The sequence below is a fragment of the Cornus florida genome, unplaced genomic scaffold (assembly GCF_030987335.1).
Source record: "Cornus florida cultivar Cherokee Brave unplaced genomic scaffold, ASM3098733v1 CherokeeBrave_3.0.0_Hap2_Chr06, whole genome shotgun sequence".
NCBI lineage: Eukaryota > Viridiplantae > Streptophyta > Magnoliopsida > Cornales > Cornaceae > Cornus > Cornus florida.
The window spans coordinates 8,912,541-8,984,629 of record NW_026775576.1 but is presented as its reverse complement, the minus strand read 5'-3'; the positions used below and the strand labels follow the sequence as shown (position 1 = coordinate 8,984,629).

General features: G+C 37.2%; 1 protein-coding gene across 5 annotated transcripts; it reads right to left on the bottom strand.

The window, feature by feature from the left end:
* Positions 1–16,571: 16,571 nt before the first annotated feature.
* LOC132311088 (cinnamoyl-CoA reductase 1-like) lies at positions 16,572–47,320 on the bottom strand. Of its 5 annotated transcripts, none has more exons than XM_059808814.1 (3): positions 47,108–47,306; positions 43,442–43,542; positions 16,572–16,928 (listed from the first exon to the last, which is right to left on the bottom strand). In XM_059808814.1, the coding sequence occupies exons 1-3, from the start codon at positions 47,220–47,222 to the stop codon at positions 16,920–16,922; spliced, it is 225 nt and encodes a 74-aa protein (XP_059664797.1). In that variant the 5' UTR covers positions 47,223–47,306; the 3' UTR covers positions 16,572–16,919. The 5 variants fall into 5 exon arrangements, 4 of the variants coding, with proteins under 4 accessions (XP_059664797.1, XP_059664795.1, XP_059664796.1 ...); XM_059808812.1 differs by having other exon boundaries at positions 43,442–43,611; positions 47,108–47,300; XR_009482832.1 differs by lacking the exon at positions 16,572–16,928 and having other exon boundaries at positions 43,091–43,601; positions 47,108–47,320.
* Between the last annotated feature and the right edge of the window lie 24,769 nt (positions 47,321–72,089).

Here is a 72,089-nt window from a genome sequence, read left to right as displayed (position 1 = left end):
TTTGAAATCAATGCGGCATGGGTAATTCGCAAAGGGTAAAATGGTCTTTTCAGAAAAAATTGGATGCAACCGTGCATACTGTTATATAGACCAGCAAAAACTAATAAACTTAGACTCAAAAATCACTTGATTTGGAGTCCGGATGATGAAGATATGAAGCCTCAAAGTTTCAAAAAATTAGACTTTCTGGGTTTCAAGTATGAGCAGGGCCTGCACACATTTTCTGAATTCAAATGGGATTTTGAAACATTAAATGACATTTTTTGGAAAAAAAGTTGTGAACAAACCACCCCCCCCCCCCCCCCCACCAAAATCATGTTTTCCACATGACCATGTCAAGAGAAGATTTTATTTTACAAGTGAAATACCCGAAATGCCCCTTAGAACAGCACTTTTTCCGGAAAAACCTGGAACGACCAGATTTTCCAGATCTGCGAGTTGTTTTCGGCATCAAGATGATTTTTTTTGTAAAAACACGAAGAAGAAACCATCCCTAAAATCACGTTTTCTACCATAAGCGCCAACGAAAATGAAAAATAAACACTATGAAGTACCCAGAATGCCCCTAGATCAGGAAACGGCAAGAAGTTGAAAAAAAGCTGCTATAGCATAGTAGAAAAACCAAACTTTGCATGGGATTTTTGGTACCAAGACGACATTTTCTGGAAAAACACGAAGAAGAAACCCCCCCCCCCCCTAAAATCACGTTTTCTAAGTGACCATGTCAAGAACGGAATTTATTTTCCGAAGGAAAACCCCAAAGTGCCCTAAAATCAGATTATGCAACAAAACTTCAAAATGAGTTCATAGGAAGCTCAAAACACAAACAATAAGGTTTTTCCCGGAAATGATCATGCACGCAAACGTAACTGACCAATTTGGACGTGCTACAATAGTTCACGACTTAAAAATACCATCGATACAAAATCCGACCCCCCAATAGGCAAAAAGGCGAAAATGAACAAGAAAAGGGAAATTTGGAAATCAAAATTAACAAATGATTTCAAATTACCGTTTGGCCCTTGGCCACACTTCAAACATTATTTATAAGACCCTATGAAAGAATAAAAATAGAATTCCCACACCCGATGCAACCATGGTGAAGCAAAAACTCAACATTTTTCAATATTTTCATAATATTTCATGAAGTCAAAATTTACATAGGATACAAAATACATGTCATTGGCCTCTGGCCTCCTCTCATACATGTCAAATACATTATAAAGGGCGTACTCATGTACACATTACATATATAGAATCAAATATAAACATTTTGACATATAAGGCTACAAATAGGATTTCATGCTAACATTTTCATGAAATAGATACTTCAAGTCTACGAAACTTCCATGGCATAGTGTGCATCCCAAATCAAGGTCCCTGTACCTAAAAAATGTCCCCACTATGTGAGTGAGTAACATAAAGCTACTCGTAGGAGATGAGCATGCATCGACCTAGCATTTTACAATTATATCACCTTAAGGTGAAACATGTCAAAGGGGCTCATGCCACCTAACGTCTATATCAAAATGAGACTCAGGGAGCATCCTAAGCTACTCATGCAATTTAAAGTGAACAACGGCACACAAGTATACATGCTCAAGTATACTAAACAATGTTAAACACGTTATACAACATACAAGCATACATTTCCAAGTATACTAAACCACATTAAGACAAGTCATGCAATGTCTAATCATATTTACACAAGTATGCATTTTATATGAAAATCTCGTAAATCAAGTATACGAACACAAGTATACTAAGCTAAAAGAGATACGCCTAAAATAAGTATACATGGCACAAGCATACTAAATGAAATCTAAACTCACAGACCAAGCATACAAGTTCAAGTACACTATATGAGATCTAAATGCACAAAACAAGTATACAGTTTCAAGTATACTAAGTAAGATTCAAATATCTAAAGCAAGCATTAATTCTCAAGCTACAAGTAATCCATGATTAACAACTTGAAATTGAATGCGAAATCAAAGTAGATAGACTAGGACATGTGGTCAGTAGACCAAGCAAGTGTTTTCGGATAATTACGACCCACAAGGCACTACCTAGTGTGCACATGCATAAGTTATTCCAGGCAATTACGACCCACGAGGTACTACCTAGTGCGCACTTATGACTTAGAAAACTCTTATCTCCGTACTAGAGCCAAACCCTAGCTATCACGTGAAATATGTCCTTACAAGCTTTCCAAAATCAATAAGTTCAAAACTTATACAAAAATCAATAAGTTAGACCAAACTTATACCAAATCCACTAATGCATAAAACCATTTTTCTTGCACATATTAGGTTGAATCCACACAAACCATGTCCTAGAATTCAAGTCTAGATAGCATATGACATGTCAAGCCTCCACTATGCAATTTATACACCAAAACAAGAATATTTTACAACAATTGAACCACATTATCACACTAAGCCACAAGTACTAAATAAGCCCCAATTTAGTAACTAGCTTCCAAGGTAAACAATTGTAATATTCTAACAAGCTATACACCCACACGAGATATATCTAAACAAGCTATGCAAGTCAATGATATTCTATATCATGCTAAGTCCAATTACCATTTCAAGATGCCTCAAGTACTAATTCTACATCAAATTTGTAATATGCTCATATGGTGATTAAACGGACTACGTTTCAAGGGATTAATAACCTATTACTTCCGATATCAATTTAAGTGACCAACACATTTAAAATAAAATTAATTAAGCTCATTAATTAATTTTTCTCTAGATTTTCAAACACATCCAATTGTCCTCAATTAAATATATGTTAAAGAACTCACCAAGGCCTACTTTAATATCACATTACAAGTTGATTCCATGCTTGATACAACTAGGTGAATTAAACTTTCACAAAAAATAAATATTAAATAAAATTTACAATTCTTATTCAAATAACCCCAATTTAATATATATCAACCAGCATACCAAGGCCTAAATTTCTAGCATGCCACAATTTAATTCTAAGTTGCCTAGCATCATGAGAATTAAATCTTAAACAAAGAAAATAATTAAATTAAATTCTATAACTTGAACAAGGCATACTCACAAGTTGTATATACTCATATAATAATCAATGCAACATTAATATAACCCTAAAACATCCCTTACCTCAATTTGAGATGAAAATCCCAAATCCCCACCGAATTGAAACGGCTCTGAATCCGACGAAACTCCTAGGTTTTGTCGGGGACAACACGATCTATATGAATCCCCAAGAAGCCCCATGAAAATCCAAACTTGACCTCAATCCCGAACTCAAAATTTGGTCAAAAATGGTTTCTAATAAGGGATAATGGTGCGCGTAGTCAACACGAACACAAAATGTAAAGGCACTTCAACTTTTTAACAAATGAATGAAGTTCAAAAGAGGAGAGAGGTGGTGGCAGCCTCCCTTAGGCTGCCATGGGAGCTCTGGTCATGCAAGGTGAGTGGGGAAGATGAAAAATGAAATATTTCACCCCCCTTTTAAAGAAATCTCAAAAAGTGCCCCGAACAGGCCCCGCCTGGTCCGGAGAAGTGAAATTTGAGGAAACGCGCTCAAATAGCAAAACTCGGTGAATGAAAAAGATTCAAAATGAGAAAATATGAACAACGGAAGAAACAGCATTTGAAACCGAGTTCCGATCAGAAAGTTATGCCCCGAATTAGTTCGGCGGCAACCGGGGTTAGAAACTCTGAAACTGGAGAAAAATGATCCGAACGGAATTCTATGAGTACACGACTAGACGAAAGGTGAAAATGAATCCCGTACGAGGATCCAGGCTCAAAATGAGGCATTTTTGCAATAACTTTCATTAATTGCATAATAGTCCCTCCAAAAAGTGAAAACTGCACTAATGACCCAGAATGAAAATATCTTCTAAAAATATTTTCTTAAAAACCCTTGAAATAAAATATCTTCAAAAGATATTTACGAAAAACACCCCAAGAAAATAAAATAATTCCAAAGAACTTTGCATCCATGCCCCTATGGACACCTGGAGCAACCAGAGTACTTTCTTGCAATAGTAAAGATACGTATTTCGTGGAAACCACTTAGAATGAAGACACGTGAAGTCAAAAACCAACTCCGAACACAAGGAGTGAGGTTATGCCAACAAAGTGACAAACTGGGAAAAGATAAAATAGGGAAGAGGACAAAACAGGGAAAAGGACAAAAAGTGAATAGTGTCGAAAAACGAAAAATGTGGAAATGACTCAGTCCTCAAAGGAAGTTGTCAATCCAAAGGAAAGAGTCTCAGAAACCATTTCCGAGCACTCGAGATGACACTAAGCGACGAGAAACTGAACTCAGACAAGAAATTTCAACGAAAAAAATTCATCCATCAAATTCTGAGGAAAAAGAAAAGGAAGGAAATGACCGGGTCATTACAGGCTCCATTTCCGAATGCCTTAAAAGGATCCAATTCGCTTGAAAAAAAACAAGGCAAAGTTAATGATATAATTGAAGTGTTTAGGCAAGTGAAGATCAATCTTCCTCTCTTGGATGTAATTAGACAAATTCCAACGTATGGCAAATTCTTAAAAGATCTTTGCACCTTAAAGAGGAAGAACAAGAGCCAAGAACCAAAAAGAGTTGTTTCAACTGAGCAAGTAAGCTCCATTTTGCAACATAACACGCTTCTAAAATTCAAAGACCCTGGTTCACCTACTACTTCTTGCATCATTGGTGACCATGTCATTAACTGTGCTCTTCTTGATTTAAGAGCAAGTGTGAACCTTCTTCCATATTCAGTGTATGTTCAATTGGGCTTATGAGACTTAAAATCGACGTCGATAGTTTTGTAACTAGCCGACCGATCCATTAAAAAGCCCGGGGTATCATTGAGGATGTGTTGATCAAATTTGATAAATTCTTCTTCCCATTCGATTTCGTAGTCATAGACACGAAACCGGTCGCAAATCCCAAGAGCCAAATTCCTATTATCCTTGGTCGTCCCTTCTTGGCAACCGCTAATGCCAACATAAATTGTAGGATGGGGATAATGAAAATTTCATTTAGGCTTATGAAGGTGAAGTTGAACATATTCAATCCAACCCCTAATTCCATGGACGAGCATGAAGAAGTTTGTGTTATTGAAAAATGTCTTGAAAGTGAATTTAAAAATTTTGAATCTTTGTTTGAGGTTGAAAATTCCAATGATTTGTCTTCTAAAAAGATTGCAAAGAAAAATGTTTTTAAACCAAGTGTTGTAAGGGCATGGAAGCCCAAGAATTGCTTTGATCAATGACCGTCAATTCCTTTTGAATCAAATCCAACAAGTTCCTAACGAAGTGATTTGTTGGGTGGGGTTCAAAGTTCTTTCCGCCCCATTAAGGAGGGGATGCATAACAAGATTTTTTATCTAGGCTAAAAAAGTCCAACGTCTTGCTAGAGACGTTAAACACTAGTGACTCATAGGGTTCATAACCCTATTCCTCCCTCATTTCTATTTTACTTTCATTTCCTTGCGTCGTCCAGATATATTCTGGGATCATATACATTGTTTGAGATTTTGATAGGGAATGCATGTGTTTCCATCTTCAAATTAGGCATTTAGTGTCTATTCGATCAATCTCATGAGATCTTCAATCGATCGAGCATCATCTCTGCATACTCACATCTCTCAGTTCTATCGTGCGAAAATTCTCTGCAAAAATCATCTCTTTGTGTATCGTGCGAACTTTCTCTCAGATCGATCCAAGAATTCCTCGATCGATCTAGTTTTCCCTTGGATTAATCTCAGTTCTATACTTAGAAAAAAATTTAAAACTCTAAAAAATCACCTGTGTGTATCGTTCAAAGATTTCTGCAGGTATTCACCTATTGGGTCGATCGATCTGTGTGCTTCCATTTGACTTTGAATTTCTAAATTTCAAAATTCAAAATTTGAATTTTGTTTTAAAAATATATATATATTTTCCAGAAACCCAAAAATATTTTAAATTTCCAAAAATTCAAAAATTTCAAAAATATTTTGTCTTCTTGTGGGTTCGATCGATCTGAGCACCTTCATGATTGATTTAGGTTCGATCAATCCATTAACCCATAAGATCGATCGAACAGGTTGGGAATAGTTTTTTAAAATATGAACCAAGGGTCATTTGGATTGATTTCAACATCGATCCAAGGCTCCTTCTCTCTCCCGGCGTCACCACTTCATCTTCTCCACCTCCGGCGAACCTCCAGCGACCTTCCAAAGCTCCAAAGCTTCCTTCTCGATCCCGTTCTCATCTTCTCTCTCTCAGTCCACTTCTGTCATTCTATTCTTAGTAATTTTTTCGTTTTATTTTCCAATTTTGATGTTGTTTCAAGTGTTTTGATCTTGCCATGCTTAGATTCGAGCTTCTATATTTGATTTATTTCCATATTTTTAGCTTGCAAGCATGTGTATATATATGTATATATGTGTGTATATATTTTGTTTCCGAATTTGATTTATGGGGTCACGTGACGATTTAAGTGACCAAAATTGCATTGTTGAGGTGTATAGGGGGTCACGAGCCTTGAAGTGACCATTTAAACTTGACCCGTGTCGTCCACGTTATGAACGGGAGACTTTTCATTTCTCAAGCAGACTCGATCGATCACACCAGAGCTCTGATCGATCAGAGCTAGATCGATCCAATACATGTCATGATCGATCCAACTTGGATCGATCACGTTTTTCTATGATCGATCGAACTTCACTGTTTTTGCATATTGATGCCCCTGCACCCTCATTTGTATTCATGTTATTATATTTATGCCTAATGCCTGTGTTTTCCACATTAGATGCATTCCATACTTATCATGTCTAGTATGTTTCACATATTTGACCATTCATTGTCTAAACTTTGCTGCATTACCACTTGCATAGATAGGTCCATGTGCTTACACTCTGAGTTGTCCATCTTCATTTGACAAACATGTTTCTATTTGTTGTGCTTTTAATTTTGTATTTCATATACTTTTTCCTGTTACTGACTACATTTACAAGTGTTTCTTTCTTTTATAGACTATGACTCGGTTCAACACCATGGCCCACCGGACATATGACCACAGGGTCTGGCAGCGAGTAGAGGAGCCTGCGGAGCTAACTCCCTATCAGTTCGAGCATTCCTCCTCTTCTGCATCTGCTTCTTCATCTTCATCATCTTAGGAGGCCAATCACACACCACCTCCTTCACCCATTCTAGCACCACCACCAGCACAGCCCGGCATGGTCCGTGACAGGGTTGAGGACAGATATTTGTGCCTTTCAGTGGTGTACGAGTCAGTTTTTGACGAAACCTTCTTTGCCCGATCGGCCACGACCAAGTGGGCCTATAACGAGATCTTCCGGTGCAACATCTCTCCTATTTTGGCCTCGGTGGCCAATCCGGTTTACCCGTGGCTCTTCCGATTGTTCTACCAGAACTTCCATCCGGCTCTAAGTAACCTGGCTGAGTTGCGGACTTCTATAGATGGACATGTCATCCACATCACAGCTGAGACTCTAGCTACAGCTTCACAGTGCCCACATGTCTGCCCTCCAATGGTAGACTATCCGATTCTTCAGCGGCCGTCAGATGCAGACATGGCCACAGCTCTTACTGGCCCTGTCAATGTCGGCGACACTTTTGCCATCAGGACCAACTTACCCGACTGCCTATGGTTCTTTGATTTGGTTTAATACCGAAATATTTTTATGGCGGGGCATAAGATTCAGAGGCAGGCAGATTTCTTGGCAGCCCTATATGCTTTCTACACCGGCCAATAGTTCTCAGTTCTAGCACTATATTATAGTGTAATAATGAAGCTTTACACAGACTATATCAGCAAGAGCCGGCCTAAGCGGGCTAAGTTCCTTCTTTTCACACATTTGAACACTCAGATTCTCAGGGACCAGTATAATCCTTTTCATCTATAGGAGCATCCTGAGACTGGGGCTTGCCACTATGGCAAGAAGGACTGGAAAAAGAGCTATAATACTCTTATTAAGAGTCTAGAGGAGGAGGCAGTCTTGGCAGCCCGAACGCAAAGGAGGAGGAGGCAACAGCAGCAGCAACAGCCAAGGATCCGGCAGACGCACCGGCGACTGAGGGTGCATTCATGGATATTGACTTGGAGCAAGAGCCTCCAAAGGAGTCACCACGTCACTCTGCAGAGGGGTCACCACTTCATTTTTAGGAGCCGAGTCAGGGTGAGCATCAGTTTCCCGATCTCGCCATTCCTAATGCTCCAGTTCAGACACCCAGCTTGGGGGAGTGTATCTAGACACTAGAGGATGTGATCGTTTCCCTCTGAGCAGATGTGGCCTCTCTCAGCACCGATGTGACTACTCTCCGCACGAATGTGCTGACTGCGCTGCAGAGTATGTCCAGAGATATCTGGGGTTCACGCCCCGCTAGACCGACTTCCTCTGCCTGGTCTTTTTCTCTCTTATTATTATATATATATGTGCTCTTTGACTGATACTTTGATACTGTTATCTTATTTTTGCGGCCAGTCTGTTGGCCCGGTTACTGTAATGTACATTATACTGTTTTATTTTATTTCTATGCATGATATTTTGGATGTCAGATTATTTTATTGATATATCTATTGTCCATTGACTCCATTATCAAGTGCATCCCAGTGATTTCAGTGAAAGAGTGCTGGCAAAAAATTTTTCAGGACCACCCTTATTCCTCTCTCTTTATTTCATTTACTATCCCACCTGCACTTGCATATCCACTGTGCACCATTATTATCCCTTTTGTTATCTGATGATGTTTTATCCCAGTGCCATCTTTTCAGGACCATAGTTAATCCCAAGTTTGGGGGGGTTATACCACCTACTTTGGATACTTGTGTTCCGGCCATTCTTCGCCATAGCTGCACTGGTATACTCTTTCCTCTTTTTGTTGTTCTCTTTGCGCATTGAGGACACTGTGCCATTTAAGTTTGGGGGTAACGTGTGTTCTTTGCATTCAATTCAAGATTTTAAGCATGACTTGTGTATTTGAGGGATTTTTCTATGATTAATCCATGACTAGCTATGATTTTGATCTTTTGAGGTCTATATTGCTTAAAATTTAAAAATTTCTTGACTTGAGAGTCTAATACTCCTTGTATGCCTTGTGGATGCTAGTTAAGAGTAAATTTTTTGAAAGATTAATATCATGCTTGCATTGGTAGTTCACATCATCTTGATTTTGTGATTATTTTGAGATTTACTCTAGGATTCTACACTAGCATAGGCGTACACTAGCATTCATTTGTGGGGTACATGCTTTGTTGATTATTGATTTGGTTATATCCCAATTGAGCTAGTAGTGCATTGAAAGCTTTCATTCTTGATAAAGGTGGATAACAAACCCTTTTCACTAAGTAGCCGGGATTCTAACCTCATCAAGCACTGAATTTCTCGCGCCGAAAGGTGGAGAGCCCAAACTCTAGGTTAATAAATTGATATAAAAAATAAATAAAAAAAGTTGTTGCAAAAGCAAATAAAAAAATGAGAACTTCTCCCAAAAGATGAGAAGTGGGGAATGATTAGATGCAGGTTGTTTTGATTTGTAGCCTAGTTGATTTGAGCTTGTAAGTCCTTAGGGGTGTTTAAACACCTAATGCCCTAAAGCCGTCCGGTTTGGGAGTCATTAACCTAACGCTCGACCTCATTGATCGTTAAAAGGCTTAATAGATCAACACATTGCACTATGCTTCCATCTTTGATCCTTAGGATTAGGAAAAAAAAAAAATCGAGTGAAAAGAATAAGTGCACCTAGATCAATAAAGCTTTAATAAAAGATCCACTTTTTGTCTTGATGATCGGTACTAGATTTGTGTGATAGTTTGAGAGTAAGGATGTGATTATTTCTTTAGTTGGCTTACATAGCAACATATTTGATGCCGGTTCACTTAAAAAGGATTCTAGAGTTGTTTTGATTTGCATGATCATTTTCTTGATGTGTGGAGGACCATACTTGCTTGCTTGATGTTGAGATTTTGGGAGATTGCTTGGAAATGGTTGAAAAATTGCATTCGATAGTTTTCTCCCAATGCTTGTTAGGAATATTGGTGCCTTTTTAGTGAGAATGAGCTTAATGTTTATGGGTATCATTTCTGGAAACCTTCACGAGACTTCACTCGTCCACTAGGGTTAACCTAGAAGTTTAAAAGGCTTGTTGCATATGCTAAATGCAATCGTGTTCCCTAAGAAAGTGGTGTTATCCATTTATTGCTTTCTAGTTCATAATTGTATAGTTGTTCATTTCTTTATTTTCTTTGTAATTCATTGCTAGGGACTAGCTATATTTAAGTTTGGGGGTGTGATAAGCGCTGAAAAGTGCACATTTAAACCCCTTAAGCTTGAACGTTCTAGGACCTTATTCTATCTTATTTTCCTGTTTTAGTCTAATTTCATGTTATTTCCCTTTTCAGGCACTTATACCCAAAATAAGTCAATTTAGCTGAATTAGAGCATAAAAAATGCAATCTCAAGCTTAATCGAAGAAAGTAGCAAAGTGGAAGCAAAGTGGTGAAAAACAGCATTCTTCGATCAATCGAACCAAGATCCGATCGATCACACAGTGATCGTTCCAACCATACTAAGATGGATCGAGCCTTTTGTCCTTATCCTCAAGAAATTTCCCTCTTCGATTGATCCAACATTCCTTCGATCGATCGAACATTTTTCATCTTATCCTCACCTACCACTTTTGTCCTTTTTCCCAAAATATCTCAACTTTGTCTTTATTCCAAAAAGGCGCCGCCATAGTTTAATCGATCGAACTACCCTTGTGATCGACCAAACCTCCTTAAGTGCGAGAAAAACAGAGTTCCAGCCAATTAAAAGGTGTGCTCGTGGTGCAATCATTGGGAGGTCCTAGTGCACGAGGTCTGACCATTGGGTGTGACATTTGAGCTACCTATATAAGGATTTTGGCCATTTTTACAAATATATACTTTAGAGGGGAACCATATACAAGAGAGAGGTTAGAGGAGTCTAAAGATTAGAGGGAGAAATACACACCATTTAGGAGAGTTCTTCCACTCATCTAGGGTTTTCTACCAAGAAGAAGAAGATCATTTCTACCATGGAGATAACCCTTGAAGGTTGGATAACTACATCAATGAGTGGCTAAACCATTCTGTTGGGGCTAGAGATAGCCCTAAGCATGCCTCCTAGACTTTGATGTTTTGAAATTAAAGGGGATTTGTGTTGTAATTATTATCTTGACATCTTATATATATGAATCTTTGTTCTACAATGATTTGTGTAGCCTAATACTTCCAATTGATCGTTTAATTCTATCCGTATGTCTATGTATGCTAGGATGAATGTTCATGTGTTTATTTCTAGATTTTGTAACATTGATGCATGTCTATGGGTGTTGATATTATGAATCCAGTGATGATCAAGACATGGTGCTTAAATAGATTACTCTTGTGGTTTATTTGATATTCATACTTATTTCTTGATGGATTGTGTTACACCCTTAGTTTAGTTATTTAATTTCATGTCACTAGTTTAGTTGTAGTGTAGTTACCTCATTTTCTTAGATAGGTGGACAATCCATACTTGTTATTTGATGTTCCATACTTATGAATGCAAGTAGTATATTTCTCTAGTTTGATGATTTGCATTGATTGTGAACTTAAAGGAAGGATTAATGGCTTGATTTGATATGTTGTGCTAATCACTAGTTTAGTTAGACAATGTATGCTTAATTAGTCATTCATGCTTGTTAATTTAATTAATGGCACACACTTTTATTGCAACATTTAGTCCCCCTAATCCATCAAACATTGAATGTCTAGGAAGGTAATGCTTAGTGGTGCACTCTAAGTCCCAAGACCCCTCTCTTATACTCTCTACACCTCACCTTACTTTAATTGATTTGCATTACATTTATTTAATTTACATTGTAGTTTAATTCAACCACCAAACCATCTTTGATCATTCGACCTACTAATCCAACAATGATTTCCGAGTTAATTACACTCCATTTCCCTTGGGACGATCCCTACTCACTTTAGCTATATTTTTAGTTAGAAGTGGTAATGGAAATCTCTAAATTTAAACTTGGCCACACTACTCATCATTAATTTTGTGCTTTGGTATTGACTCACACCATTTTATGTCATTATGTGATGTTGTAAGTGTAATAGTGAAGTACAATGTCCAATCGGACGGTCTGATTGTCTGTTTTTAGTTTTCTATCGTAAGTGGGCCCTACCGGGGAAATGGTCTCAGGAGATGGAAACATCGTTCCTTCTCAAGGTTTGGAAGGTTGGTAGGTCGAAAGGGGAGGGAAAAAATGGGGTGTCTACATTCAACCATGTATACTTAAGCATGGGTGTAATGACCTTATCATTATTTTTGTGCAAGTAACGATGATGAATGGTTTGGAGCAATTTTATGAAAGCAAACGTATTAATATTGTTAGTTTTATGTAAATAAACGTATACTGGTATTTCGATATTTTATCTTGTGAGTTGGGATAGGTTTAACATGGTCCAAATGACCAACATTTAATGAAAAATGGAAAAATGTTTTAAAGGAAGCAAAGTACCAATTTCTGGGTTTTTACGATTGATCGTTGCCACGATACGATCGATCGTACTGCATGCCATCTGATTTCGAGGGCCGTAGCACAGAAAGTTTAGGACTTGGGCGATCGATCGTAGGTCACTATGCTCAATCATCTCTTTCCATGTCTCGTGCGTGCAAGCACTGCTCCTTGCGCTTGCGGGTGCGAGCAAGGCACTGTACGATCAATCGTATAGTACCCTTCGATCGATCGTAAGGATGGTCCTTTGTATATTTTGGGACTTGCACCCTTGACCCTAGATGTCATTTCAACCATATTATATTCTTCATTAATGGTCATTAGGATTCTAATAAGACTATTAATCAGTAGTAGGATGTTAAATGACCCTTTTGCCTTTAGTTTGTCCTCGGGTTCGGGTAAAGACCTGGTTGTGTTGCACCACCGGTTAGCGATTCGGATCCACCAGATTTGGGCTGTTAGACTTTCTAGATAAATATACACACACTCATTATTGTTCAAATCTCATTTTCCATGCCATTGTAACGCCCAAATCCTGTAGGATCCCTAAAATTGCATCCTCCCGCAGTACTCTTTTGATTTTACAAAATCTCAATCTCTAAAGCACTCCCATTTTAAACTCTCGTTTTCATCCTCAAATGGTTGATTTTAAAACATTTTACTCCTCGAATGGTACTTTAAACTCTTAAAACCCTTATAAGAGGCATTTTTCTCGAAAACTCATATCTTAAACTCTTCCTCAAAAACATTTTTGATAGAATCTCACTTTAAACCCTCGTATGGTACATTTTTACCTAATAACTCTCTTAAGAGTATTTTCCATCCCTAAAACTCATTTTTAACACTCTAATTGCTTTTATTCCTCTCGTTTAGGAGTCGAATGCCTTTTAACACTCGCATTCATTCTTAGAGGCACATTTAACCTTTAAGACCACTTTATTGCCCTTATCTTATTTCTTGGATCCGAATGACCCTTAGAATTGCTTTAGCACTCTCCTTCGTTCTTAGAGGCACACGTCACCTTTACAATTGCTTTATTACCTTTATCTCATTCCAAAGGATCTCAAATGCCCTTAGAATTATTTTAGCACTCTCATTTCATTCTTAGAGGCATGCATACCCTCACAGAACGCTTTATTGCCTTTATCTCATTCCATGGGATCCGGATGACCCTTAGAATTGTTTTAGCACTCACCCTTCATCCTCAGAGGCACACACAACCTTTAAGATTACCTTATTGCCTTTATCTCATTCCTTGGGATTCGAATGACCCTTAAGATTGTTGTAGCACCCTTTCTTCGTTCTTAAAGGCACACATTGCCTCCAAGATCGCTTTATTTCATTTATCTCATTCTTTAGGGCTCAAATAGCCTTTAGAACCATTTTACTTGTCTTCCTTGTTCTTAGAGGCACAATTCTCTTCCGAGTTTATCTTGGTTAAACCCTTAGGAATTGAATGGCCTTTAGAATCGTTTTGTTTGCTCCCCTCTCTCTTAAAGGCACAAATTTCCTTCAACAATGAAGGGAACTACATTTGACCTAATTCCTCTTTAGTTAGGATACGCAAACAGCTTAGATCATAGCTATGTTAGATCACTCCCCCATCCACAAAACCCTCTTAGAAGCACTCCCCCATCCACGGGACTCCCATGTGCTTCACATATTTAGCTATACTTTGTGATAATCATATTTCACAATTTGATTGAACTATGTTTGACTTAATTTTCCACCGCTTCACATAGCTGGGATACATAGCCAACTTAGGCAACCCTGAGTTCAGTTAAGCCCTCATAAGATTCCTCCATTCTTTCTTTAGATCCGTATAATCACTAGGATCTTATGAACCCATTCCTTAGACTCGAATGTCCTTCTTAGGCTCTTATGCCCTCTTTTAGACTTAAATGTCACTCTTAGGCTCTTATGCTCTCCTTTTAGACTCGATTGTTTCCCTTAGGCTCAAATGCCCTCCTTTAAACACTAATTTTTTAGACTCGCATACCACATTTCCCTCCTCCTTTAGACGTATATGTTCTTAAAGGATTTCCTCGTACTAGATCGAACTACATTTGATTTGATTCTTGTCATGATTTCCATGTATATGATACGTAGGCAACTCGTATAGGTTTCGGATTCGATCTCCCCACACTTACATTCTTCCATACATTCTTTAACTGCCAATCAAGTTATAGATCCTTTCTTTCTAGAATTGGTCTAGTCCTTAGGCAACACTTTATTCACAAGTAACATAAAAGGTAAAGAAACCATATTTGGTACAAGAGTCTTGGGGGTGCCTAAGACATTTCCCAAGCATAAGTTCACCCCAAATCCGTTGATTTGGTTCCGTCGACTAATAGAAAGTCATATCAGGGCCCACATTACCTTATAATTTTACTCGTTCAAGCTCCCTTAGGTGATTTAGAACACCAAAGTTCGATGTTAGGTGGCGAAAACAATGGCCCTATCATTGTGCATTAACATATTCCACCTAAGGATGGCAATATGTACCACCTCGCGGGAGGTCCGCCCTGTCCCACCCCTAATGGCATGGGTATGGGAATCGTTAATGTGCTGTATGAGCGGATATGGATTTAGATTTTAAACCAGTCACGGGTTACGGGGCGGGTACGGGTTTTGAAAAGCATCCGCCCCGATCTTTATACTTTATTTAAAAAATAAAAATTAAATATATATGTGTATATATCTATTATAGATGCATGCACATGATTGTGTTCATATATATATATATATATATATATATATCTCATTATTTATTATATATATATTATTATTTACATTGTATAGAATTTATAGATTTTATCAATTTATTTATATAGATAACATAACAAAACAAAACAAAACATAAATGAGGCGGGGCGAGCACGGGTACACTCATCTCTTTACAGGGCGAGTATGAATTTGTCTATTATTAAATGGGGTGGGTACGAATTTAGGCAAACCGACTCCGTTGTCGTCCCTAATTCCACCCCCCTCGCATTAAAGTCCACAATTTCTCTCCACGTACTCAGTGACGGAGCCAGGATTTCAAGTGAGAGGGGGCACACTGCCAAACAAAAAAAAAAAAAAAAAAAACAATACGGAGTACACACACACACACACATATATATAACAACTATAAAATTCAAAAAGACAAAGAAGAAGAAAATTATTAAAATATAAAAGGAAAGAAAAATGAAAGAACTTTAATGAGAAATAGTTAAAAAGTTTCAATTGAGGAAGAAAATGTGACTTTTTCTACTAAGGAAATTTAAGGAATGTGAAGAGTAAAAGAAAAAATAAGAATATAATTTTAAGAACTACAAATTTGAAGGGGGGCACTATATAAATTTTTTCATACATATTAAAAATTTTTTAAAAATTACCACATATATTATAGGTTGCTGACCAACTCAATGGGGGCACGTGCCCCCCCTAGGCCTTCATTGGCTCCGTCCCTGAACGTACTCCAACAACCAACCTCCACATAGGGTACACACGCATAGCTTTTCAGGAGCCTTCCGATCAGGGACGAAATTTTGGGTAGTGACAATGTGAAAATTATATATAAGGGTAATTTGGTCAATGTATTAGTTTAATGTGTTAGGTTTGACTTATTTGCACATTTCTTCAAATTGAGGTTGCTTGGTAAGAATATCTCAGGGGTGTTAAAGTGCACTTTGCCCTGAAAATAATATAAGTAGGAGTGAATAAAACAAGAAAAAGTTATTTAGTTTAAGATTCAACCTCCTCTTCTGTCTTGTTTTTTTTTTTTTTTGGCAATCATTTTCTAAAAAAAAATTAATTTCTAATTATTTAATAAGATTAAAAAGCATAAGTAATGTTTTCTTTCCTTTTTCCATACTAAATCCATGAACCAAATAAAGCCTTATGAGGACTATTTCCACTAAACTTTCTAAAAGAAATGGAAAAAACTTGAAAAATCCTCGAGTCCCTAAGAAAGAGAAACCATGCCATAACTGCTATAACCATATGCCAAAGAAGCAGCTAGCTAAAACAACAATATAGCAATGAAAATACCTACAAAACAAGTAACATACACTTCTGCATGCTTTCTATTGCATTGCTTTCCATAAAAACATTAAACAATTTGAATAATAAACATTGAAGACCAGTCCATTCAACCCCATTACAGAAATTTAAGACATTCAAAGATATTAGTTGTAACAGAAAAAACCATGACAATGAAGAAGCTTCAGTTATGCCAGGACAAAACCCACCTGCAAACACTATAACAAAATGCCAAGTTTCTAATCGAGAAGTCCACCCTGTTTGTAGCTTTCGATAGAATCAATTAGAGTTTCTTCCAATGGTCTATAATTCCAACCCAGCCTGTGCAATTTCTCAGAACTCAGCTTTTCTTCCTCCTTTCCCTCAGTAAAACTGCCAATAAATAGAGAAATGAACCAGATTCAGATAAACCAGTATGATTCAAATAATTAACAGGACAATATATATATATACACACACACACACACATACATGTTCTGAAGACGATTACTTACCTTTTAGGATAGCTGTAGTTAGGATAGATTCTCTTTAGAATATCCACCAAATCGTGTGGCTTAATCATGTGAGCTGTACATATGTATCTTCCTTCAGCTTCAGCCTTCTCATATACCAATAGCAGAGCTTCAACTACATCATGCACATCTACTATCTTTTTAAGCTTGTTCTCCAATTCCTTGTATCCTTCTATATGGTAACATATGATCAGTTACTAGTCATATGATCAGTGGCCCCTGAATCAATAACCCAAGTGTTAGAAGCAGTAGAAATAAAGGCCAGACCAGAAATACCTCCTTGAGAAGACACTCGAGATACATGAGAAGCAGAAGATGGAGAAGTGTCGGTGATAGCAACCTGAGCCAATTTCTTGTTCTTCTTCTCAGCTTACTTAAGCTTGAACCACTCCGGATAACCATGCTTCTTCCAGCAAACATCAACCGTATGCCTCGTACTATTGCAATGAGTGCAGAGACAAATAGAGTCAGTAAAAGGAGGAGCTTATCGGGAACTCTTTTGGACAGCAAGAGTCGAGGCCTCTGAGTGATCCTTTATTGCCATGGTGACCGTCTCTGTGCTTCACGATGAACTAGAGAATATGCTTTTTCCAGACTTGGTAAAGAAGAGGTAACTAAAACATGACTACTAACATGATCCAAACTTGCAAGAAAAATATAGACCGGATCCTCAGCAATAGGCTTCCTCTATTTCTTAATATCAGTTACACACGCCATATCATTTGGTCTTCGATAATTAAGTTACTTGAAGATTGAGTTCAGCTCATTGTAGTACTCTACAAGAGGCCGACCATCCTGACGCAATTGAAAGGACTTCTTCATCAGTTCATAAACCTGAGAAGAATCAGAGACATCAAGATAGCTTCTTTTGACCGCATCCCAAACCTCCTTTGCCGTTCCGCACTACACAAAGTGGGACATCAAATTAACCGTCATGGAATTTGATATAACAAATGCAACGAACCCAAGTTGAATTAAGAATTACGACAAAAAAGTAAACACGCCATACATAGAACACAAAGATTTATACGTGGTTCGGCAACAGCCTACGTCCACGGTTGAGATCCGGCGAAAGTTTTCACTATGTGTCAAATCGGAGATTACAAGTTTTCAGCCCCTCTCTGTTTCTGTATGAATTTCAGAGACTCTCTCTTACTCCACTCCAAACCCTAAGCGCCCTTATATATTGGGCTACAAGAGACTAATTAGGGTCCACGACCCATAAGCAAAAAACGAATCAAATAGTTTCCACACAAATCTCATTCAACAGGTCGTCAGGTTATAAGCGGGTCGCAACGCGACCCAACACCAAATTCGGACCACAATATCACATAATTGATAAGCCAAGACTTTACTAGGGCATCTTCAGCCTCCCATTCATCATAATAGCTTTGATCATCCTCTGCAGGAGTAACCTTTCTCCTTGTGATATACCCCTTTTTCTGTCTACCAGTAATATGCATCTCCAAAATCTGAGACCAAACACGATAATTAGCACCATCCAATTTAAAAGGAATGGGAGAAGAAGTTTCGTAAATAGTCATTGTGGATGACTTCTTGCTGTCAGATGAAATCTCGGTTAGAGAGGAAGAATCAGTGGTTGTTTTGGCTGCCATGGATCGTGGCTAAGAGGTATTGAAGATAAGAAACAGCAGCACAAGATAGATAGTGGTTGTTGCAGGTCTTTAGAATTAAGGTTACAAAAGGAAAAAGAAAGCAGCGGAAATTCCTTTCTTTTTACTCTAATACCAGATTGACATATGGCTGAAAAGATTCTTTTCTTTCATATATCTCAAGGATATTTATACAGAATACACAGACCTATTTAAGGTAAGTCAACTATACAATTAAATTGATAGCTAATACATTAACTTCTAGATAAATAAGGGAAAAACCTAGATATGTAGATATTTATATAGCTGTACATGCTAACTCTATCCATGAAAGATATTCTATGATAAAGCTCTATGGTAGCTTCTACCAACAATGGATGAAGAAACATATGATCTAATGGTAGAATATGAACAAAGATATATAAATATATGTTGTTCTTACAACCTTGTGTGATTCATATGTGTTAAAATGAATTCCACACTTTTCTCAATTTCTCCTTCATCTCAATCTTATGTCTCTCACTATTGTACACACAAAGAAGACCATCACCTGTTGTATTTATAGTCCCATTTAGATACATAGCCGTTGGGCACAAATGGTACTCTTTGGGACTGTTGAACTAGCCATTAGAATCTGAATTCTAATTTAATCGGTCAACTTGCCCTTAAAGCAATCAACTGGTTTAGCTAGATAAACACGCTGATTTAGATTGATAAGTCGACTGAAGCAATTATCGTTTGAATGTTTAAACTCATTGGACATACTTAGTCAACTAATCCAAGGGAAGTAGTCGGTTGATTTCAAGAGTCAACCTTTGGCTAATCTCTGCTTCATATATATCTAAGTCGATTGACACCATTGTCAAAATCATGGACCGTTTAAGCTTTAGCAAGAGGTGTCATTGGAATGCTTGAGTCAACTTAAGCTCACATGAGCAGCCGACTGAATTAACCTGATGCAAATGACATACTCCATCTTTTGAGTTTAATCAAGGCACAATTCCATTCCAACTTTCTTTAGGATTTTAAGGATTTATATGATAAGTTCAAGTCCTAATCTTTTTGAGTTTGGAAACCATTATCATGATATGAATTAATTTGATCCAAGGTTCTTGACTGTACTACTTTGAATATTAAGTATTAAAGATATTCCAATTTGGAAATCATCTCAATATCACTTGAGACTTTTCAAGATTGAAACAATTAAGTTTAAAGCTTTTTATTTCCTAATTGGTACTCACAGACATATGCCTCCATGCCTAAAGACCAATTCAAATGATATGAATTAGGTACATGGTCCTAGTTTATATTTCTCAACACTTGAGTTCTTCCGAAGCTTATAAAAGCTTGAACTAACTCGGCCTTAGCAAAGGCCTCGTAATGGTATGAATAAGGTTCATGGTCAATTGCTTATTGTCTAGGGACATGCAAATGATATGAATGATATGCAAGGTCCTAAGGTCCACTAGGTCAAAAGTTGAGCTTTCAAGTGAGTTACTTCAAGAATAACTTTACAATGAATTCTAGACACTCAACCAAGCCTATCTACCCACATCTTGATCTTAAATGATGTTCATGGGTTGACTTGCTCATCTTGACTTTGATGCCTCTTGTTCTTTTGGAGAATTTTTTATCTTGACTTCATGCCATTCAGCTTTAGAAGTTTTTCTCCTATGGGTTTATATTTTTGAGCTTTAAGCATGTCTTCTTTAAGTGTTGGATTCTTCTTGGTTTTTGCCATTGATCCATGAGCTCAACTTGAGTTTTTATATATCTTATGGCTTGCTTAGCACAAAGTCAAGTAGATAACGAATCTAACATCTTCAATGATTTGTTATCATCAAAACGCCTCAATTACCTGTTTTCAGGGGCTTATTTGTTATTACTTCTATAATGTTGGAGCTTATGTGTAATTTCTAAAACTTGTTATTATAAATAGAATGTGGTGGAAGGATGAAAGTATTCTTTCATTCTTTCTCTCTTTCCCCATCTCTCTCTCTTTTTCTCTCATCTGCTTTCTTCTCTTTTTCTTCTTCCTTTTTATCACTTACTCTTAATTTGATTATATCTTAAAGTCAAAATGGTATCAGACCATGGTTTATAAAGCTCTAGGTGTGTAGTTGAAATCCTAAGGCAAGTGTGTGTAAACCCTAGTGGGTGTGAAGGGTTTTGAATAGATTCCAAGATGGGATTTGTTTGCAAGGAAGTAGTGTTAATCATATCCACATGTACGCGATTCTAGTATGGTCTACTTTGTTGCTTTATGGGGTTTGTGTAATGACTGTGTGGTCGTTTTTTTATGCATCTCAGGAGACTTCAAAAGAAGTTGGGTCTTCTCCTACTTTGACTCCAGTATTGGGAGGTAGTAGTGATCACCATCTAGGCATTTGTATTACGACTATTAGGCTGGATGAGACAAACTATATAGAGTGGGCTCAATCTGCTCATATGCAATCACTGGTCGTAGGATGATCGACCAAATCGAAGGGACTGTCATGTATCCCTCCAAGAGCGATCCTTAATTCAAAAAGTGGAGTGCAAACAATGCACTAGTTATGATGTGGTTGTTGCAGTCAATGCAGCCACAGATCAGCAAAGGGTTTCTGTTTGTGAAAACAACTAAAGAGCTATGGACGGCTGTGGAAGAGACGTATTCCTCGGTTGGTAATTTTGCAAAACTGTATAAACTCCAACAATAGATTTCAAGATTCAGTCGAAGACCAAACTCTGGCTATGTATTACCACACTAGAAGAGTTAGATCACTACCACGACTACATACCTGTATGTGCAGCTGATGTTCATGCTATGGTAGAAAGGAACTGAATCTACGAGTTCTTGGTTGGTCTGCATCCGAGATACGAGCATGCCAAGTACAAGTGTTAGGCAAGTATCCAGCCCCTACTTCTGTTAGAGATGTGTTTTCGTATATCCAGGCTGAGGAGAGTAGAATGAAAGCTATGTCTGCACCTGTATACATTAAGCCTATGCCAGAAATACCATTGTCTGAGAGGTCTGCTCTTGCCACACAACAATGGAACAAGCCCAATCCTCCAAAAGAAGGGAAGCATGATGACAAGAGTAAGTCGAGGTGTGATCACTGTGGCGTACGGGGCCACACTAGGGAAACATGCTGGAATCTACACGGTTGCCCTACTTCAGCTCCTACTCATGCAAATGCTAGGCCAAGGCCTGGTCCATGTAGGAGGTTATCTACGGCACATACTGCAGAGTGTGAGACTGCTTCTACTAGTCATGCTTCCTCAGGGCCACCGAGTTCTTTGTTCGGGGCTGAACTTGATGCTCTCCGACATCTACTAGCACAACATTCCTCCATTTCCACATCTAACTTCGCTCAGACACGTACCTCTCATTCGGCACATCAGGTTTCCACATTATCTGGTGGGCCACCCTAGATCATTGATTCAGGAGCCACTAATCACATGACTGGTATGGCATGTGATTTTTCTTCGTACAGTTTATGTTCTGGTAAGGATAAGGTTAGAGTGGCTGATGGCACCTTCACCTCCATTGTGGGGAAGGGCACTGTTTCTGCCTCTTCTAATCTTATCTTAACTTTTGTTCTTCATGCCCCAAAGTTTACCAATAACCTCCTTTCTGTCAATTACATTACAAAAGGCTTGAACTGTAGTGTAACCTTTTTTCCATCTCACTATGTGTTTCAGGACTTGGACACAGGGAAAACGATTGGAAGTGGACGTGAGGACAATACTTGTATTTGCTAAACGCAAGGCCAACTTGTTATTATGTTGCAAATCAATCTAATGTTAGGAATAGTAATGTCAATAAATATCTGTCAATGCGATGGCATAATAGACTCGGTCATTTATCAGTTCCTATTTTAAAGCATGTGCTTCCCCAGTTTGCTTCTGTTAAATCTTTTGAGTTAAATTGTGAAACATGCGTTCTTGCCAAACAATGTCGTGTTTCTTATCCTACTAATATTAATAAAAGTACAGCTCCTTTGCAGCTTGTTCATTTTGATGTGTGGGTCCTGAATCTACTACTTCATTACTTGGTTTTCATTACTTTGTTGTGTTTGTTGATGACTTTAGTCGATATACTTGGCTTTATCGTATGAAAATTGTTAGTGTGTACAGCTGTATAAATATCTACATATCTAGGTTTTTTCTTTATTTATCTAGAAGTTAATGTATTAGCTGTCAATTTAATTGTATAGTTGACTTATCTTAAATAGGTCTGTATATTCTGTATAAATACCATTGAGATATATGAAAGTAAGAGATTTGGTCAGCCATTTGTCAATTTGGTATCAGAGCAAAAAAAAAGGAATTTCCGCTGCTTTCTTTTTCCTTTTGTAATTCTAAAGACCTGCAACAGCTGTCATCTATCTTCTTTATGTTGCTGTATCTATCTTCTTTATGTTGCTGCTGCTTGCCTTCAATACCTCTTAACTACGATCCATGACAGCCAAAACAACCACTGATTCTTCCTCTCTAACCGAGATTTCATCTGACAGCAAGAAGTCCTCCACAATGACTATTCACGAAACTTCTTCTCCTATTCCTATTAAATTGGATGGTGCTAATTATCGTGTTTGGTCTCAGATTTTGGAGATACATATTGCTGGTAGACAAAAAAAGGGGTATATCACAGGGAGAAAGGTTGCACCTACAAAGGATGATCCAAGCTATAATGAATGGGAGGCTGAAGATTCCCTAGTCAAGTCTTGGCTTATCAATTCCATGACGATTAATCTGATGTCCCACTTTGTGCAGTGTGGAACGGCCAAGGAGGTTTGGGATGCGGTCAAGAGAAGCTATCTTGATGTCTCTGATTCTTCACAAGTTTATGAACTGATGAAGTCCTTTCAATTGCGTCAAGATGGTCGGCCTCTTGTAGAGTACTACAATGAGTTGAACTCAATCTTCAAGGAACTTGATTATCGAAGACCAAATGATATGACATGTGCAACTAATATTGAGAAACAGAGGAAGCGTATCATCAGGTATATATGTTTCTTGCAGGTTTGGATCACAGTTTGGATCAAGTTAGTAGTCGTGTTCTAGCTACCTCTCCTTTACCAAGCCTAGAAGAAGCATATTCTCTAGTTCGTTGTGAAGCACAGAGACAGGTCACCATGGCAATAAAGGATCACTCAGAGGCCTCGGCTCTTGTGTCCAAAAGAGTTCCCGACCAGCTCCTCCTTCTACCAACTCTACTTCTAGTCTCTGCACTTACTGCAATAGTACGAGACATAAGGTTGATGTTGATGGAAGAAGCATGGTTATCCGGAGTGGTTCAAGCTTAAGCAAGCTACGAAGAAAAACAAGAAATTGGCTCAGGTTGCTATCACCAACACTTCTCCATCTTCTGCTTCTCATGTATCTCGAGTGTCTTCTCAAGGAGGTAATTCTGGTTTGGCCTTTATTTCTCCTACTTCTAACACTTGGGTTACTGATTCAAGGGCCACTGATCATATGACTAGTAACTCTTCCATACTTGACTCTCTAATACCTTCACCTGTTAAGTCTGTTCAGGTTGTTAATGGGACTCCTATGCCAATTACAAGGGCTGGGAATGTCTCACTTTCTCCTACATTCTCCATGTCTTCAGTTTTACTTGCACCTAATCTCTCTAACAACCTTCCTTCCATTAGCAAAACAAAAAATCTTAATTGTTCTGTAACCTTTCATTCTACTCATTGTGTGTTTTAGGACAATCTAACGAAGATGACGATTGGCATTTGGTAAGAAAGAGGAGGTCTTTACTACTTGGAAAAGGGGGCAAGGGAGTTGAAATCTGAACATAGCCGTGGTTTTCAAGTAGAGAGAGAGTATGAAAGAGAGAAGATATTTTTATAGCATTGTCGTTTAGGACATCCATCTTTCTTTTATTTAGAACGTTTATTTCCTAAGTTGTTTTGCAATATTTCTACTTCTAGTTTAGGGTGTGAAAAATGCATTTATGCTAAACACCAATATGTTCCTTTTAAAGTGAGTTTCAATAGAAATTCTATTCCTTTTTCATGTGTTTACACAGATGTGTGGGGTCCTTTTTCTACTCCTGCTTCGGGACATAAATACTTTATATCTTTTATTAATGACTGTACTAGAGTGACTTGGGTTTATTTGCTGAAATCTAAGAGTGATGTTATACATGTTATTCCTCAATTTTACGAAATGATTGTCACACAATTTCATACTCAGGTTCAGGTTTTCCATTCTGACAACGGTCGTGAGTTTTTGAATCAGTCTCTTACTGATTTCTTCAAACAACATAGCATCCTCCACCAGACAACGTATGCCTACATGCCACAACAAAACAGCATAGCAAAGCATAAGAATCGTCATGTGGCTCGTGCCTTACTATGAATGTTCCTAAGCGTTTTTGGGCCAAGGCTGTCATGGCTACTGTTTTTCTTATCAACCGAATGCCTGCTCGTATAATTAAAAAATCAAACTCCATTGAGAATGCTATCCCGATTTCACTCTACTCCTTCCGCACTAAATCTTCGTCCTAAGGTTTTTGGTTGTGTGTGTTATGTTTATGTGCATCCTCTTCAAAGGGATAAGCTTGACCCTCGTGCTTTTAAGTGAGTCTTCCTTGGTTACTCTAGTTCACAAAAGGGCTATAAATGTTTTCATCATCTGCAAGTAAATACTATGTATCCATGGATGTTCAGTTTTGTGAAAGAGAGTCTTATTTTTCTGGGGATGTAAATCTGATTCCTCTTCAGGGGGAGATTAGTAGTAAGGAAGAGGAACGGTTATGGATGGGAGAAAAGAGGTTATGGATTTCAGGTAAGGGGGAGGATTCAGCTGTTACAAAAAAAAAAAAGGGAACCTTTAGATACTCTTGATCCTGTGGAGACTGAGTTCGAGGAAAGAATAGGTGAAAGACCAGCCCACTTGTTCAAAGAAGTATATGTGAGAAGGAACAAGGATGCCACTGTAATTCCCCCTCCTTCTAACTCTAGTACCCCTCTTGATGATACTACCATGCCATCGGATGAACCTTCCACGATCAACTCTGAGGTATATGTTTCTGCTCCTTTAACTTCAACTTTAGATATTAATTCTAACCCTGTAACTTCTGTGGAGACTGTTGCCTTGAATCCACAAGTTGGTGATCAGGGTAGGAGGTATCCTCTTCGTGATTCTAAAGAACCTGATAGGTTGGGTTTCTCCAAATCTTCTACTAATGTTGTCTATCCCATCTCTGATTTTGTTTCCTATCACCATCTATATAAGACTCACCTAGCTTTTGCCCTTCAGTTGTCTTCTATATCTGTTCCTAGTCATTTTCAGGATGCCCTTGGAGATCCTAAGTGGAAGGCTAATATGGTAGAGGAAATGAAGGCTCTCCAAAAGAACTCTACTTGGGAGTTGGTCGAGTTACCTAAGGAAAAGAAGACACTGGGATGTAAGTGGGTGTTTACAGTGAAGTATAAGTCAGATGGGACAGATGAGAGGTACAAGGCTAGACTAGTTGCCAAGAGATACATCAAACTTATGGGATTGATTATCAAGACACCTTCACTCCTGTGGCCAAGATGAACACTGTTCGAGTTATACTCTCTCTTACAGTTAATCTGGACTGGCCATTACAACAGTTTGATGTGAAGAATGCCTTCCTTCATGGTGATTTGATAAAGGAGGTGTATATGGATCCTCCCTCAGGGTTTACACCTGAAGGAGGTAAGGTATGCAAGCTAAAGAAGGCTTTATACAGGTTGAAACAATCACGAAGAGCATGGTTTGTGTTAACCGCTGAATGTTGTACATTTTAGCCCCTTTAACTTGCATGTTTCATTCTCGTGATAGTAGTTTATTTGTGATTTTATATTATTTTATTATTTTTTATTTATTTCATGGCATTAATTGTAAAATCAGTCAAGACCAGTGATTCTGAGCTTTAAAAGATGACATTCCGTGGGACCGAGCAATGTTGAAGATCCAAGAATAATTAAACTCAGAAAATAGTCCAAAAGAAGCCACAAGTTGATGAGAATGGAAAGAAGAAGAAAAGGAAAAATCCTTCTCCAACAAGGAAACTTTCGCCAAAGGTGGTAACTTGAACCCGTTTTGATAATCTCGCTGTATCTCTCTCCTCAAGTGTCAAAATAGCTAAATTCCTGTGTAAGTTGAAAGGAAATTTGAAGAGCTATAATTTTGTATTTCACGAGGATTTCATAAAACAGTTGTTTACCTTGTCAAAATTGGGCTGGAAGTCCGTACCAATTTTGGAGTCCCTTTTTGGCAGAATTTCTATATATGTCTTTTATGTGAAAAAGGGAACTTAAGGGCTGATCTTCTCTTATTTAAAGGGAGTTCTCTACATCGTTAGAGCATCATACAAAGGAGCTTGAGGCTAAGATCAGAGGAGAAGCATTCAGAAGAAAGAAGGGATCAATCCATGGCGGTGAAGATGTCTTCCTCAACCATGAAGAATTCCACTCTAGTCATGCTTGGCTAAAAGCTTTGCTAGGGTTGTGATGTGGCGAACAATTATTATCATGCATGATTGTGTGATCTATAAGATTTTTAATTGACTTTTTAATAAGAATCGGTTTTAAAGTTTTAATTCAATTACAAATATTTTTCTATCTTGTCTTAGATATTTGAATCTTGTGATTGAACACAACTCATTCACTTCTTGTAGTTGTGAATGAGATGATTACACAATGGTATTTCTCTGAATATAATAGATATTTGAATCTTGTGATTGAACACAACTCATTCACTTCTTGTAGTTGTGAATGAGATGATTACACAATGGTATTTCTCTGAATATAATGTTAGAGATTTGATGGATTATGTCTAGAAAAGATAGACCATGCTACACCCTAGAGTAAAGTAGTTAGGTAGATGGTTTATGTCAATCAAAGATAGTCCATGCTTAACTTTAAATTATATTATTTTCTAGCTGAATTAATATATGCTTGTAGCCATGATTAATTCCCTATGCATGTTATATGATATATCTCCAATAAATTGATGAATTAACTGGTGGTGCGACGTTAGTGGTGAAGTCATTCCCCTAGTCCTCTCTCTCTATTTTCTACATCCTGTTTAATCATTGTTCTCATTTTATTTTTCTACTTAGTTAATTTAGAATAAATCATCACAATCTGATTATCTTACTTACAAGTTAATTTGGAATTTAAGAAATCTGTTGACAAACTTATTTTACACAAGTTCATTGGGTACGACACCCTTACATGTAAGCCATATTTGCAAAGATTCGTGCATTTGCTAGTGGTACATATAAATTTTACAACAAGTTTTTAGTGCCGTTGCTGGGGATTTGCTTTAGTTCTTTACAGATTATATTAAATTCTACAATTAATTTCAATTAGGATCTTAGTCTAAGATTTTATTTTATTTTATTTTATTTATTTGACTCTATTGACTATTTCAGGTGGAAGACATTCTTTGTCACTTCCTAAGCTTCCGTTAGACCCAGAAATTGAAAGGACTCTCAGAAACTTGAAGAAAAATTTTGGAGGCCTTGAAAAGGAAAAGATGGCGGATGATCAAGAGAACCTTAGGGAGTTGCAAGTTAAAGGAGTAGATCCACCAACTACAGAAGCAATTCGCTGTTTAAAGGATCACTATGAACCAAGTGCATATAACTCTTCATCTGCAATTCAGTATCCTCAAGTGAGGGCCCCTCACTACGAAATTAAGGCCAGTGCTCTTCAGTTACTGCCTTCTTTTTACGGCCCATCAAAAGAGGATCCATACCGGCACTTGGATGACTTTGCAGAGGTGTGCAGAGCAATAAAGATCCAGAGGTTTAACGATGATGTGCTCAAGCTACACCTTTTTCTCCTTTTCATTGAAGGACAAGGCGAAAGACTGGGTTAATTCCTTGCCAGCAAACTCCATCACTACATGGGCTGAGTTGCAACAAAAGTTTTTGAACAAGTACTTCCCCATTGTAAGAACAACTCAATATCGAGATGTTAGTACTCGTTTTGCTCAAGGGCCTGACGAGCCTTTTCATGAGGCTTGGGAAAGATTCAGAGACCTCATTTGGAAGTGTCCTCATCATGACATGCCAAAATGGCAGCTTGTCAACTTCTTTCATAAAGGGCTCAATGAGGCACAAAGGTATATGGTTAATGCCTCTTGTGGTGGAAATTTTATGTTGAAGAGTGTAGACGAAGCATGGCAACTGTTCAAAAATATATCGGATAATTCTACACAACATGTCTTACCTCCAGTAGCAAGACCTCCTTCTATATTGAGGAGAGCAAAAAGTGTGAATGAAGCAGGAATAAATCAAGGGCAAGTGAGCCAAATGGAGGTATTAACCAAGAGGATGGATCAATTGATGACTTCACAGTCAAATTTTACTCCTCATTCGACTGATGCTCAAGGCTTTGAAGTGTGCTCTTTCTGTTCCAGTCCAACTCACCACGTGTCCATTTGTCCAAGTGCAGCTCAGTATTCAGAAATTTCATAAGAGCAAGTTAATGCTGCCTATGGAAGGCCCAAAGGTAATATGTTTTCAAACACTTACAATCCGGCTTGGAGAAACCATCCAAAGTTCTCATGGAGAAATCCAGCCACAAGGACATCAGCTCCTCCACCTCAAGTACCTTAGGTACAAGGCAATTTTCAATCTCAAGTTCAGACTCCTATGAATGCCTTCAGTCAACCTCAACAATTCTTATCAATGGTTGAGGCAATGATGGCAAAGCAGTTAGAGCCAACTAATCAACTTGTGCAGTCTCATTCTCAATCTCTTGCCAAGTTAGAGACTTAAGTTGGCCAACTAGCCCAAGCCTTGAATCGAAGAGAGGATGGCAAGCTTCCTAGTCAACCAATGGCTAATCCAAGAGGTGTGCATATAATTAATGACATTACTGGCCAAGAAGTCCACCATAAACAAGTGCACGCAATTACTACTCTAAGAAGTGGTAAGAGGGTTGAAACCAAGGTGGAAGAAGGGGAAGCCAAGAAGGATGAAAATTGAAAGAAAAGGCTTGAAAAGAAAAAGGAACGTAATGAAAAAGCACAAGAAGCACCTCCAACTACTGAGCGATCTCTTGAGCAAAGTCATACGGTTGTGCCATTCCCTCAGAGACTACAAGAAACATTAAAGACATCAAAGCAAGCAAGCAAATTTCAGGACATAATGGAAATATTCAAGCAGGTGAAGATAAATCTCCCATTGCTTGATGCAATTCAGCAAATTCCAGCTTTCGCCAAATTTCTGAAAGATTCGTGTACTCAGAAGAGGCGTTCGAATAGTCATGTTCCTAAGAAGGTGCTACTAACTGAGCAAGTCAGTTCCATAATCCAGTAATGCACTGGCAAAAAATTCAAAGATCCAGGCGCTCTAACAATTTCATGCACAATAGGGAATCATCAAGTAGAGCGAGCTCTCCTAGATTTGGGTGCAAGTGTAAATCTTCTTCCTTATTCGATTTACTTGCAACTCGGATTAGGAGAATTGAAGTCTACCTCAATTATTCTCCAATTGGCAGATAGGTCAACCAAGCAGCCTCGTTAGGGCTGCAAATGAACCGAGCCGAGCCAAGCCGAGCCGAGCCGAGCTTTGGCTTGCTCGGGCTCGGCTCATCAACTCCAGAGAAGTGCTCGACCTCGGGCTCGACTCGGTAGAGATTTGACGAGCTCGGGCTCGGCTCGGTTCAGGATCGTTACATATTCAACAAGCATAAATCAGCACAAATCACCTGTTATTGGCTCGATTTTGGATCCTTACATATTCAACAAGCATGGATCTTTGGCCGAAAAGAAATACTTCCAATCCCTATTTCTGACAGAAAAGTAAAAGAAAAAATATGGAACATATTTTTAAAATTATATAAAAAATTAAAACTTTTATCAGACTCAATCTACCTATATTTTGAACTGCTACTCTAAGATCAGTTAGAGAGAGAGAGAGAGACTGATCTATGTCGCAAGAAGAGGGCTGCCAGCGAGATGGGGCAGAGGAGCTGAAAAAGAAGATGTGTCGCAGCCGCTGTACGCTTTTACTTCTTCTAGGTCTTATTTGCAGATAGGTCTTTTCTCTCTTTAACTTTATAAATTAACGTTTGAGATGTATTAAATTTCAAGGGATGAGATTAAATCTTGTTTGCATAATGGGCTAATGAATTATAACTTTTTGGGCCTTTATTAATAAAATTACGTGAGTTGGGCCAAGTTTATATGGGCTAAACCTTTTTAAACTTAGAATGATAATACAAATGGACCATTAACTTAACGAGTTTGTTTACGAGCCTAACAAGCCAAGCTCAATGTTGCTCAAGCTCGGCTTGTTTACTAAATGAGCCTGAAAATTGAGCTTGAGCTCGGCTCGTTTACTAAATGAACGAGCCCGAGACGAGCTTTTAACGAGCCGAGCCCGAACTGTTCATGAACAGCTCGACTCATTTGCATCCCTAAGCCTCGTGGTGTTATCGAAGATATGATCATCAAAGTAGATAAATTAGACTTCCCAGTAAGACTTTATTGTGCTAGATACCAAGCCAGTTCCGGAGCCAAGGAGGCACATTCCAGTGATCCTTGGTCGTTCTTTCTTTGCGACAGCAAATGCAAGCATAAATTGTAGGACTGGCGTCATGGACTTATCTTTTGGCAATATGAAGGTGTGCTTAAATATTTTCAATACCAGTGTGCCCTTCAGATGATAATGGTTGTTTTCTTGTCAATGCCATCGATGAATGTGTTGAAGAGATGGCCCCATTTGCCTTGAAAAAAGATCCACTAAAAACATGCTTATCTTACTTTAATACCGAGTCATTTGATGTTGATAAAAATATTGAAGAGGTGAATGCCATGCTTGATATGGCGAGTATGCACAACATTCTACCATGGAAGATTCCTATTGAGCCACTTCCACAATTGTCAAGTAAACCACCTATACCATCTTTGGAGTCTCCACCAGAGCTCGTGCTAAAGCAGCTACCCTCTCATCTAAACTATGCATTTCTTAGGCATAAAGTACTCTTCCGGTAATTATTTCAGCAGAGCTATCAGACATACAAGAGGAGAAATTACTAGAGGTACTAGCCACCCATCGAGAAGCTATTGGCTGGAGTGTGGCTGATCTAAAAGGGATTGATCCCACGGTATGTATGCATTGGATTTTCTTAGAAGATGACTCCAAACCTTCGCGAGAAGCACAGAGGCGGTTAAATCCAAATATGAAAGAGGTGGTGAAAAATGAAGTAGTCAAGCTACTTGATGCAGGCATTATTTACCCAATTTCAGACAATCAGTGGGTAAGCCCGATTCAAGTGGTTCCAAAGAAATTTGGGATTACTGTGGTGAAAAATTCTGAAGGTATTTTACTTCCCCAACGCACCACTACAGGTTGGCTAGTGTGTATAGATCACTGCAAATTGAATTCCAAGACACGGAAGGATCACTTTCCTCCCCCCTTTATTGATCAAATTTTGGAGAGACTGGCAGGGAAGAGTTTTTATTGCTTCTTAGACGGGTATTCTGGATATAATCAAGTTACCATTCATCCAGACGATCACGAGAAGACAACTTTCACCTGCCCATATGGTACTTTTGCCTACCGCCATATGCCTTTCGGACTCTGTAATGCACTAACCACTTTTCAGAGGTGCATGATGGCTATTTTCTCAGATACGATTAAAAACTTTCTAGAAGTCTTCATGGATGACTTCTCGGTGTTTGGGTCGTCATTCAATAATTGCTTGGAGAATTTAGTGCTTGTTCTTCAACAATGTAAAGAAAAGAATCTAATCTTGAGTTAGGAGAAAAGTCACTTCATGGTGCAAGAAGGAATTGTCCTTAGCCATATAATATCCAAGAGAGGAATTGAAGTGGACAAAGCTAAGGTGGATCCTATAGCTAATCTTCCTCCCCCATCATGGATGAGATAGGTGCGATCATTCCTCGGCCATGCAGGATTTTATAGACGTTTTATCAAAGACTTCAGTAAACTCGCAAGGCCGTTATGCAATTTATTGGGCAAAGACGTTCCTTTTCACTTTGATGAAAAGTGTCTAAAGGCATTTGAGCAACTTCGCTCTTTACTATCTTCCGCACCCATTATGCACGCTCCAGATAGGTCTCTTCCTTTTGAGATTATGTGTGATGCATCAAACTATACAGTGGGCGCCGTCTTGGGTCAGAGAATGGAGAAATTGCCTAGAGTAATTTAGTATGCAAGCAAGATCTTTACAGAGGCACAATTAAACTATACCACAACTGAAAAGGAATTATTGGGGGTGGTCTTTGCTTTGGATAAGTTTCGCTCTTATTTGTTGGGTTCCAAAGTTGTGTTTTCTGACCATACAGCTCTCCGATATTTGCTCAACAAAAAGGACAACAAGCCAAAGTTGATTAGGTGGATTCTATTGCTACAAGAATTCAACCTCGAAATCAAGGACAAGAAGGGTTCAGAAAATGTGGTGGGAGACCACTTATCCAGAATTTTGGTAGATTCATCTTGCACTCTTCCATTACATGATTCATTCCTAGATGAGCAGTTATTTCAACTTCAGAAGGAGAATCCACCATGGTATGCTGATATTATGAACTAGAAGGCATCCAGAAGAATTCCGTCTAATTGGACCAAACAGGATAAAGATAGGTTCTTCTCCCAAGTGAAATTTTATCATTGGGAAGATCCACAATATACAAGTACTGCTCAAACCAAATTATCCGTCGCTGTGTACCAGATAATGAAATTCCAAGTGTTCTGAAATTTTGTCACACGCTTGCTTGTGGTGGCCATTTCAGTGGAAAGAAGACGGCAGCAAAGGTCCTTCAGAGTGGGTTAATTTGGCCTTCCTTGTTCAAAGACGCTCACAAGTTTGCCAAGGCCTGTGATCGATGTCAACGATTGGGCACCATTACAAAAAGAGACATGATGCCTCTCTCCCCAATTCTGGTTATTGAAATTTTTTATGTGTGGGGCATTGATTTCATAAGGCATTCCCGATGTCAAATGGCAAGGAGTATATTTTGGTAGGGGTGGATTACGTCTCCAAATAGGTAGAAGTAGTGGCAACACCGACAAATGATCACAAGGTGGTGGTCCAATTTCTTCAAAGCAATATTTTCAGTCGGTTCGGAATGCCAAGGGCAATAATCAGCGATGGTGGAAAGCATTTCTGGAATCGCTTTCTTCGAGCCTTATTTCAGAAATATTCCATCTCTCACAAGGTAGCTACTCCTTACCACCCTCAGACAAGCGGTCAAGTAGAGATTTGAAATCGCGAGATCAAACATATCCTTGAGAAGACTATTCGACACGGATCAAAAGGATTGGTCATTGCACCTCAATGATGCTTTATAGGCACATCGCACTGCATTCAAGACACCAATTGGGATGTCGCTATACTGCTTGGTCTTCGGGAAAGCATGTCACTTACCTGTGGAATTGGAGCATAAAGCTTTTTGGGCCGTGAAAAAATTGAACTTTGACATGAGTCAAGTTGGGGCCAAAAGGAAATTGCAGCTAAGTGAATTAGAAGAACTTCGCAATGAAGCTTATAAAAGCGCAAGAATTTACAAAGCTAGAACCAAAGCGTTTCATGATAAGCACATTATGATGAAATCTTTCGAGCCAGGTAACAAGGTCTGGTTATTCAACTCCAAGCTGAAGCTATTTCCGAGGAAATTGCGCTCAAGATGGGATGGTCCATATCAAGTTCAAACGGTAACCCCTCACGGGGCTATCACCATTTTTTACCCGATAAAAGGTAAGACAATCCAAGTAAATGGTCAAAGGTTGAAGTTGTGTATTGAAGATTTTGTGCCTATGGAAGGAGTTGAATCCGTCAATTTGACAAATCCCATTTACTCCACCTAATCATCTAAGTACCACATCGCCTTCCAACGTTAAATGTAGGAATTGTAGATAGGATTTTCATTTATTTATTTTTTCTCTTTAATTTCATCTTTTGTTTTAGTAGATTAGGAGGATTTAATTTGTTTTGTAGGATTTTTAGTTACTTGTGCAGGATAGAAGTTGTGCAATGATGAATGCGCCGTGTTTGTTTAGAGGAAAATAAAAAATTCCATGGCATACAAAGTTGGGTGATAATGGCCCCATTAAGCCGACGATGTTAACACTCAGGCTAAAATAAAATTAAAAAAGGGTTGATTGGATCAGAATAGGGCATTTTTTGGGCCAAAACGTTGACCAACGGTGGTTTGCACCGCGTAGATCTCGAAAGAAATACCCAAAATCAAAAAAAAATTCATCCAAAACGGACCAACGATGACAAAGTTATAGTCATTTGAAGTTCGCCATCTTTAAAAAAAAAAATTTTAAATTGGGCCGGCAAAAGTCCGGGCCAATGATCGCCCGGCCCACAGGGCGATTTTTTTTTTCGGAGCAAGTTAGCACCGGGCGACCATCACCCAGTGGCGACAAACAGGTACAGCAGCTTCAGCGCAAGGCGAATGATCGCCCGGTAAGGCGCCTACCATCACCCAGCGAAAGACATTTCCGACAGATCGCCCGGCTCAACAGCGACAGTCGCCCAAGGCGACGCGGCAAACCAGGTACTAGGCGACAGTCACCCGACAAGGAGGCAACAATCGCCTGGCAAGGCGGCGGCCATTGCCCGGCCAAATTTTTTTTTCGTCGACCACATGGCAAATGCAGCAAACCAGGGCGATCATTCGCCTGGCCTCACGGCGACCGTCGCCCGGGTTGTCTGTAAAGGCTTCGAATAAAAAAGAGTTAGGCTTCGGTGGCAGATTGTTTCTTTTATCTCTCAACCATCTCTCTCCTATTCCTAAACTAACACATTGCCTATCATCACCCATTATATAATTCATCATTAAATCCCATTATTCCATTCTTAAATTCCTAAACCCACTTCAAAATTCCATCATTCCATATTACCAAATTCAATAAATTTCCTCTCCACTCCTACCTTTTTCCTCCATCCATCTCTACATAATCCACCACCAAATTACTTCCATCTTACCATAATCTATTATCACCACACAATCACCACATAATCACCACCTTTCCTACCCTATTATATTAGAATAATTCCTACCCATGGAAGAGGTTGCCGCTGATGACATTGTTAAGCACCTCTTTAATTACTTGGTGGGTGAGGTGACCCATATCCGAGCTGAAGTTCAAGAAATTTGTCAGGAACAGAGGATGATTCGTCAGAATCAAAGATCAATGATGGACATGATGCGCGCACTTATGACTCATAACGGGCTTAATCCCGATGCTCCGCCTCCTCCATTTTAGCTATCCAGTCGGGTGCTTTCATTCTTTATTTTTATTTTCATTTTAGTTATTATTTTTCTTACTTTTGATTTTTGCCTAGTGAGGACATTGTCCATTTCAAGTTTAGGGGCACAGAGTCTACTCTAGATATATATTTTTTAAAAAAAAATTAAATTAAAATTTAAAAAAAAAAAAAATCAATTCTTTTTCTTTGGCATATTGACTTTAATTCAAGTATTTGAGAATTGTTGGGGGGATTACGACACTTAAGTAATTTTTAAAATTCTTTTCTAAGATCGTCTTGAATCCCTAGTATTTGTGCTTTATCTTATATGGGTTCCATTATCTAGTATGATAGGAATTTTAGTAATTGTCGGTCCCTGATGGATTTCACATGCACATTAGAATTTTATCTATGGGTAGTTGTATTTTTGGTTGAATTCTGAAGACTATGATGAATATGAATCGGTGAACTTTGAAGGTTATTACTATGGCATATATATATATATATATATATATATATATATATATATATATAATAAAAATAAAATAAAAATAAAAAAGAAAGAAGAAGAAGAAATTGAAATAAGTTGATTTGGTTCGTCTAGGTTTGTAGCCTAATTGACTTGAGCAATTAAGTCTTTAGGGATATTTTTACACCTAATGCCCTAAGACTGTCTGGTCTGGGAGTCATTGGCTGAAAACTTGTTATATAAGTCTTCTAGAAAGCTTAATAGACCGGACATTGCACAACCAATCAAATAAGAGGATGGAACCATTTCTTCTGACTCTTTTTCAAATTTGATAAATGTTGGTTGATCGTATATTCATTATAGGTTATACAATGTGTGTGAAAATATATATATATATATATATATATATATATATATATATATATATATATATATATGTATATACATATATTTTTTTTGCCATAAAAAGATAACTTGAGAAGGGATCTGAGGAATTGAAGTTATAGAAGTTGGGTTCAATTGAAAAGACATTACTATATAGGTGATTTGCTAGTTCACAAATTTCACAACATTGGGGATTGATCTTGCCATTATTCTTGTTACATAAGTGTGTGGGAAATATTGGGATGAAGTATGAAAATAGAGGCTAAAGAGTATTCTCAGTTGACAACTTTTAAAGTACCTTTGTGTAGTCTTTCATTATTGTGATGATATGAGAATAAGTTGATTGCTGAAGGATTGAATTGTTTTGTATGTTTGTGGGTATCATCTCTGAAAACCCTCACGAAACTTCACTCATCCACTAGGGGTAACCGAGGGATTTAAAAGGCTTGTTGCATATGCTAAATGCAATCGTGATTCCCACAAAAGCGACATTTATGTTTTCTTTAGTTTTATTGCTATGAGACTAGCAATATGTAAGTTTGGGGGTGTGTTAGGTGCTGAATGTTGTATATTTTAGCCCCTTTAACTTGCATGTTTTATTCTCATAATAGTAGTTTATTTGTGATTTTACATTATTTTATTGTTTTTTATTTATTTCAGGGTATTAATTGTAAAATCAGTCAAGACCTGATTCCGAGCTTTAAAAGATGACATTTCATGGGACCGAGCAATGTTGAAGATCCAAGTCTAATTAAACTTAGAAAAAAGTCCAAAAGAAACCACAAGTTGATAAGAATGGAAAGAAGAAGAAAAGGAAAAATCCTTCTCCAACAAGGAAACTTCCGCCAAAGTTGGTAACTTGAACCCGTTTTGGTAATCTGGCTGTATCTCTCTCCTCGAGTGTCAAAACAGCTAAATTCCTGCGCGAGTTGAAAGGAAATTCGAAGAGCTACAATTTTGTATTTCACAAGGATTTCATAAAACAGCTATTTACCTTGTCAAATTTGGGCTGGAAGTCTGTACAAATTTTGGAGTCCTTGTTTGGCAGAATTTCCATATATGCCTTTTATGTGAAATGAGAACTTTAGGGTTGATCTTCTCTTATTTAAAGGGAGTTCTCTACATCGTTAGAGCATCATACAGAGGAGCTTGAGGCTGAGATCAGAGGAGAAGCATTCAGAAGAAAGAAGGGATCAATCCATGGCGGTGAAAATATCTTCCTCAACCATGAAGAATTCCACTCTAGTCATGCTTAGCTAAACGCTTTGTTAGGGTTGTGATGTAGCCCTAGCTTAGAACTACTGGTTTGATTGTATTTATTTATTGGAGAACAATTATTATCATGCATGATTGTGTAATCTATAGGATTTTTAATTGACTTTTCAATAAGAATCAGTTTTAAAGTTTTAATTCAATTACAAATAATTTTCTATCTTGTCTTAGATATTTGAATCTTGTGATTGAACACAACTCATTCACTTCTTGTAGTTATGAATGAGATGATTACATAATGGTATTTCTCTGAATATAATGTTAGAAATTTGATAGATTATACCTAGAAAAGATAGACCATGCTACACCCTAGAGTAAAGTAGTTAGGTAGATGGTTTATGCCAATCGAAGATAGTCCATGCTTAACTTTAAATTATATTATTTTCTAGCTGAATTAATATGTGCTTGTAGCCATGATTAATTCCCTATGCATGTTATATGATATATCTCCAATAAATTGATATAATTAATTGGTGGTGCGACGTTAGTGGTGAAGTCATTTCCCTAGTCCTCTCTCTCTATTTTCTACATCCTATTTAATTATTATTCTCATTTTATTTTTCTACTTAGTTAATTTAGAATAAATCATCACAATCTAATTATCCTACTTTCAAGTTAATTTGGAATTTAAGAAATCTGTTGACAAACTTATTTTACACAAGTCCCTTGGGTACGACACCCTAACAAGTAAGCCCTATCTGCAAAGATTCGTGCACTTGCGAGTGGTACATACAAATTTCACAAAAGTTTGGCAGGTTGGGCTACTCAATGAAGGAGTGTGGTTTTAAGCAAGCTTTGGCAGATCACACTCTCTTTTATAAGAGGGATGGTGATGATATTACTTTGCTTATCATTTATGTGGATGACATGATTGTTACAGGTAGCAACACCAATGAGATAGAGAAGCTTCGAAGCTATTTGGCCAAGGAATTTGAAATGAAGGACTTGGGGTTCTGAAATACTTTCTGGGCAATGAAGTGTCTCAGTCCAAGCAAGGACTTTTTCTCTCTCAATGAAAGTATACATTAAATCTCTTGGCTGAAACTGGTAACTCTACGTGTGTTCCTATAGACACTCGTATTGAATAAATCATGGTTTAGCTGTCTATCCTGATCAGATTCCGACAAACAAGGAGAGATATTAGAGACTAGTAAGGAAGTTGATCTATCTGACTCACACTAGACCTGACTTGTTATATGCAATTAGTGTTGTGAGTCAATTCATGCACAATCCGAGTGACCGACACATGAATGCAGTGAATCGTATCTTGGCTTATCTAAAGTCCTCTCCAAGTAAAGGTATTATGTTCTCTAAGCATGGACAACTAGACATTGTGGGTTATACATATTCTGATTTTGCGGGAGCCAAGTTGGATAGGAAGTCTACTTCAGGGTATGTGTCATTCTTTGGAGGCAATTTGGTGACCTAGAGGAGTAAGAAACGGAATGTGGTATTGTTGTCTAGTGCAGAAGCTAAATACCGTGCTCTTCATCATTCAATTACGAAGCTTACTTGGTTGAAGATTCTCTTAAGTGAGCTTAGGTTTGGTCCAAAGAAACCTATGTTGCTTTTTTGTGATAATACGGCAACTATTGATATTGCTAATAATCCAGTGCAACACGATCAAACTAAGCATATTGAACTTGACCGAAACTACATCAAGGATAACCTGGATTCTGGTATGATAGAGGTTCCTTACATTAAGAGTGCGGACCAGCTGGCCAATATGATGACTCATGGTGTTACTAGGGGTCCGTTTCATACATCACTATCACAGTCGGGCATGTGCGATATCTATGCACCAACTTGAGGGGGATAGTTAGCGTGTACAGCTGTATAAATATCTACATCTCTAGGTTTTTTCTTTATTTATCTAGAAGTTAATGTATTAGCTGTCAATTTAATTGTAAAGTTAACTTACCTTAAATAGGTCTACGTATTCTGTATAAATACCCTTAAGATATAGGAAAGTAAGAAATTTAGTCAGCCATTTGTCAATTAAAACCAAAGATGAAGTTCATTCCATTTTTCAAACTTTCCATAGGATGATATGTACTATTTGGTTGTCCCCTCAAAATCCTTTGATCTGATAATGGAGAAGAGTTTATGTATGGTGGTCTTGCCTCCTTTTTTGCTGATAACGGGATTGTCCATCAAACCTCTTGTGTCTATACACCACAACAGAATGGTGTAGCTGAAAGAAAACATTGTCATATTACGGAGGTGACCCGTTCTTTTCTAATTGGGATGGGAGTGCCTAAAAGTTGTTGGGCTGATGCAACCTTAACAGCTACATACCTTATCAATCGTATGCCTTCTAAGGTTCTTGGCTGTTAATCCCCCTTCTCTGTCTTACACCATCACACTGCCTTGTTTACTGTCCCTCCAAAAGTGTTTGGTTGTGTTTGTTACGTTCACATTCATCATCGCAAGGACAAAATGGACCCTAAGGCAATCCGATGTGCCTTCCTTGGATACTCCGCCACTCAGAAAGGGTATCTGTGTTATAACCCTACCACTCTTCGTCGCTTGTCTGATGTTACATTCTTTGAGTCTGTTCCTTGTTTTTTCCACTGCTCGGGATTCTCTACAGGGGGAGACTATTATACAGGTGGAGAATCCGTTGTCCATTTAGAGGGAATGCCCCCTTCCTTTGCCTATTCCCATTCAGGGGGAGGTTCCTATTCAGGGAAAGCTTCTTAGTGAGGTGCCTATGTCTAGTCCTCCTAACACTAATGATTTGCAGCAGGGAAAGCAACCAATTGTCTACACTAAGAGGGCAAAACAAGTCATTGACTCACCCTAGGGCCAAGAAGTCTCCCTCGATCTAGGTAATTCCTTAGTTGACATTGATACTCCTGATTCTTTTCCCAATAGCATTCATGTTGATCTTGATGTCCCTATTGCCTATCGTAAGGGTGGTTGTAGTTGTATAAAACATCCCATATCTCATTTTGTATCCTATGATCCTATATCTCAGTTTGTATCCTATGATCCTATATCTCCTCTGTATATGTTCCTTCTAGTGTTTCGGGGGAAGAAAACCATGCTTGAAGAAATGAAGGCCCTTGAGAAGAATGGTACTTGGGATATTGTTCCATGACCTAGTGGTAAGAAACCAATAGGCTGCAAATGGGTCTACACAATAAAGTATCATGCAGACGGAACAATTGAGAGATATAAAGCTCGATTAGTTGTTAAGGGCCTCACTCAAACCTATGGAATTGATTATCTAGAAACATTTGCTCCAGTTGCCAAGATGAACTCTATACGTGCTCTTCTTTCTTTGGCAGCTAATTTGAATTAGCCCTTACATCAACTGGATGTAAAGAATGCTTTCCTTCATTATGACTTGGAGGAAGAGGTGTATATGGCTATGCCACCAGGGTCTAAGCTTGCAAATGGTCAAAATTTAATGTGCAAGCTAAATAAAGCCTTGTATAGATTAAACCAGTCGCCACGTGCTTGGTTTAAGAGGTTCAACACTGTTGTGAAAAGAGTAGGGTACACACAGAGTAAGGCAAATTATAGTCTCTTCATCAAGAAGCACCAGGGTTGCACCCCTGCCCTTATTGTATATGTTAATGATATTGTTATCACTGGAAATGATCCAGATGAGATTCGTCGAATGAAGTCAATCTAGGGGCAGAGTTCGAGGTTAAAGACCTCGGATCATTGAGATACTTTCTTGGCATCAAGGTGTACAGATCGAAGAAAGGGGTGTTCATTTCTCAACGGAAGTATGTGTTAGATTTGTTGACTAAAACAGGCAAGCTTGGAGCTAGACCTATTAATATTCCCATTAAGCAGAACCATAGGCTTAATGATGTAGATGGAGACCCATTAGATGATGTGGGAAGATTTCAGCGATTGATTAGGAGACTAATTTACTTATCTCTCAAACGCCCATATATTGCCTACGTTGTTAGTGTGATTAGTCAGTTTATGCATGTTCCACGCACACCTCACCTTGAGGCAGCTCATCATGTTCGTCGCTACCTCAAGGGTTCACCTAGTAAGGGGATATTGTTTCGCAGCCATGGCTACTTGCATGTTGAAGCCTATACTGATGCTGATTGGGCAGGGTCTGTGACAAATCGACAATCTACTTCAGGATATTGCACATTTGTTGGAGGTAATCTTGTTTTATGGTGAAGCAAGAAACAGTTTGTAGTAGCTAGATCTAATGCAGAGGCTGAGTTCAGATCCATGGCACGGCACATGGAGTTTGTGAGTTGTTATGGCTACGTACGATGTTGGGTAAGTTTGGTTATCCTATTCGCGAGTCAATGAAGTTGTATTGTGACAACAAGGCTGCTATTAGCTTTGCCCACAATCCAGTTCAACATAACAAAACAATGCACATTGAAGTCGATCGACACTTGATCAAGGAAAAGTTTCGTCTTAGGCTGATTTGTACTCCATACGTCAGCACACATGATCAGGTTGCTGATGTTTTGACTAAGGGTGTGAGCAACACTTGCTTGCAAAATATTTTAGTCAAGCTGGGCATGATAGATATCTTTGCACCAGCTCGAGGGGGAGTGTTGTCAGGGGCTTATTTGTTATTACTTATATAATGTTGGGGCTTATGTGTAATTTCTAAAACTTGTTATTATAAATAGAATGTGGTGGAAGGATGAAAGTATTCTTTCATTCTTTCTCTCTTTCCCCATCTCTCTCTCTCTCTCTCTCATCCGCTTTCTTCTCTTTTTCTTCTTCTTTTTTATCACTTACTCTTGATTTGATTACATCTTAAAGTCAACATTACCCTTGGGTATGAAACCTTTAGTTCAACACATACCCAACACATGTAAGGAGATAACACCAGCTCACCATCCCCTTTGGACTGCCCAAGATACACGCTTGCATGGGGGCACAGAGCTAATCAAGGGATGACACTGCTGGTCAGTCCTAGTTGTCACCACCATGCCAAACATGCCCAACCAATCCTAAAGCCGAGGCTACCATCTGGAGGTATAGCAACAAAAAGCACCAGATCTTAAGGTTCTATGCACCTTTCTCCCAACCCAGCCTAGAGTCAGGGTGCTTCAAGGTATCAGAACAAAGAGTCAAGCCCCAATCAGGACTGACTGTTCAAGTATATATAAAGAGGGAGGTCTAGGAAATAAAGCAGCAAAAGGTATTTGCCTTGTCCCCTATGGAATCCCCAAAGAACACCATGTGGGATTGAGTGATTACGTGGCAACCCATCAGAATTGTAAAATGTAAACAAAGGTCCAAATGCTGATGCCAGTTGATTCAATTGAATGGACTGACTGCAGAAATTTCTGACCAGAGAGGAGCTGTTTCCTTGGGCATTCATAATATTAAAAATAGGTTATCCATTGATTCAGAACCAAAATAAGTGCTATACTGCCAAAAAGTCTGGTTCTAATAAAGAAGTTATATCAAGATGTATTCTTGCCTCGGGATTTGGCACACTGCTATCAGGAACTGGACTGGCAACATGGAACACTCCACTGCATCCTATGAAGGCTACAGAAAGAGAGTTGTAATCAAGCAGATCTGCCATAAAGAATTTCAAATTCTCAGGCGCTTTCTCAAGTTTCTTCAAATGAGCATACCTGTCACCACCTATAAGTTACAACAGAGGAATTTACAAGAAACTTCACCAAAATATTTCAGCTAAAAGGTTTTCTTTCTCCGTTTCCTTTTAGGATGACTAGCAAAATGAGCTTATTATAAGCGTGATGAGAAATGATTGTTAATTTTAATATACATACATACATACATACATACATACATACATACATACATATATATATTTTTATAATTTCGTTTTCTCACTGGTCAAAATATTGGTATACAGAGCAACTTTAAATATATATATATATATATATATATATATATATATATATAAAGTTGCTCTGTATACCAATATTTTGACCAGTGAGAAAACGAAATTATAAAAAGGATTACTTATATACCTAACACCATAACCACACAAGCATTCTTCTCATTCATTTTGTTTAGATTGTTTTCAATATTCCACCTGATGTTTTTGGCAATGAGAAATATATTAAATAAAGAGAAAAGAAGCAATGGAATAAATATTTTCTATTCAAAATTTCAAAAGCACATAAACAAAATATGTAATTCATACTTCAAATAGCAAAAGATAAATTTAGGGGACTATGAAAACAATTTTCAGTGCATTCAAATACACAACAAAGTGATGTTTAATAATAGTTAACAAGGGTTAGTCACTTCTTATAATTAGCAAATTAAACGATACAGAGAACAAAATGACAAGTGAATAGCAAGTAGCACATCGAAATCAGGTCTACATTTGAATGGACTTTGACATGGTCTATGCATGAAAGCAAAACAAAATATACACCTAGAGAGTGAGAAGTGGGCTTTCAAGAATGACCTGCTATTTGGGCCAAATCAGCCTAAACAGAATTTTCGTTTAAAAATAGATGATAACTGAAATGCACGTGTATGAGAGAAATGGAGAGGATTTAAGAGGACAGTAACCAACATTGCAGAAGCATGCCATGAGAAATAAAGGAAAAAATAACATGTAAATTTATAATATGCAACAGCACAGCATAAGCAGCATGGAGAAACAAAACGACAAAGAACACAATACGGAAACCTTAATGCTAAAGCTTATGCAAATGATAAAAAAGATTTCAGTTGTTCATCTATTAAATTGCTACCTACAGTTGACGCTCTATAAAAAATAAAAAAAAGTATTTTATATTATTAATTATTAGATTAGGAAATACATATGCACGTATATATCGTAAAAAAGTAATAGTAACATAAATCTATTAGAAATAAAGAAAAAGAATAGTAGTAAAGAGAATAGGAGGTGTCATATAATTTAGATTAGACAGTAAATTTTTTATGAAAAAAGTCCATCATGGTTGGAAATATGTATGAACGTCCCATTCTTAAACCCATATTTTCGTGAGAAATCTTGTTGTTAATAAATAAATAAATAATCGAGAAACTACGCAGTTAATGATTTATTAATTAATTAATTTTAAGTTTCCCTAGATTATTAATTATTAAAGTATAGACTGTAACACATCAAAGAAGAAGAAACCGTACCAGTTTTTGGACAAGCAGAAGACACATCTCTCTCTATCTCTATCTCGTTTTTGAAATACAATTGAATATGTTTTTTTTTTAAATCAACTAATTCAACTCTGAATTGTTGTGGACAATCCTAGAATTAGTAGAGTCGTAGCATTAGTTGATTGTGTAAGGACATGGGTTACAGAGAGACAACAAAGCACCAACAACAACAAAAACAACAAAGCACACATATGTAATCGTCATTGTCAACGACACCATTAATCGTGACTTGGACTACATTCTCCCCTCGCTTTCCAAGGTGATGAAAACGAATGCATATACAGTAATTTATGCACAAAGGAGGAAAGATTACATTGAAACACAGATGGGTCCATTATGCAACAAAAAAACACAGTGAACATGCTGCAGTTGGATAAAATATGTTATGGTGGTTATTATTATTATTTTTCCCTTCCAAAGTGGAAGAAGAGGTTTTATGAGAATTTATCAAATATATGAATAAAAAAGGAATCTAGCATAAAGGTTTTCAGTCAAAGAGGGTATCACATTAGAAATCGTACTGTTTAAACTTCAACTGTATTGAAGAAAGTTGAAGCAATGCATGAAATATTGAAGTTAAATAAATTTAAAAAGGTGTATTACATGTACCAGTCAATTGGAAGTCAATGCAGTTTTCAGACAGTATAATGTGTTGGCTTTCCACTTTCAAACAAAAAGCGAGAGATTTTGTAAAGTTAGATTTTGTTAGAGTACAATTGAAATTTGTCTGAAAAATAAATACCAAGATGCTTTAGTTACAATTGTCATTTTTTTGAAAAACGAAAATGAAACAAAGATAACAGTCATTTTTTTATAAAAAATGAAAAGATAAATTCTAATTTATTTAGAGAGGTTATTTAATTTAAATATATAATTGTCAATGTCAACTGTTACAAGATAATTCAATTTGAAGTAGAAGAGGTGCTTGGTACAAGAGATATTTGGTTTGAAACGTAACTCTTAGCCAAGAGTAAAGAGTTGGGTTGTTTTAATACGTATATATATTAGAAATACTTTCTTCAAAAAGAATAAATAAATAAAGGTAATAAAATGTATATAAAGAACGAAAAAGTTATAGACTGCTAATAGTAGTATAGATATAAATATAAATATAGATAGTTGTGGGTTAAAGGGAGGGATGGAATGGTACAATAACAAGATAAGTGAATGAGCATGGAGAAGATGTAACAAATTATACATTATATTATACGGTCACCACATTTTCTAGTTCCCTATACACAAGGTAATAAGACACTAGAGCAAACACATATATGTCCAATTCAGTGTCTATACTATATAGGTTGTGTCAAAATCGGTAGGTGTAGCATTTCTTATTGCAAAAGCTAGGCCACAGATCATTTCACCGGACTATAACTAGCAGTTCTGATGAAACCCATCCTCCTGGCATGGGCAAGAAACGTAGAATCAAGCACCTCATTATGAAAATTTTGGTTCCAAATTAAGAGAAATATGGGGAATCTTAACAATCTATATAAGAAAAAAGCCAAAATTTCTCTCCTTTTGAGAACAAAATTTGATTTATTAATAGAAAAAGTTAGTAGTAGTAGTACATAAATACATATACAATTTTCGAAACACTGTTATCCTTTGATTATCAAACAAGTACACTTATACAATTCTGTATATGAGAAAGAGCATAGCATTAGCAATACTTGGATTCTTCGATTTGGGCTTCATTATGTGAACAAATGTAAAGAACCCATATAACTAAGAAAAGAAAAACCCAGAAAAAATTAACAAATTTGAGCAAAAACCCAGAAACTACAAGGTCGCAACCTAATGCTTTGATTGATAATCCATTTAGCGCACAATAAACTAAGTGAAAAAAAAAAAAAAAAAAAAAAAAAACTTCATTGAAAACTTAATTGCTAAAAAGGAAATGAAATAAAGATTAAAATGAATTGATTGTATTTTAATAACGCGATGAAGATGAACAACTTAGAGATAAGAGACAGTTTACTTGGATCTCTGACGGTTCCATGAACAGTGTAGTTCTTGGAGAGAAGAAGCTTCACCAGCCACGAAGCTATGTACCCTCCAGCCCCTGTCACACACACCCTGCTCATCTCCGCCATTAACACAGAGTCAAACACACACACACCCTCTCTCGCGGACTTTGTCGTTCCTTTTAAATTGAATTTTTTTTTTTTTTTTTTTTTTTTTTTTTTGCATCTCTTTCGACATGCAACCCTTTTTAAAAACTAATTAGGAATTGGTCCTATTTTTAACATTTTCCGTTAGTCAGTCAATAAACAATTAACTTTTTGGCCCCAAAAGAAAAGAACAATTAACTTAAATGCCAAAACTTTTTGTCGATCAATCTCTTACTAAAGCCCCCTCAGTTTTTTCACATAAATAGGACTAATCTCTAATTCATGTTTTTTAAGAGGGCGGGATGGTCAAAACATAGGTGAAATTGTGGGATACAAGGAAAAAAAAAATACTTTTAAATTTTATTTTGAATATATGAAATCATTTTAAGAGGCAAAACTTCTCCGACTCCTCATTTTAACAAAACAAATACAGTATTATTTATAGTCTATTATATATTGAGATTTGAAATTTTGGCAACGGGGAAGATGGAAAGTTTTTAGTTTTCAGTTAGTGAGAGGAAAAAGGAAGCACCATATATATATATATTGCCTTTCCTTTTTTTTTCCCTTTCAATTATACCATGTCATAGAGTATTCATTCTTTTTTTTAACTCTATCATGGCTTAGCCAAATCAGATTCGAAGAGTTTTCGCGATTTCTCTTTCGCATTATCCATCATTACTCTTATGCTACGTTTGGTGTGCAAGAATGGAATGGAATAGAATGCCCATTCCAACCATTTCATTATTTGGTATGCAATTTAAAGCGGGAATGGCCATTCCATTGGAATAAAAATCCTTTCCTGAAAATGAAAATCCATTCCACAACTAAACCTATGTCCCAAGTAATTTTTTTAAAAAAATAAATTTCCCAAAAAACCCTCATGTTCTAAGTCCAAAAAATCACCACTGCCTTCCACCACGACCATCTCCACCTTTCACCATCACCGGCACTGACTTTCGCCATCGCCCACCACTTTCCATCACCACCACGTACCGCCACTGCCTTTCAACACCACTACCGCCACCACCTTCCACCACCACTACTACCATTGCCTTTCACCACCGCCACCACTTTCCACCACCACCACTACCGCCTTCCACTGCCACCACCACCGCTGCCATCGCCTTTCACTTCTGTCACCACCACTGCCACCACCGTCTTTCACCTCCGCCACCGCCACCACCTTCCACCACCACTGCCACCACCTTTCACCACCACTACCACCTTTCACCACCACTGCCACTGCCTTTCACCGCCACTACCACCTTCCACCACCGCTTTCACCACCACCACCACCTTCCATTGCCATTGCCTTCCACCACCACCGCCACCGCCACCGCCTTCCATTGCCGCTACCGCCACCGCCTTCCATTGCCGCTACCACCACCACCATTGCCTTTCACCACCACCACCACTTCCCACCACCACCACTACCGCCACCACCTTCCACCATCACTGTCATCACCGCCTTCCACCACCACCACCGCCTTCCACCACCACCTTCCACCATCACCATTACCGCCACCGTCTTTCACCACTACTACCACCTTCCACTACTGCCTTTCTGATGAACCAAGAGGGGGGGTGAATTGGTTAATCTCTTCCCAATAGAATCAATAAGATAATTCAGCAAGCAAGCAATAAGTACTTAAAACAGGATTTACAAGGAAACCCTTTTAACTAGGGAAAACCTTGGTTCTTGGCCATAGCCAATGAAGATCACTACTAGTTGTAAATACCTTGTTACACACTCAGCTGTCTCACCCTCTGCACACACCCAAGCACAAGAATGGACACTAGTTTTCACAACCAATACACACACTAGCTGATTTCAATGCACACACACACTCCCCCTGTCCTAAGCACCCTTGCTTGGACCAACAAAGCTCATATAGCTCACCATATACATCATTACGAGTGATAAACAGGATAATCAAATTCCTTCTACAATTTAAACAGCTTGAACAACACAAAATACCAAGTTACTGCCTCAAAATCACTAAACTGCTGCAGCTAGAGTATGAGGGGTAAAATTGGAATTTTCCATCGAGATTAGTTCATCAGTAGCTTCCACAGTCTTAATTCACTGCAGTACTCATGTTAACATCCTTAAGCAATTTAGTATAGCATGAGTATATATCAATGTACTACCACAGTTCTTGAATAAACACAGCTCAACATAGTTTGAGAGGTTTTGCAAGGTTACAATCACAATCTGTCAATGTTTTGAACCACAGCCAAGTTCAACAGCTTTGATTCATCAAACTAGACTTGCTAGCACATAGATAATCCATAGAATAGCTAGACATAATCATTTTGCACTTGAATCACAATATATGCAGAAAAGTAGGCTTATCTACTGATCTAAGAGCTCAAAATCCATTTCAGCATGTTTATGTTCAAAGCAAACTACTGAGCAAGTGTAAATAGCATAGTTATATCTGTGACAACCCTCAGAAATGACCACAGTAGCTTGGAACTCAGATTCACTACTCAATCCAGCCCTTTCTACAGCAATTTGGACAGCAGCAGCATCCCAACACATTGATCACACATAAGGCTTGAGTCAGTGGGTTTTTCTAGCATAAATCATCATTATAAATCACAGAAAAACTTTGTTTAATGAAAAGGAGCTCGAGAGTTCTCTTCTGCAGCTTGCTTTTAGTCTCTATGAAAGGCCATTAACCCTAAAAGACACCTATAGCAGCATATATATATTTCAGTGTAAATGCTTGACTGCACCTCTCTTAATTCAATGCTGTCACCTTTCAACCAATGATTGCATAAGAACAATTCTGACATTCCCTTAATGAAAAGACAATGTTGCCCTTGATATCTCACCAAATAGTGACACCTCATGCATCAGTAAGAACAGTTCATACAAGTGAGGACACATTGATATTTATCTTTACTTAGCCACTAAGATCTGCAACACCATTGGAGGACAATATATATACCTGGACCACAGCCACGTGTCACACTCCTGAAAATACTTGAAAAGTTATACAAACAAGCCTTATACCAACTGTAAATTATATTCAGCAAAATCCTGTTGCTGAGGCTGTATTAGACACAACGTAGGCTCACCACAGCAATTCAGTGCAATGCAGCTATCCAGCCATACGAGTATCCATAGAATACATCAGGGAAAATACAAAAGTACCCCTGAAAGCACCTGTGACAAGTTCCTTGTATACTGATCTTGACTGAAACCATTCAATTTAGCTGAATCAAGTGTACCAGCTGTGATAAATTAAATCATGCCAATGTAAAAAAACTGTCACTGCAATATAAATGTCAGTGCTGCCCAAGTGATATATGTTAAACCACAATACAGATAGGATATGCACTAAAGCACACAAAACCAAAGCTTTTGACATTACATAGGCAAATAGAACTTGGAGAACCTTAGGACCAACAATCTCCCCCTTTTGCCTTTAATAACAAAAGCTTTGATATGAAATAAGGCCTCAAGTATAGTGATCCAGCTAATAGAAGGAAAACAACCCAACACTCATCAAATGATAAGAATAGCATGTGACACTATCCTTATTTCAGTCCTTTTCTCCCCCTTTTTGACATTGAAGGTCAAAAGGGAGTAGGACCAACAATAGTAAGGTCAAAGAGGTGGGGGAACAACCCTTAGAAGATCTCGAAGGGTTGAAAATCTGTAAGGAAGAAGAGGCTTAGTCATGATGTCTGCAATTTGATCTTCTGTTGGTAGATAAGTAATATCAAGAAGCCCTTTTTGAATCTTGTCTCTAAGAAAATGATACCTGATATCTATATGCTTGCTTTTCCAATGCAATGTGGGATTTTTACAGATGGCAATAGCACTTTGATTGTCATAAAAAAGCTTGGGAGGCATAGAGAATTGAAGGCCAAGATCTGTCAGAGTAGACTGCATCCAAAGTAATTAAAAACCAGCTTGAGAGGCAGCAATATACTCAGCTTCTGAAGTGGAGAGAGAGACTGTGTCTTGTTTTTTGCTAAGCCAAGAGACTACATTAGAGCCACGAATGTAACAGCAGCCAGAAGTGCTCTTTCTGTCAGGTAAGGATCCACCCCAATCAGCATCTGAAAATGCAACTATAGTCATTGTTGGAGAAAAAAATGTAATGTAGACCATAAGAGATTGTGCCCTTAACATATCTGAGAATGCGTTTGGCAGCCTGGAGATGAGACATTTTGGGATTACTTTGAAATCTGGCTACCAATCCTACTGAGTACGTGATATCAGATCTAGAAGCTGTGAGATAGAGTAGGCTACCAATGATAGATCTATAAAGTGTGGATGGAACTGCTTTTGAGGTACAATCAAGTGACAGTTTAGTATTTGGACACAATGGTGTTGAAACAGGCTTGCTATCATTCATGTTGAACTTCTTGAGTAATTCTGAGGCAAATTTCTGTTGTGAAATAAAAATTCCTTTGGATGTTTGAGCAATTTGAAGTCCTAAGCAATACCTGAGAGTACCCAAGAGTGACATTTCAAACCTTGTTTTCATGAGATTGGCAAACTCTGATGCTAATGAAGTGTTGGAACCACAAAAAATGATGTCATCTACATAGATTTGAAGAATTAGAAACTGGTCTTGATGAATCTTGACATACAGAGTGCTGTCAACTTTGCCTCTATGAAAGCCTTGTTCAATTAAGAATTGATGTAACTTTTCATACCAGGCCCTGGGAGCTTGCTTAAGACCATACAAGGCTTTGCTTAATTTGAATACATGAGAGGGATATTCAGAATCTTCAAAACCTTCAGGTTGCTCTAGATAAACTTCCTCACTTAGGTCTCCATTTAGAAAAGCAGATTTGACATCCATTTGGTACACCTTGACTTGTTTGTGACATGCAAAGGACAGCAGCATTCTTATGGACTCCATTCTAGCCATAAGAGCAAAAGTTTTATCATAGTCAATTCCAGCTTGTTGTGAATAGCCTTTACACACTCTTGCTTTATTCCTGATCACAAATCCTTTTTCATTCATCTTATTTCTGTAAATCCATTTAGAGCCAATAACATTTTTGTTTGCAGGTCTAGGTACCAGTGTCCAAGTATCATTTTTGTTAATTTAATCCAGCTCTTCTTGCATGGCTACAACCCAATCGTCAATCTTCTTAGCTTTACAGTAAGATTTAGGTTCAATAGATGACAACATTGCAAAGTGGCTATATTCTTTGTTATCTTCAGCTTCTAACTCAGTTAACTTCTTCCTATTCCTTGTTTGAACTCCAGCTTGAGATGAACCAATAATGTTTACAGCTTGAACCTGCTTCTGCAGCACTGGGTAAGTAGTTTCTTTTGAATTCTCAAGTTCAGTCACAGAAGAGCTGACTTCATTTGAACTAATTATATTATTGTTGTCTTCAATCAGAATCACTTGAGGATTTTCATCAAATTTTACATGGATTGACTCAACCACCTTCGAAGATCTAAGGTTGTAGCATCTATAAGCCTTACTTTTTGTAGAATACCCCAGAAATATACCTTTATTAGATTTTGAATCAAACTTCCCCAAATTGTCAATGTGATTAAGTATATAACACTTGCTGCCAAATATTCTGAAATAGTGTACTGCTGCAGGTCTTCCATACCATAATTCAAAGGGTGTTTTAGTTGAATTTGGTCTAAGAAGAACCCTATTGATGATGCACACAGCAGTACTTACAGTTTCAGCCCAAAATCCTTTAGCCAAACCTTTTTCACGCAATATTGTTCTTCCCATCTCTTGAACTGTTCTGTTCTTTCTCTCCACAACTCCATTCTGTTAAGGTATAGCAACAGCTGAGAATTCCTTTTTGATTCCCTTGTCATCACAGTAGTGCTCAAATTCTTTCATGGTGAACTCAGAACCAAAATCAGACCTGAGTTTCTTTACAGTGCAGCTCCTTTCATTTTCAACAAGGTTGACAAACTTAATAAAGTGTGTAATAGCCTCATAATTTTCTTTCAGGAAGTAAACCCACACCATTCTGCTGAAGTCATCAATGAGTAGCATAAAATACTTATTACCACCAATACTTGTGGTTCTGGTAGGTCCACAAAGATCCATATATATCAGGTTAAGTGCCTTAGAGGAGTTGATTTCCTTGGAATGGAAAGAAACTTTAGTTTGTTTTCCTTATTGCCATGCTTTACAAAGATGATCATCTTTAAAACAAATGTCAGGTAGACCTTTAACAGCTTTCAGCTTCAATATCTTGGACATGTTCCTTGAATGAAGATGACCTAACCTCTTGTGCCACAACTTAGCTTCATCACAGGTTGTTAAATTACATGGGGTGACCTAACTTTCTTCAGTGACTGTGTAGACATTTCTTGAAGATCTACTAGTTGAGAACAGAACTTGTTTTGATTCCAAATCAATCACATTGCATCTTTCTTTGTTAAAACAGACTTCCTTCCCACTATCACACAATTCACTTACGCTTAGGAGATTATATTTGAGCCCTTCAACCAATAGAACTTCTTGAATCTCTGGCAACTCTTTAGACTTACTCACAGTGCCAATTCCAACAATCTTAGCTCTTTGATTGTCTCCAAATATAACATTTCCACCATCAAACTACTGTAAGGAGTTAAATTTGGAGCCATCACCTGTCATGTGTCTCGAACAGCCACTGTCAACATACCATTTGTCCTGAGTATTACAGGCTTTAAAAGCTATATACACAAGAAGACTTATAGAGTTCAGCTTCTTGGGGATCCATATCATCTTAGATTTCACCACTAACCCTTTGTCTTTAACTTTCACTCCTTGAGTTAGGTCTGACTTCTTCATATACATCTTAGTAATCTTGAAGTTCCTTGCAACTGATGTAACAAAGTCTCTCTGATTGAAACTCAAAGGATATTGAATGGTGTCAAAAATATCAAACCTTGATCTCAGAGGTTTCATAATGGGATATCTTGCATATACTTCTCCAGTTGTGGCCTTCACAAATGTTGAGTGTTTCTGACTAATCTTAGCAGCTGAATCACATACATATCCAATTCCAGTCTTCCCAATTTGCTTAGTAGATTGTTTCCAAATTTCAGCCATTTTTAGAGATCTCTCCTCAAGTATGGTAGACAGTTCTTCCTTGCATCTTTTAGTAGACCACTGAGAGTTTCTTTGAACCTTGAGTATGCTTATGAAAATAAGGGAAATTGAACACATAGTTGACAATTTGAGTTTTAAGTATTTGTTGAGAATTTGTCTAGACCTTAATAGTTCTGAATTTAGCTTTTTGATCTGAGATTTTTGTTAATTGTACTTCACAGCAAGTCTTTCACATTCTTCCAGAATTTCCTCAATCTCTGTGTCAGTATCTTCTTCAGTTTCAACAGAATCTTTTGATGGTTCTAGAATAGCCATGAATAAACATTTATCTTCTTGATCTTCTTTAGGTTTCTCTTCTTCTTCAATGGCTGTTTTCCAGTCTGAGAGTAAGGTTTTTCTTCTAAACCTTCCTTTGTTGTTAAGTCCTTCAAACTTTCTTTGAGTTTGCCCTTTAGGGTTAGGACACTTGGATACAATATGACCAGGCTTGCCACACCCATAGCATGTTAGATTCTGCAACTGAGATTTCCTTTTAAACCTGAATTTTCTGAATTTCTTAGCAAGGTAAGCCACTATAAATGTCAATGCTGCCCAAGTGATATATGTTAAACCACAAGACATATAGGATATGCACTAAAGCACACAAAACCAAAGCTTTTGACATTACACAGGCAAATAGGACTTAGAGAACCTTAGAACCAACACTTTCACCAATGCTTTCACCACCACCACCATCTTCCACCACCTCCTTCTGCCACCACCATTACCACCGCCATCACCTTCCACCACCACCACCCCCATCACTTTCCTCCACCACCACTGTTACTGCCACCGCCTTCCACCACCACCTTCCACCGCCGCCTTCCACCACCGCCACCTCCACTACCTTCCACCACTACCGCCACAGTTACTTACATTGGCTTCCACCACCATTACCTACACCACTATCTCCTTCCATCGCCACCACCACAACCACACTACTGCCACCGTCACTACCACCACCTTCCACCATTGCCACCGTCGCTGCCTTCAAACACCACCACCTACACCACCATCGTTTTCCTCCACCACCACCGCCACTGCCACCATTTATTTTTAAATTTTTTTTAGAGAATGTCATTTTGTTAATTTAATTTATTTGTTACTAAGAAGGATATTTTAGAGAATTCAATTTAAAATTCATTCCATCCTAAATTTTAAATTGGTCCAACCAAATACTAGAATGGTTATTATCATTCCATTCCTACACATTTCATATTTACAACCAAATAATAGAATGAGAATGATCATTCCATTCCATTCCCACTTGCATTCCATTCCTACACACCAAACGTAGCATTATTTTATACCGATGTCGTAATTGCTAACACTGAAACATAACACAATAAGGCAAAAGAATATGACTTTGTTGAAGGTAGGCTGTTAAATTATGTGTTTTGACATATTTTTATTTTTTATTTTTTCAGGATAAGAATGTTATATTAGAAGATATAGATTAAAAGTTAAAGATGTGAAGACTCTTAAGTAACGGAGAGCAACCTAATTGCTAGGTTACAAAAGTGTTCGCTTGATATATTCCATTTACTCGTATTATTATCACAACTCCTAACTGATAAACTCACGAAATATAAGACCGAAATAAAATTATATACAGGGAGACCTAGCTTGATTGTAATGATAAGTTAGAAAAATAAAAATAAAAAAATTGGGATAAAGTAGCAATTTATTAAGTATGTAGAAATTTCATGAATAGCCTCCTTATTAATTTGGTCAAAAAAAGAAAAAAAGAAAAAGATACGGTTTTGCGGTGGGCTTTACAAATTGGGACAGATCCTATCTCATGTGTGTACATGAATATATATACACATAGATAAATATTATAAGTGGGACTTGTCCCACATCAAATTTGGATGATGGTTGAAGTGTGTATAAATGGGTAAGTATGCAATACTATTAAACAGTTTAAGCTTTTAGATAAATGGGCAAGCGTCCACCCATTACAGTTGGTATTAGAGTCAAACCCAATCCTTAATCCAGTGCCACGCTAAACGACCGGCACAAAGGGCGTCTAGACCCGACCGCGTGTAGGCAGGGTAGCCCGACCACAATGAAGGCATTGCGTAAGTCTCAACAATTTGACCTTAATTCAACTATACACAAAAACATCACACATCCGAACAATTTCATTTTATACTTTGAATTTAATCACTTTACCCTAGTTTTTCAATAAACTTCCAAGTCATTGGGATGAACTCGCCACAAAAGGTTATCCCGATTTTTTTAAAATGAATCAACAAAACCGACAGCCTTGCTTTACGAGTAAACTTTCTTTACCGACTCATAAACGATAAATGTTTAGAAGTCAAAGCGAAAAAATAGGTCAAGAATCAAATTAGCAACACCCCTGCCAGAAGACGATGATGCGATAAGATTCTAAAAGAAACCTGGAAAATAGGTTGTTCCCCATCTGGAAAGTCCTATCTGACACGCATTTATCATAAAAAATGATTCACGTGGCGAAAATGGACGCCAGGCAAAAAACCTGTTCAAAAGAAGAAAAAGTATGTTAAACGCATAAAGACCAAAGCCACTGGAGCTGGCAAAGGTGGCAAAGGCAAAAGAAAGAACAAAGATAAAGCAACAGCTGCAACAAAAAGCTGTAAATGCTATAACTGTAATGAAGAAGGCCACATCACCCCTAATTGCCCAAACAAGGGTAAAGGTATCTTAAAGATGATTAAGCGAATCGAAATCAAAGATTTACAAGTCATCTATGGTCACGACCTGTCTGATTTCGACAGCAGTATTCTTTATGAGATATCTAGTCTCTCCGAATCAGAATCTGACAGCGACGAGGAAATTTATATGCTCAACTTTACTTCACCCCCTGAAGAAGAATCATCATCTAATATTAAATTAAGTAGTGTTATTGGTGAAGAAGTCCAGTTTATGAACGAACAACTCATTCAGTTCGCTAAACTTCAAAAGTTGAAGAAAGAAGAAATGTACAAGACTTCTAAATTCTCATTTTTTTCCAGATGAATTCTGGACCAATTCAGTGGAAATACCACAGTTGATTACAAATCAACCAATGGAATGCCTGAGTTCAATATCTTTAGCAAAGATAAAGTTGATCGATGGCAAAAGCAATTTCCTCAGGCACGATATATCCATTTAGGAATGGTCCAAATAAAAATTACTTCCTTATTTCGTAAAGGAACTGACCAACCCATTGTTGTTCTAGCCCTGGACAATAGACTTCACAATCCGGTTGACGCTTTAATCGGAGGCGTTCAATCTAATTTAGTCAATAATGTTATTTGGTTCAAACTCACACCAACTTATTTTGTGTCTATTGATGACCCAAATATTGAAAAAGTTTTGAAGGTCAAAATTAAACTTTTGAATCTTCAAATTGATTCCAACTCTCCAAGTTTAGGAATTCAATGGAAAGTTATTTACGAACTAACCAAAGAACCTGAAACTTCTACTCTTCCGGTTGACTCAAAATTAGTCACCCTTTTTGAACCTCAACCTTTTGATTCAATAGTTGAACCCAAATTATTGATCTTGAAATTCCAAGAAATTGGTTATTCAAAGACCTAAACCCCAAAAAGGAAGTGCAACTATGTAAACCAACGATAACCACTATTCAAGCCTCAGGACCTCATCTCTATATCACAAATACAGAGAAAACCCCTCTTCAAAGGTCTGCCTTAGCACGACATGTTCGTGAACCTACCGGCTGGGATAAACTAATCCCTCCTCGACTGTCTAATATCCAGCTTTCGGATTTACCTCCGAGACAAAGGTTTACCGAAGCCGAAAAAGGAAAGTATCCTATAGGAGCACCAATCCTTCCAGGATCAAATAATCACTCGGTTAAAGCTGTAAAGTTTTTCCATTTCAACCATGGAAGCGATGAAATTCTCCTCGCTCATTCACAAGGGAAAAAGAGAAAATATAGATACGTAAACGGAATTCTTAATTTCAAAGGTTATAAACCCTATAGTCTTTGTGTTCTCATTGATACTGGAGCTACAACTGGCTGCTGCAGATACAACACCATACCAACAGAAAAATGGCGCCAAATGAAACAACCTATAGGTGTTCAAGGAATAGATGCGGAAGCACCGCATACAGTCATTCAATTTAAAGCAAAAGACATTGCTATTTGGCTTAAGGATAAAAAATTTATCATTCCAAAATTACTCTGCTTTCCATTTATGCATAGAGATTTTATTTTAGGATGTAATTTTATTTACACCTATTTACCTTTGCATTTAGAAGAAAAAACAATTTTTATAACAGCAAAAGATAATATAGTAGTTGTTATCCCTATCTAGGAAAATCTAGCTACTGTATGTGATAATAATTTCTCACCGCCAAAACGAGGAAGTGATGTTTTTGTCTTACATGATACACACTGGTTATATTCTATTTTAAGACAAAACTTTTCTGAAATCCTTTCAATCTATGGAAATGAAGCCCTCGTTTTTTTAGATTGCAACTAAAAAACCCTAATGTTATCATCAGAGTAAATCCCATGATATATCTCAAAAAAGATATAGATGAGTTTGATGATTAGCTTCAAGAACTTCTTGAAAAGAACCTTATTGAACAAACTAAAAGTCCTCATAGTAGCCCCACTTTTATGGTAAGAAACCATAGTGAAGTCAAACGAGGAAAAGCCCGTATGGTAATCAACTATAAGCGACTTAACGAACATCTAATTTTCGATGGTTACTTCATTCCTAGAAAAGAAGTTCTCATAAATCAAACTCGCGGAACAAAAATCTACAGCAAGTTTAATTGTAAAGCAGGATTTTGGCAATTAAAATTAAGGAAAAAGTCCAAGCCATTAACTGCTTTCAGCACACCATGAGGTCATTATCAGTGGATCGTAATGCCATTCAGTCTGAATACTGCACCTCAAATATACCAAAATATTCAAGATAAAAAGCAACTTCAAAGCTTCCTTGGTATCTTGAATTATGGTCGCACTTTTATTAAAAATTTATCTCATAAAGAAATTCCTTTAATAAAGAAACTTCAAAAAGATAAAGTTTTTAAATGGACTGATGATGACAAACGCATTGTTCAACAGATCAAACAAGATCTTGTGAATATCCCTGAAGTTTATTTTCCTCAAATAGGGGATAAACTTATTCTTGAAATTGATGCTTCAAATTTATGTTGGGGATGTGTTTTAAAAGCCATTCCACAAGAAAAATAGAATGAAGCAGTTTTCACAAATCACCAGATAAGAGCCCGAAAAGCTCCTATCCCAACAAAGCTTCAAAAAGAAGAATTGATTTATGGCTACAATTCTGGCAAATTTAAACTAAATGAGCAAAATTATATTATTTATGAAAAAGAACTTCTGGCTATTAAATTAGCAATAAAAAGATTTCAAATTTATCTTGCACCAGAAGATTTTATTATTCGCACTAATAACCAAGCAGTAAAAGACTTTCTTATCAATAAAAAGAATTGCTTAGAAGGAAGACGTCTCAAATGGTATAATGTTATTGCCCAATATTCTTTTGCTATAGAACATATTAAAGGCACAAACAATTTTCTTGCAGATTTTCTCAGTAGAAATTATATAGGAAAATGTAACAGTATTTCTACTTTCATAGATGAATGACCGAGAAAAAAAACCTCAGAAAGATGGATGGACCACAATCGCTAAAAAAACAGTTAAACAACCTGTTCAAACACAACCATCACAATAATGGTATGTAGTCTTTGCAGGATTCCAACCAGGAATCTATGCCCAATGGAATGATTGTCATGCCCAGTTAAAAGGATTTCATGGGTCATGCTTCAAAGCTTACGACACTCTTATAGAAGCTCAACAAGTATTCTATAACGTGGGTAAAGCTTCACAACATGTTTCTGCTAATTTTGTAAAAAGACAGGAAGCTGTAAAAGTAAAAGACTTTTACAATCCTGGACTTCCAATGAACATCTATGATGAAATAAATGGTGTATGGAAAATGCATCAGTTAGACTACAATAAGAAATTCAGGCAACACCTAAATGCTCTTACTTCTCTCATTGTTGAACAAACAGCTTTGACCGAAGAGCTTAAAAAGCTTTGCGTCCAAATATGTTTAACAATTGACTAGGAAAAAGACTTTTCTTTAACTCACATAAATTATTTTTTAAAGCTTGCCCAGTTAGTTGGTGAAAATGATTTTCCAAAAAATACTTTCGCAAAAATTAATAGAATGTGTCTTCTTGAAGAAGCTAGACATATTTTTCCCTTCAAATTGTTTAAAATTATCATCTCTAAAACCGATGATCATTTTAAAACAATCACCTCTTTCTATCTTGATAATCATGAAGATATAAACCATTTCAACATGATTTATAATCAACAGTTCCCGAAACTCACACTTTTCATTGTTCCTGGATTTGAATGGTCAATAGAACCTGTCAACTGGGGTGTAATTAACAAAATTACATTCTCTTCTCATGATTGTACGTCATGGAATACTTTCCCAGCAATGATCAATACCATGATTAACAAAACTACAGCTCATTGGAAATTCATTCGCAATATGACATTCTGGATTTCTAGCTCTCTTGGTTAGCGAGAAAAAACAAAAATTTTCCAGCCTTACCAAATTTGGTTTCTCAAAATCACCGAAGATAGTGAATTCGATCATCATTCATTATTGAATTCATCTCAGCTTGTTGACAAAATTAAACCTTTTGAGTTGGCAATCAAAAGTCTTTTGCACCTAAAGCGCAAAGCAAATACAGTCAGCATCTCTCAAATAGAAGATAGATGCTGACTGTATTTGCTTTGCGCTTTAGGTGCAAAAGACTTTATCTTTTTGGAGTTTCTTTATTAAAGGAATTTCCTTTTGGGACAGACCTTTAATAAAAATACGACCATAATTCAAGATACCGAGAAAACTTTGAAGTTGCTTTTTATCTTGAATGTCATCTGGAAAATCACGAATCTTGATAATGATGTGATCCTAGAGTTTTATTCCTTTTTGGGCTAAAACAACACCTAAGAAATCAATAGTTTCTTTTTCAACTTCTATCTTGTTTGGTGATAAAATAATGCTATGCTTTTTAAGTTTTTCATAGAGAAGTTGAAGATGTTTTCTGTGTTCTTCCCTGGTTTTAGAGAAAACCAAAATATCGTCGATGTAAACAACGACAAAATCTTTAAGGTCATTAAAGATCTTATTCATCCATCGTTAATATATTTGAGGTGCAGTATTGAGACCGAATGGCATTACGGTCCACTGATAATGACCTCGTGGTGTGCTAAAAGCAGTTAATGGCTTGGACTTTTTCCTTAATTTTACTTGCCAAAATCCTGCTCTACAATCAAACTTGCTGTAGATTTTTGCTCCGCGAGTTTGATTTATGAGAACATCTTTTATAGGACTGTAGAGTTCTTCTGTAAGGATTTTAACGAATTCGCGAAGAATACCGTCGACATTAAGGAAATTGTTTAAAAGATTTCCTTTCTGCTCTTTGCCTTTGGGGGATTGATCCCATTAACGTAGCCATCCTAAAGTGTCACCTTGGAGGGTTGTAGCAAAATAATCAAGGAATTTTTCTTTTCCCCAAAAGGCTTTGTAGTTGTTGATTAGAATGGAAACTGATTGTGCCCATTCATCAATCACTTTTAGTTGATCTTTGAATGGTACATGAGTAAGATCAAGATAAGTACCATTTTGCGTAACAGGGTACTTATTAAGGTCAGTTTTCAAAGTAAAAGATGGTGTTGGATCATTTACGGAGGGTCCTATTTGGGACAAAAAAGGTATAGCTTTTTCTTTAGCGTCGATTGTTTCAGGTGTTTCTTCGGCAAGAAGGATTTTTTTTGTCAAAGGAAAATCACTGTAAAATGATTCATCAAGAACAGTATCCGATATTCTTTTTTGTCAGTTGCGAGAGGATGATTCTGGCTGTGGTTCAGCTTGAATTTTTTCATCAACAGATTCTGATTCTTTAGAATCGTTAAATTCTTCAGAGTCAGATTGGTCAGTAAGAACATTGATTTGTTCTTCTGATTCACTGTCACTGTCAGATTGATATCCGAAGTGAGTAAGGAGATCTTCATTTTGTAGAGAAGTCTCTCAGATCTGATTGATGATGTGGTTACTTTCATCAATAGATAATTTGGGATTAACATACATCTGTTTTAGACAATCTAAGAAGTCGACGATGTTGTTATATTCCTTTCTGTTGTAATTCTTTGATGGTTTATCATGAATTATAAGAATATCTTCTGTTGCATAGTAAAGGTTTTTTACCTTTATTATGGTTTGAGAAGTAAATTGGTTGTCTACTTTTGTTGTTGGAGGATCTGGTGGATCAGGAGGATAAAGATCAGATAATTTTGATTTCTTTAATTTTTCTAAATCGAGAATCATTTGATTTATCTAAACTTTCATATCCTGATTGTCAGTGTTTTGGATAAGTAGGGTTAATATATCCAATTTTTCATTCAAAAAAACCATTCCTTGTTGTAGATCATCAATAGATGTCTCTAATTGAGCGTTTGATGAATCAAGAGTGCTCTGGAACTTGTTATTCCAGTCATTAACCATATCTATTAAAAAGTTAAAGCCTGCACCAATTTGATTTAAATTGAGCAGTTCTAAAGTTTCGAAGTGGGGAATATGTGAACAGGAATTTGGGTTTTTTCCTACTAGGTTACATATACAGCCTACAGACTTTGCTAAAGTATATGAAATTTTTAAATAAATACGGTGAAGTTACATTGAGAAGTCAAAGGAAAAAAAAAAGTATGCTGAAGATAATATGACCAGTTTGATGGAATATTTTAAAATTAATTTTCAATAATTCAAAAAATAAAAATTTGTTTTGAGAAGAACTACAAAAGATATTTATTAAAAACAGACCTTCTATCTATATAAACTTGAAGAAAACAATTTTGAAAACTAACAAGCATATAACTCTTTAATTTTTAATATATATATATATATATATATATATATATATATATATATATATACTTGCAATGTTTGTGACAAGTAAAGTCCGCCACTCATGTGCTGACATATAATCTAATGGTGTAACGACCCAGTCATTTGCCTTCCTTTCCTTTTTCCTGAAATTTTACGAATAAATTTTTTTCGTTTAATTTTCTTTTCTGAGCTCTGCTTCGTGTCGCTTAGTGTCATCTCGAGTGCTCAGAATTGGTTCTTGAGACTCTTTTCCGTGGATTGACAACTTCCTTTGAGGACCGAGTCATTTTCACATTTTTCGTTTTTCGGTATTATGCGCTATTTCGTCCTTTTCCCTATTATGTCTTATCTCCGTTTGTTAGTTTTTGGCACAACCTCACTTCTCGTGCTCGGAGTTGGTTTTTGACTTCACGTGCCTTCATCTTGAGTGGTTTCCTCGAAATACGTATCTTCACTTTTGCAAAAAAGTACTCTGGTTGCTCTCGGAGTCCACAGGGACATAGATGCACAATTCTTCAGAATCTTTTTCATTTATTGGGGTATTTTTCATAAATATCTTTTGAAGATATTTTATTTCAGTGGGTATCTAAGAAAATATCTTTTGGAAGATATTTTCATTCTGGGGCAGTTTTGCAGTTAACCCTTTTTGTAGGGATCATTGTGCAATTAATGAAAGTTATTGCAAAATGTCTCGTCTGGAGCCTGGATTCTTGTGCGGGATTCATTTTCACTTTTCGTTGACTCATAAATTCATAGAATTAATCCTTCTGGTCATTTTTCTCCAGTTTCAGAGTTTCTGGACCCGATTGCCGCCGAACTTGTTCGGGGCATAACTTTCTGCTCAGGACTCGGTTTTCAACTTTGTTTCTTCCATTATTTATATTTTCTCATTTTGAATCTTTTTTGTTTACGGAGTTTTGCCGTTTGAGCGCGTTTGCTCAAAATCCACTTTTTTGGACCCGGCGGGGCCCTTTCGGGGCAGTTTTTGAGACTTACTATAAATAGGATGCCCTAAAGTGAAAAATCATATTTTGGTCATCTTCCCCACCTCTCTTGGCCGGATTTCCTAGCAGCCATGGTTGCCACTTTCTCTCTCTTCCTTTGGTCCACTTTTCCTTGGTAGAAATCCTTCGGCTTTAGCATTTATTGCTTCCCTCGACGTGCTATACCTTTTGCCCTTATTAGAATCCATTTTCGACGATTTTTTGAGTTCGGGTTTGGAGTCAAGTTGAGATTTTTATGGGACTTCTTGCGGATTCTTGTTCACGGTGTTGTCCCCGACAAAACCTCTCGGTATCGTCGAATTCGGAGCACTTTTATTTTGGTGGGCCTTTGGGATTTTCATCTCAAATTGAGGTAGGAGATGTTCTAGGTTTAAATTCTTGTTATATAGAATGCTTGTGATGCTTATACTACTTGTTTGCATGATTAAATATAAAATCTAGAGATTTTATTATTTATTTTTCTTGTACGGGATCTAATTTTTCCGGTTGCTCATGACTTGGTTTAAACATGTAGCATGATTTTATATTGCCCCTTGATATGCTCATTGTCGTGTATTAAAATTGGAACATTTTAATAAGTATTAAAGATTTTATTTAATATTTATCTTAGGTGAAAGATTAATTCACATAGCCTTAACTAGCTTGAAATTAATATGTGTTACCATATTATATTAGGCCTTAACATGCTCTTCAACATAGTTGAATTTGAAAGTAATTGGAGGTGTTTTGAAAATCAGTAATTATTAATTAATTTGATTAATTAATATGCCCCGAGTCCACTATTCACTCCATTTGAATTTCGACTTGATATTCTTAATCTACATGCCATATAGCTTCACATATATTTGATTTAGAATATTCGGTGAGGTTTTCAAACCTTTCATTTAATTAATTTCCTTGTTTAAGATTTAATTCTCATGGTGATATATAACTTGGAATTGAATTGTGGCATGCTAGAAAATTAAGCTTTGGTGTGGTTGTTCACATATATTAAATTGGGATTAATTGCATGAGAATTGCAACCTTTATTTTATATTTAACTTTAGTGAAAGTTTAATTTACATAGGTGTAACTTGCATGAAATAAGCTTGTAATGTGATATTACATTAGTCCTTGGCATGTTCTCTAAGATATGTTAAATTGAGAGCATTTGGTTAAGTTTGAAAATCTAGAGATCTTAATTAAAAGAATTAATTAAAATCTATTTTGTGGTCCTATTAGCTTAATTAAGGTTTTAATTTGATATTTGTATTGGCCATGACTTGTTTACTAGTATATATTAATTGTGGACCATTTGAAGTTGCTTTAGAACCTTGGTAATTAAATTAGCATGATTTAATTAGAGTTCTACTTTGTTGTTCCAATAACCTAATTGAGTTTTAAAATGGATATAGGTGATGACCATGCCATGTTATTTAATATGTATTAATTTGAGGTTATTTGGAATTGAATTAGAATTTAGGGAATTTAATTATTTTTATTTAATTAAATTCTATCGAATTGAGCCATGGATTTAATTGTGTTTGAAAGTCGTTTTTATATCAAAATCCTGGACATGGACTTGTTGTATATTCATTTGGTTATGTTTTGAGCATTGGATAACATAGTTGCCATGTTTATACTCAAGATAATATGTTTTCCTTATTGAATATATTGTTGCCTTGTGTACTGATTTACACATTTCGTATTTAACATCATTCATGCATAGCGTGTAACGAATCACACACTGAAGATTCAATATTCATTATATCATATTAGTTGTGGACTTAGAGTTGTATTGTATAGGTTTCCAAATTTGGTTGTGCTTGGTAGATAGTTGATTATCTTGTATATTCCTGTTGATATATGCATTGTTGCACAACTTGTTGATTTTGGAAATTTGGGGATGTCGTTGTTTGGCTATGGCTAGGACGTGGTTCTAGTACGGGGGATAGTCCCTCTATATAGTCTAGTGCGCACATAGGGTGGTTACCCATGGGCTAGTAACCCTAAAGTAACTATGTTGTCGGTCTGATCCAGCGTGACGTCGGAGTATCCACTTTGTTTGACTTCGCATTTTATTTTCAAGTTGATAACTAGATGATGTTGTAACTTGTTGTTCCTTATTTGTCGTTCCATTTTAAGTTACATGATGTTAACTTTGCGAAATTGTGCTTTACGCGTTGTATTGCAAGTCCCAATGTTGGTTAAATTACATCGATATTGAAAATTGTGTTTTGACGTTCTAACATAGCTTAGGATTGATCCTATTGATTCATTTAGAACTTAGACGTTAGGTGGCATGAACCACCACTATTATTTTGTGTTTTAGATTCTAAGTTGATGGCTTTGAGAACTTATACCTTATTGCATTGTATAACATGCTCTTTTGTTGTTGAATTGCATGGATAATGTGATTCTTGTTAACTTGTATTCAAATATGCTTTTGTCATGTTATATAGATTACTCTAGACCAAGTTCAATTGTATTGAAAATGCAATTCATGTTAATCTATGCTCAAGCATTCTTCTTGTCGTGTTCTTAGATTATCTCAACCATGATTCGTTTCATACACGTATGTATATCATGATTCTTATTGCTTAGACTCTAAGGTAGCTTAGGATGCTCCCCAAGTCTCATTTAGATATAGACGTTAGGTGGCATGAGCCCCTTTAACATGTTTCACCTTAAGGTGATAAATTTGTAAAATGCTAGATCGATGCATGCTCATCTCCTACGAGTAGCTTTATGTTACTCACCCCTACGATACTGGGGCATATTTCAGGTACGAAGACTTGGTTCGTGACGCCTAGCATTCCTTGGATGTCGTGTAGCTTTCAAGTTTCCATTTCATGCAAATGTTAGCATGAAATGTCATTTTGTAGACTTATATGTCAAAATATGTATATTTGATTCCATGTATGTAATGTCTAATTAAGTACACTCCTTTCAATGTGTTTGATATGTATGAGATGAGGCCGGAGGCCAATGACTATTATATTGTATTCTATGTACTTTTTAACTTCATGAAATATTGTGAAAATCTTGAAAAATCGCAAGTCATTGCTTCACCATGGTTGCATCGGGTGTGGGAATTCCGTTTTCATTCTTTCATAGGGTCTTATAAATCATGTTTGAAGTGTGGCCAAGGGCCAAACGGTCATTTAATCCCGTTTTGTATTTTTGGATTCCGAGTTTTCATTCCAAGTTCCATTTTTGCCTTTTTGCCCGTTGGGGGGTCGGATTTTATATCGGTGGTATTTTTAAGTCGTGGACTATTGTAGCACGTCCAAATAGGCAAGTTACGTTTGCGTGCATGGTCGTTGCCGGGCAAAACCTTATCGTTTGTGTTTTGAGCCTCTTGTGAATTCATTTCGCATTTTTTTTGCATATTTTGATCTAGGGGCATTATAGACTTTTCACGGTGGTTTTATTTTCTTCTCTCAATATGATTGAATAGAAAATATGATTTTAGGGGGGGTTTCTTTTCCGTGTTTTTCCAGAAAATGTTGTCTTGATGTCGAAAATCGCTTACGAAGTTCAGCTCTCAGTTTTTCAATTTAGCAGCTTTTTGGACCTCCATGACCAGATTTTATGGAGGGCCATTTCAAGCATTCTACATTGCGTTTTTTTGAATTCTCTAATCAGTCACATAGAAAACTCAATTTTGAAGTGGGTTTCTTTTTTGTGTTTTTGCAAAAAAATTCATCTAGGCCTCCAAAGTTAGCCTCTGTTCTGGATTGTTCTAAAAAATAGCCCCACAGCAGCTTTATGGCTGCTGCTGCTAGCCATGGTGCACCCAGCGCGTGCGCGGCATGCATGGGCGTGCGCATGGGGCTGTCATGGCCCCTCGTCGGGCCGCCGCGATGTCAACTCTTCTTTTGGGCTTTTCTTCTTCATCCGGACTCCGATTCAAGTGAATTTTTTTTTGAACTTGGCTAATTTTTCACTGTCTTTCCAACGGTGTGCTCAGTTGCACCCGGTTCTTCCTGGATAATTACCAGTTTATCCTTTTTGCCTTAAGTGCTTGTTTTTCTTTGTCATGTCGTTTCTCCTTCGTCCGGACTCCGAATCATGTGATTCTTGAGTCCATCTTGATTAGTTTTTCGTTGTCCTCCCAGCGCTGTGCTCGGTGACACACGGATCTACAATTTTTAGAATTGACTATTTTGCCCCTGGGGGTTTATTTGTCATATTTTCGATCTTTTGCTTCCGCATCAGTTCTTGTTGAGTTCCACGACCTCATGGAAGGTCACTTTGACTTCTTAGAGTCTTATTTTCTGTTTTCGCTTCCGCATTCGGATCCGTTATCGGATCATCCTTACGGTTCATCACAGGACACGTTGGCCAAAAAATCAGGGTCGTCACAAATGGTATAACATCTCTATATTTAAAGAAGAGGTCGAGCTAAAGTGTAAATAAAAGTGTGTATCTGTAAATGTGTGAGTAGGTAAGCTACAAACAAATCTCCCTTTATATATGCAAAAGGGCAAAGTGAGAAACCCCCCTCCCCCCTAATGTTTCCATTTCAGGCAAATATTATGTTGTGTATATAAGTCTGCTAAGTTTGAAAAAATGAACAATGGAGGGCTTGAGGTCACTACTTCGTTAAAAATATATTTTTAAGATATAAAATTTTGAAAACATCCTTATCTCTTCCGATAATACTCTTATATTATATTATATTATATTATATATATACACACACACACACACACACACACTGAACCAACCTCGGTGACTGGAAAAGCAACAAAACCTGACCAAGAAGATAGGTCTGGATGTAAGTTATGCCATGTCAGCAAAGTAGTCAAAGCATGCTGACCACAAGTAAGAACAAGACAAAAATGTTTTAACACTTGGTCGATATATATGGACTCTGGCCAACTCAGCAAAAGCATTAGCAGCCAGACGATAAGCCCACAAAGAATAAGCCACAAACTATCGATCGATGGGCCCAGAACCTTGATCTGACCGAGCCACAAACTGTCGATCAATGGCCAGAACCTCGATCCGACCGAGCCACAAACTGTCGATCGATGGGCCTAGAACCTCGATTTGATCAAGCTATAAATTGTCGATTGATGGGCCCACAACCTCGATTTGATCGAGCCACAAACTATCGATCGATGGGCCCATAACCTCGATCTGACCGAGCCACAAACTATCGATCGATGGGCCCATAACCTCGATCTAACCGAGCCACAAACTGTCGATTGATGGGCCAATAACCTCGATCTGACCGAGCCACAAACTATCGATCGATGGGCCCAGAACCTCGATTGGACATAGCCACAAACTGTCAATTGATGGGCCAGAACCTCAATCTGATATAACCATAAACTGTCGATTGATGATCCGACATACTCCACAAACTGTCGATCGATGGGTTCAGAACCTCAATCTAACCAAGTCATGGCCTGTCGATCAACGGGCCTAGGACCTCGATATGCCAACTCCAATTGATGGAACAAATAATGAAGAGTAGTGGTAGGACTATTCAAAGCCATTGAGAATACCGAAGGGATTTTGGAATGGAGGATGGGGAATAAGCTTCGATTGTTACAAGGGCAGACCCAATTTGGGAAAAAAAGTGAAAAGGCAGTCTGGAGTAAGCACAGAAACCCTTAATGCCACCCTCTATTTAGAACATTCAAGGAAGGTACGTACACCTGGCAATAAGTCCAGAAAAGTGGGGATTTGGGCATCATGATCTGTAGTAGGACATGGGCCCTAACTCACTTTACCCACATGCCCAATAAGTACAAGATGGATGACTTAAGGCTATAAAGAGGTGGCTGAAAGAAAATATAAGGGTAAAGAATTGGGCTCTATCAAAACTCTAGACTTCATTCTTCTCTACCATCATTTTCAATCCCTAGATTGGACTGATTTTCTCTCCCTCAATCCGTTTTTCTATATTCCTCACATTATTTTAGTGATATTCTCGAATACGATTTCATTCTTAGTTTGACTAAAAAATCAGGAACATACATTTGGCAACTCCACTGGGGATATCCTAGCAAAAAAATGAATCCAAATGAGGCACACCTTCCACCAGCACAAACAGACGTATCTGCCGTTGGAGCTACCAGAGCCAGATCTCATACTATCTTAGAAGTGATGCAAAACATAAATGCCCAGCTGCTGACTCGATTGGAGAAATTTGAGGATGCCCTCCACGCACTAGACAAAAGAATACCAACTACACTGGCCACAACTAAACCAGAGCTCGCTCCGGCCAACCATTTGGCACCTACCACTGGTAAGCTAGTCGGCATAAGCATATGATAAGCACCGAATATTGCATATTCAAGCGATCTTATTTACATATTCTAGTCCTTTATGTATGTATTATATGTATGCTTTATGCATTTTTTTGGGTTTTTCTGTATTTTCAGGTTTTCATCTCCGGAAATAATAAAAATCGGGAATTACGGACTTCCAAATGATCAAATTACCTCGGACCTGATTAACACTGATGATCTGAAGATCAATGTCCCAACGACTGTGGATAAACTCAGCTAAAATAAGAAGATGTAGTGAACTGAGCTAAGGTCCAAACAATTAATCAAGGAATTCATTAAGTCAACACCTACGCCCGGGCGTAGCTCCAAGGCACTCTTGTTACGCCCGAACGTTAATGTAAAGTTTCAAATTGCAAATCCAATTGCAATTTCGATCCAGAGAATTTATGAAACTATGCTCAGATATAGAATGCTACATCCGGACGTAGCATGCCAGCCTCCAACATCATGACAACTCCTCACACGCACATAAGACATCCATAGCACTCATCAGGACACGTTATGCCTAGATGTAGGTACCTTACACTCGAACGTAGTTTGGCTGTAGTATAATACCCCTAATTTTAAAATGATAGTCTCGGCATTTATTTATTTGTTTTACTTGCATTTTTAAAAAATTATTTAATTGATTAATTGGCTATTTGTTTATTTGTTGAATTTAATTACTATTTTTTTATTTGTTGAATTTAATTAAGTGTTTAAATGTGTATTATGTGCTTTTTTGATTAATTTGAATTTGAAATGATTTAACTGATTTGTTTGCTTATATGATGAAATGTATTTTGTGTAATTAATTGTTAGATTAAAATATTTTATTTTATTAATGGATATTGATAATAGTAATAGACCAACCCATGGACTACTTGGATAGGAGGATAAATGGGTATGAATATTACCGATGGATTGTTGTATATATATTTATGGGAATATATATATATATATATATATATATATATTTAAGGATAGTTGTATTATTTCTATTATTATTATTATTATTTACATTATAAATAATATTAGTATTTTTATTTATGTTAGTCAGATTATATATATATATATATATATATATATGTTAGCCTAAGGATTTTATCTAAAGGTCAATCTTATGTTTTGATGATTACAATCCATTAATGATGTTTATGTACTAATATTTTCATTGAGTGAAGTATAGTTGATCAATCATTCAATCCTCAATGATGAGCTAGAAGTTCCATTTCAAGCATTCCAAACACTCAAGCAATGATTTCAAAGAAGCATCAAAGTGCAAGAAAATAAAGAAGAACTCGGACTTCACAGATCATTCAAGTTTTTCAGCAACTCTTCATCAAGCCTAGACAATCATGATCAAGAAATGAAGAAAAGGGTAGATAGGATGGTGAGAGACTTAAGGTTTAATGTCAAAGTTTAGTTGAATATATTTTGAAGCTCAAAATTACAATTCATGCATATCATTCTCATTTTATCTTTTAAAGAACATAAAATTACCTCATTAAGTTTTTGAACACATTCATATGAGCCTTACATCATACTGGTATTCATT

What these genes read in the sequence shown, in the direction of transcription:
- LOC132311088 (XM_059808811.1), bottom strand. Translation starts at nt 47,222, where the DNA reads ATGGCGGAGATGAGCAGGGTGTGTGTGACAGGGGCTGGAGGGTACATA. An exon ending in TGGAACCGTCAGAGATCCAA is followed by an intron (nt 43,612 to 47,107) that starts GTAAACTGTCTC and finishes TGTAACTTATAG; the next exon opens with GTGGTGACAGGTATGCTCAT.